This window comes from Sceloporus occidentalis, unplaced genomic scaffold, assembly GCF_023333645.1.
Source record: "Sceloporus occidentalis isolate IW3139 unplaced genomic scaffold, rSceOcc1.0.p SCAF_235, whole genome shotgun sequence".
NCBI classification, from domain to species: Eukaryota; Metazoa; Chordata; class Lepidosauria; order Squamata; family Phrynosomatidae; genus Sceloporus; species Sceloporus occidentalis.
The window spans coordinates 485,405-553,740 of record NW_028317215.1 but is presented as its reverse complement, the minus strand read 5'-3'; the positions used below and the strand labels follow the sequence as shown (position 1 = coordinate 553,740).

The following is a 68,336-nucleotide window of genomic DNA, read 5'->3' as shown; positions in this document are numbered from 1 at the left end:
GACTTTGCTACATTTTCTTTTTTTGTTACCAGCCTTCAAACGGCTTCATGTAACGGAGAGTAATTCTGTAATAAAATGAATGATTTCATCATAAAACTGACCCGGGAAGCTCGCAATCAGATAAACACTCGCCGGTTATTGAGCCCCGGTGACTGTAACGGGGGCTGATATTGGGACGATGTCCTGGAGGGTGAAATGCGTTGGTCTGAATTTGGCTGAAATGGAAGAGAAAAAAAAACGTGAATCCTGTTATTCCGTCGTTTGTCGTTTTAGTGTAATATAAAAACGTTCTGTTGTCAGACGATTAAATGTTTTGCTACATACAGTTTTTGGTGACATTCTTTAAAATATTTATCGTTCTGACCGATTTTGTATTTTACACATAAATGCCTGGAAACTGGTATTAATTTAATGTGGGTTATAAACCTCAAAAAACACTAATTTGCCTTGAAAAAAAACCCATAAACGATGCGTGCATAATAGGCAGTTGGGTGTTCTGATACCTGATTTGTTGTGACCTTTATTCCACCACAAGGACGTACAACGTTACGACCCTCGAGTCTTCCTCCCAGAATAAAGTAGATATTGGGAAAAGCCAAGCCTTAATACCTAAAAACTCTTTTTTTGTAGGACTAATGGTGGGATGACTGACTTTTTAAAATTCATTTTAGAGGTGAAGAAGAGCCGTGTATTTATTGGGAATTTATTGAGATTCTGAGTTGCCTTTAAAAATACGCAGAATGTTTTTAGCTCATCGACCCCAAGAGAAATCCCTGCCCCGTAGGGCCCAATTTACTGTAAACGCGTTTGTTGTTTATTCTGAAATCACAGTAAACAGAAAAGCTGGTGGCTCGTCGAGGCAGCTTTACATTCAGCAATAAATATATATATATATATAGACAATAAAAGAACAGCCCGAGAGGCTCGGAGATGATTCCTGAACTGTAATGACGCCTTTCCAATACGGATGCAAAGGGTTATGGATTTAGAGGCCAGTGAAGGCCATTTGGGGGTCCTGGGCGGTCACCTATCTATCAGGCTTCACTCTCCTTGTGGCTCAAGCCTACTAAACGTCCAAGTAGACCTTGGGCCCCTGGAGGTTGTTAGACTCTATCTTGTCCTCTTGGTGCCCAGCTCAGGATTATTCAATCCACGACAGTCATGGGACAGATGATGAGAGACGCCAGGCGGGTGTGAAGGTAAAATATCGGCGTTACGGAAAACACCCAAGTTTTATGACTACTTCTGCCCCCCCCCCCCATCGTGATTCTCGGGATGCTTCCTGAAGGATCCTCCTCGTCTTCACATCACAAAGGGCCGCGGGATCTAAACATCACTCAAGGCGAGAAGGAACATGGAAACGCGGCCTTTTCTTTTCTACGCGAGGTTCTTCCGTGGGCCTTCGTTACTCGTTAACCCCGAGACGTCCCGGGTCTCTGGGAAAATCTTGTCGCCCGCCAGACCTGGCTTGTAAACAAGAGTTGAAGACCCTCCGCAAAAAACCAAACCATATGATATGGGGCATCAGCTCCCCAACACCTAAGAGCCCCATCGGAACCAAGCTCCAGGTTCCCATTTGCTTTAAGCACCCGATGATGTAATAGTTTGAGTTAACGGTGTCATGCGATAAGCAGGGAGCGCCGAGAGAAACAACGCTTTTAATATGTTTCACGCTAAAAATGTCACCTTGCTTTCGTGCCTCTACCGCCCGTAGTTTGAGAGTCGTTACCTAATTAGAGGCATAATCAGGAGCGAATAAATCCAGTTTAGTTTCGTTCTATTTATGTAATCAACTTCATAATTGGCTTGGTTGGGGACTCCTGGGCTCACGGCGAGCGCGTGGGATTCCCCGATGGCTCCTGCCGCTCCGGCAAAGAAAACACGCAACGTCCTTCACGTTAGCGGCTCGCGGTGCCACAGGTTCTAGATTTTCTAGAAAAAAAAACAAAAAAATGTTTTAGAAAGAATATAAAAACTGACTGCGAGACCCCGGTGTAGGAAACGTCCTCGGAGGTCCGCTGATGATTTTAATTTCAAGGGATGTTGAAACCAAACAGCTCTAGATAATGGCGTCCGCACACAGCGCTGGGGGATGGGAGTCAGCAGGGCGACGATATTTATAAAGAACGATTCTCGAGCAACGTTCTAAATCAACAACAAACGGAAGGAACGTTCCATTGGCTGCCATGGTGACTACTCCAGATGTAGAACTTTACCCCAAAATTGGTTCTTTGATCCACAAAGTACACCATGGGGGATGGGGGCTGTGGTATAAAAAGTCACTTTAAAAAGTAGTCTTATCACCATAGCAACCAACAGTAGATGGGACGATTCCATTGGTTCCTTTGTTTCAAACTTTACACCAAAATCTCTTTTTATCTCCCAGTGCGTTTACCCAAAAATTAAGAAACAAGCAGTATCTTAGTCAAGGATTTCACTGAATTTACTGATTTCCCTGATTTCGCTAATTTTACTGATTTCCCTGATTTCCCTGATTTCCCTGATTTTATGATCCGGTGCTAACATCATGTGTCTACGTAGCCGTCGCTTTGTCCGTGACGCTCCTTGATGGTAAGAAGTCTTGTCCTCGTTGAATTAGAGGGAGGAGGCTGGATGCAGGTCCCCCGGAGCTCTGAGTGATGCTCATCGTCCATCAGTTGCCATGAGAACAGACCATTCTTACACTGATTGTCCTCCTTGACCACCAAAAGCCAAAAAAAGGCAGACATCTGACCCGCTGCTGAGGGACTTGTCTGCCTCGTTACGCAGCCCCAATGTCGTATCCGAGTTATCACGCGCGGTAACCATGAGGAAGCAGAAGGAGACCCCCATACTTCTGATTTCATTGAGTTCCGGTTAAATTTTATATTTTCCCCTTCTTTTAATTCATGTTTTTTTTTTTATATCCAAGTTGTGAGGTCGTAATAATATGACGGGGTAGGAAGGGACCAATTTCACATAAAATTCCACATTTAGCCACAAAAGGGGTTTCCCAAAATATTTACCACTAGACGGATATATCCCTAGAAACAATATTTCAACATTTCTGGAGTTAAATCGGTAAAAAAGAGAATTGGTGAGAACCCAAAAAGTGTGAAAATCATTTCCGTCCTCCGATTCTCTACCGACATGAAACCGTTCTCGGTTCTAGAGCTCGGAACGTTAGAATATTTTATTGTAATATGATGAGGATCGGGGATTTTCTTTAGACCCCCTCCTTGGGATCCGGGTTGAAGAATGTGAAATTTCTACATCTCAGAATTACGGGAAAAATATCAGACGGCGTCAACGAGACGTAAAAACATCAAATGTAACCCAAAAATATATGAATCGGATGCAAATCTCTGGTTTCATTGACATTAAGGGAGTAACAATTCAGACAATACTCGGGGGTCTCTCCTATGGACCCCTTTCCCAGTTACCCACCGCCACCCCGCCATGTTCCCCAATGGCGAGCCACGTTGTAGCAAATGTTATTAATGCATCTGGGGCAGACTAGGAGGGCACTTGAGGCAGTTTATGAATATGGCGGCACGTGCTTGGACCCACCAGGGGTATTTGCTGAGCAGAGGACGCGGTGTGACCCTGCCGGATGGAGCTGGGGTAGGGTATCGGGAGGGTTACAGCCTTAAGGCTCTGTCTATAGCCTCGGCTAACGCACCGGCCGGTCCCTGCAAAGCCGTTAATATGTATCACGGAACGTTCCGTGTCGCGCAGACCGGCGCTCGCAGCCAGGAGGGAATAAGGTCACTGTTATGGAAACGATATGACTATTCAGCCCACGTAAAGGTTATCCGGCGCGCTCTAATGCAGCTTCCTTATGGGCTATAGTATGATCGTACCCGAGAACTGTCCAAAAGAGCCGACCCGGAGAAATATTAACCCTTTAATGGCTATCCGTGAAGATTCTACATGGTGATTCGCCAAGCGTGTTACCCAAAGGGTCTTATAACCGGTCTTCATGGAAACATTGACTTTGTCATTATTGAAAGATACATTTAATCAAGTCACCTGCATTCAAGCAGGAATATCAACCATAACATACTGGGAGCCAAAGCACCAACTGGGAGTCTTATATATGATCACAGCAGGGGGAGAATAGGAAGGAGTCAGACTGCGTGACCCCGAGAATCTGCCCCTCCACCCTGAGATTGGGGCAAAAACCCTGAGACTCGGCATCAAACCTTGAGAGTTCCCGGGTTATGATTATGATGCGGTGAGATAAGGCAAGTAAACGCCGGCAAAGCGAAAACCACGGGGTTTAGCAGTAAATGCAAGTGAAATTCGGGGTGTAAAAGCCCCTTTCTCAATGTGAACCTACAGTGCGATAACACAACAACCTGAGCGCACAAACTGTGTTACTGGATCACATTATCCGCATCCGAGTATGGAAACCTTTCAAAAACTTTACATTCATATGAAGAACACAGAAATGGTCTGCATGTATTCTTCTTCTTATTACTGTGATCATTATCATGTTTATTATTTGTTTGTTTTGTTTTATATAGCGCCGTCAGATTCCACAGCGCTGTACAGCGGGTACACATAGAATACATGTATTGGGATATTATATATATATTTGTGCAGTCTGGTAAAAAAAAGCTTTTTTCCCTGTAAAGTATTTTTCTGTATACATTACTCAGTAAGAGTGTTTTATTATTATTATTATTATTGTATCACCCCCCCATATCATTATATGCACACATCTACATACCCCAGGGTACCGGCTCACCTCACTCTTGCCCTGTGCCATAGGCTACACCCAGCGGAGTTTCTGCGTTGCTCCTTTAAATGCCACTGAAAATCCTGTAGTAGCCCCGAAAGTGGGCAATTGCCCCCCGCCCCCTTTCCTGCTCTCCCCTGCCTGTGTCAGTGTGCTCAGCACTGATAACACCATGAATGGTGAAAATATGGAGATTTGCACACAAAGGGTTTAGATTATAAGCGAGCCGGACCCTCTATCTAATGTGTCGGTTCGCCTTAATCTGTCGGTTCTACTTCTGTCAGACCCTTTAAATGTAGGGACTGTAAGAAGCTGCAGGAATTGTTGGTGCTATAGAAATAAAAATAATAAATAAATAATAAAATATAATAATAATAATAATAATAATAATAATAATAATGGCATCTCAGATGGGAGCCGGTTTAAAGAGACCCCCGAGGCTCACTCATTGAGGGAAAGGATGAGGGAAGGATGAGCGGTCTCTGTGGATACAGTCCTGTATCTCGCACAATCAGCTGTGTGCCAGCAGGTAGCGGATACAATGTATCCATCATCAGAAAATAATAATAATCCCAGACGGGGGCCGGCGTTCGGTGCGTCCGTCCCTGACCCGGGCGCAGTCAGGCTTTTATCCTCTTCCCAGTCTTTGCAGGAGATTCACTAAACAGAGGATATTATAGCAAAAAAAAAAAGGCAGCCTGGTAACCCCCCCCCCCCCGCACACAAAGAATGGTACATTCCTTAGGCTGTGAGTCCCAACTAATTCAGCTCTTGTGCATTGCCTCCTGATAACACTTACAGGTCCGGAGGTACCGATCCTATAGCCACTGCCTACCGGCCCGGCAGCTCCGCCGGCATCTTCAACCGGGCCCCGGCATCTGAATTACAAAAAAAAAGAGGAGGAACCCGGGGGGCCCCAAAACCTGACCAGGAATGGAAGGGGTTAGTAGCAACAGGACCATGGCTTTACAGCAGATGGAGCTATGACAGGTACGGTCCTCAATGTATCGCGGGCATCTGTTTAACCCCCGCCATGCTGGAATGGCTGGATTTGTTCTCGCTGACGTGGGACAGAAGGGGTTAATTCAATACCATGCTAAAGGGAACCCAGTTGGCGAATGCGATGCATGCAACGAATAATATTATTGATGAAGAAGAAAAAGGCATTTTTAAGTCTGATTTTATGTCTTGGTATGATAATTTTAAGGAGAAAAATGCCGTTTATAATACCGTAATAACGCTGACTCTCCCAGAACCGCGGGATCTATGGAGGCAGCGGATGAATTATTCATGATTTAAAAAAAAAAAATATATGAATAATTGAAAAATAAAATTGAGGAATATGCTATTGGGGACGGGCCCAGACGCTACAGCGCTGGGTGCTTGAACTTTTACGGCGGATATTTCTGCCGCCGCTCACCTGGCGCTCGGCGAACGTCCGCTTTGCTTTTATAAATTTGGACGCTAATGCTCCGCAAAAACCATTTCTAACCAAACAAAATGGGGAATTTTTTTTTTATTTACTAAAATCTGGGGAAATGGCAGCTTTAAACCGTTCAAGAGCTCCTTACTACAACTCTCATCATGCAGGGATGTGTTACCAGGAGTCGTAGTCCTTAGCAGCCCAATAATTGTCTGGCGGCCCAAGACTATAGACCGTCGGAGCGTTAATGGGGATTGTAGTTTGCAGAAATCCAGCATCTGTGCATTTCTGGCAGCCCAAACTGGTCAGCGCTGGCTGAACCTGCTGGGAATTGTAGTCCTCAGCAGGTGGATTTCGGTCGCTGACCGCGTCTGGGAATCCCCGGCATTTTTTCGTGGTGTTTTAGATAAAGCAGCGTTTTCCATTGTAGTTTCTGTAGGACTTTGAAACCGGTAAGGAACGGGTTAACGGCGAGATTGCTGCTTATTGCGTTTATTTTGTATGCTGCGAGCGAGCTCTGAGCTCTCGGTCTGAAAGAACATGCGACGCCGCACGACGCACATGCACGATCGCCCCGCACACATACAGAAGCCATGCTCCCTAATGAATGCACCGTGACAGCGGCGAGCCCCATCCCCATCGGTCTATTAACCCTCCAGCAAGCGCTGATGACATCATAGAACAGCTGCTGGCATTTAACTGCCGGCGCATGCCATGCAAATCGACCCCGTATGAATAAATTAAACAGAAGTCACGTATGATATCCTAGCGGGATTAGCAAAACGTGTGTGTGATCTCGAACGGCTCACACATCATCGGATACATTTTTCACAAGAGATTTGTAAATGATTGGCCGCGCGGAATGAAGTATTATTGGCCGCGCGGAATGAAGTATTATTGGCCGCGCGGAATGAAGTATTATTAGCGGCGCGGAATGAAGTATTATTAGCGGCGCGGAATGAAGTATTATTAGTGGCACGGAATGAAGTGTTGTTAGCGGCACCGGGTAACAGCCAGTGAATGAGTGACAAGAGACGGATTCATTCCCGGAAGAGCGCCTCGTACTTATTTACCCGGACGGATTAGGGGGACGATAGACACGCCGGCGTCACCGTCACACGGAGCGCGTAACGCGTGTAACACGTTCTGCAGGAGCCGTAAATCTGTAACAGTCTTTGGACACTGAATACATTGTAACCATCAGAGGAAACGCAGGGCAATCAATCCAGATGCTTAATAAAAGGGCCGGTTCTGGGCATCGACCACAAAGTCCCGGACAGCGACTGTCTTTAGAATGAAAATAAGTGGGTCGTATATTATATATATTTATTTTACCCCAGTTGTAGTTTTTGCCCCATAATATAATATTTTCAGGCAGCTGCATATCAGCCATTTGTATGATTCTCGCTCTGTTATCTGATCCCCGATCTACTAAACACCCCGACTCTTTATCATACTCTCTTGGGAAACAAAAGAATGGCTCGGTCTTAATCACTCAGCCGGACTCTCTGGACTAATGAATGTCTATGGAACGGACTTCATTAGCATTGCCATAAAGCATCACTTTAGTGTGGTGTTTGAACAGGAAAAGTTGCCCAAAATCTTTTCCTTACAGTGAAGGGCAGGAGGTGACAGCGAGAAGAGATAACGAAGTCCAGAGAATGGAAAATGATAGTCAGTTGTGTAACTGGCTGTGAGTTGTGTGACTGGCTGTGAGTTGTGTGACTTGCCTGTGAGTACTGGGAGTTGTGTGACTGCTGTGAGTTGTGTGACTGCCTGTGAGTACTGGGAGTTGTGTGACTGGCTGTGAGTTGTGGGACTGGCTGTGAGTTGTTTTATGGTCTGCTTTACTGAGAGGGTGGTAGATAAGTGGAACAGCTTCCCAGCAGAAGTAGTAGAGGGTAATACAGTGAGGGGATTAAACATGCATGGGATAGACATACGGCTCCTGAATCTAAGAGGAGACCATAGACTAGATGGGCCGGCGGGGGGCCGATCTGCCGGCAGACTGTATTACGTGACATTAACCCTTTAAGGGACACTTTTAAACACTAAGCTTGGATTTAAAGGAACAATTCCAAGCCCCCCCCCCCCCCCCCCCCCCCCCGCTTCGCACATCTCCTAGAAACCTTACTGCCTGTCTTGAGTTGCTAAGGATTTGTCTTCCGCCGTCCCAGGGGAGAAACCCAATAAAGATTCCTGCCTGTAAAATCCATGAACGACGATTATCCAAAGGGTAAAAAAGACACATTTCTCTGTATTCTCTGTATAGGCACTAAATATCTCTGTATTAAACACCCGCAATGTGCTTTTCAACCCCAAATGAACAATCGTGTTTTCTTTTATTTATTTATTTATTTATCGCTTTAATGTTTACAAAACACGGAGATCATCAGCCACATTGTTTTAGAAATTATACAGCGCTGCGGAATATGATAGCGCTATACAAACCAATCAATAAATAATAATAAAAAAACAAATCAAATCAAATATCGCTTTATAGCAGGAAAAGCAGGAGAGGAATTAACTGGAAAGATTAAAAAAAACATAACTTTTATGAATTTAAACACATTTATACAAAGTATTTCACCAAAAAACTGAAAACAACGTAAAATGAGGCATAGCTATTAAAAGTTTTAGTGCAAATGTATATTTTTTTGTGTATTTTTGGTAGATGTCCACAAAACCCCCCCAGAAAATGTGTTATTTATCAGTTAACATTTAAATCTACGCAGAGCATGAAAAGCAAAATAAATTTGTCCCTCACAGGCATACTAATTTGTTATCACAATTCCACCCCCCACTTTAAACTAAAATGTTAAAAAATTATTAGGTTTATGACGAAATTTCAGTATTATTTTTTGAAAGCAGAGGGCCAAAACATTATATATATAATTTATATATATATATATATATATATAATTTATATATATATATATATATATATAATTTCTATATATATATATATATAATTTATATAATATATATATATATTATATATATATATATATATATATATATATATATATATATAAATAAACATATATATACACAAAAATTACTTTAAATTACTTGTTTGTTGTGACATTTAAAGTCCTTTAAATTAACGTAAGATGCGTATGTATCATTCTGATCTGATTCTGTATCATTATTATCTGCAGCATCGGGATATTCGCGACCGTCCCGGATCCAGCACTGACCAGGTAGCTCTATTTCATAGAAATATAAATTTAAGATGGAATTATACTCATGCGTTTTTAAGTTTACATTTTTTTATTTTTGAAAGAAGAAAATTGCCAGCACATAGTATTATTTTTTTTATCATTTATTACTTTTATCATTTTTGTTAAGGAATTCCGTCACAATATGCAGTAGTTTAAAAATAGTTTTTTTATTATAATAATTTGTTTATGATATACAGTTTACAAACTAACTGGGCTGGCAGTTTTTTCTTTTATATTTTCAGACAAGGTTTGGGAATAAAAGCAAAACGTTAATTTAAAAAGAATGCAGAGCTCATAATGCCCCTGGAGGTTCTGGGTAATCTCTGTAAATGGTTATATAATTGGGGAGGGGGCATTTTTAATTTGGGAATGAAATTAGTCGTCTGATGCCCACATTCACTCTCACTCTCTCACTCACTCTCATTCTTGTTCACGCTCTCTCAAACTAAATATTTCGCTGCCTTCTCCGCCGACCACTTCTGCATCATCTTCTTCATCTTCTCTCTTCTACCTTCATCCTCATCTCTGCAGACATAACCCGGCAATAACTTCCGCTAAAACTCTACGGACCTTTAACTCCTGGAGCGGGGAGAGGTCTCCCCAGGCCTAGTTTCGGCGCCAGGATTTTAAAAGTCCGTACGAGCGACTCTATTGGTCGCCGGCAGGGGGCTTGTCTGACATCAACCAATGGAGAGCATCTACCCTTCATCGGTTGATGGCATAGGAGGCCCCTGCCGGCGACCGATAGAGTTGGTCGTACGGACCTTTAAAACCCTGGTGCCAAAGCTGCTGCGTAGTGCGTACCGCGTTAACCCCGTATTAACCCCTCCTGCAAAAAAAAAACAGCAAAAAACGAACACGAAAATGTACACGAATATTCGTCCGAACCGAACACAGGAACGGGGCAAATATTCGTGGAATACGAAGATTCCCCTCCCCCCCCACAAAGATGAACGCGAAGAGTCTACTTTTTATTATATTCATTTATTCTGTAGGCGCTCGGAAACCATTCTTACATTAATTATAAATTTATTGGGAAAAAATCCGAATATAGCAATTTTTTTTATTGTTTTTTTTAACTATTTTTTGGGAAACCTTTTTTTTTATAGCTTTGACCTTTGACCTTCAGCCCCCCCCCCCTAAATATGCCATCTAAGAGCTGCTTTAGCTACAGAAGGTTGTGCATGGAATCTTTGTATCAGAAGCCTCTGTTATGTGTATCCCATGGGGGCAGTCATCTTAACTTCCTCAGGATCTGTGTGATTATTCCTCCCCATTAAGTGACTGCTCTCCCTGTTAAGCTGCCGATTGGTTCAGGCAGGCTTTATAAGGGTGGGGGAGGGGACGGAGAAGATGCTTATATAACCCCCGCAGGGCTAATATGTTTCAGCCTTACCCTGAGGCTATATATATATATATATATATATATATATATATATATATAAATAGTATGAGGTTGTCCTGGCCCTTTAAGACGTATTGCCCATAATGTGACCCCGGTGAGTGCGCGATCCGTCCCGTCAGCGCCCTGCTTACCTTGAGCCTGTAATTTGTTCTGACAGCTGAATCCATGTTTTCCGCGTGATGTCATCGCCGCGCCGTAGAGTTAATCATCGCCCCCAACCTGAAACGCGTCGGCTGCAGCAGAACTTATTTTTCTTATTAATCTGATAAATTCTCATAGATTTGACGTCCTCTGACGCTCGAATTATTGGCTGAAATCACAGAAAACTGGAAAGGGAATCCATAAATCGGAAGTAAAAGGAGCGTTCTGGTTACGGTAGCTGCCGTGTGTCACGAGTTTATTCTGAAAATGAATTATGACAATTTCTTATGGAGATTTAAAGACTATTTCAGTAGCCGTCCCAGAGTTAGTTATAGGGCCAGACAAGCGTCGGAGAGGCGTCAGTCACCTAAACGCTTATTTAAAGGGACCCCGTCTCCTTCACGGCGCTTACCAAAACTCATTGTGTTTTTTTGCCAGTTCTAATTGTTTTTGAGATACTTAGTTAGATTGGTGGCAGTCTGTGGCAGAGCCAGCATTATCTGATCAATTTTCTGTCCTGCAGTCCCCCCCCCAGAGGCTGCCTGAACCAATCAGTAACAATCAACAACTTAACAGACAGGGAGAGATAACCATACCTGGGAACTCTCAGGGGTTTTGCCCCAATCTCAGGATGAAGGGGCATATTCTTAGGGTCACACAGCCTGAAGATGACTCCGTCCTACCCCCCCCCCCGCTGTGATCATATATAAGACTTCCAGTTGGTGCTTTTGCTCCCAGTATGTTATGGTCGATATCCCTGCTTGAATGCAGGTGACTCAATTAAGTGTCTCTTTAAATAATGACAAGTCGAGGTGTCCAGGAGAAACCGATATCAATTTGGGGAATCGTTACATAGAATCTGCATGATGGGGCATTAAAGGGTTAATATAGCTTGCGAGCCGGGCTCTACACCGAATGTATCGGTTTGTCTAAGTCTGTCAATTCTCGTCTTGTCAGACCCCTTGAATTTATGTATTGTATTAAGCACTGCGTAGATTGTTGGCTTTATATAAATAAAAGATAATAATAATAACGATAACAATAATAATAAATAATAACAATCATAATAATAATAAATAATAATAATAATAAATAATAATAACAATCATAATAATAATAATAATAATAAATAATAATAACAATCATAATAATAATAAATAATATTAACAATCATAATAATAAATAATAATAATAAATAATAATAACAATCATAATAATAATAAATAATAATAAATAATAATAACAATCATAATAATAATAAATAATATTAACAATCATAATAATAATAAATAATAATAATAACTATATATATTTTTAAAAATACATTAAGCTACTTTTTCCCATTGAATCCAGCGGAGATGATTGGACGGCGGATTCCTGCGGGGTTTTTCTAAATGCTAATATTGGGAAATGATAATTCCGCTGTTATTGTTACTTTGTTTGAACAGCAGAACATTATCCGAGCAAACGGTCGGGGGGGGGGGGGCGGCGCAGAGAAGATCAAAGGAATGATTGTGAACACGAGATTCTATCGCCACGGAATAATTACTCTAATTTATGCCAATTTGGGAAATATAACCAATCGGGGAATGAAATGTTATGCAGATGTGTCCTGCGTTCCTCCGACCTCCAGGAAATACGGTCGCTTCAGCCTATTTTTTTTTGTTACTTTTGTAACAATGCAGCCAGAGGAAGATCAGGGGAGGAAAAAAGGTCAGCGGGATTAGTAGCTAGAAGAGGGACTGGACAGAATAAACAGGGGTACTTGGAAGATATGATGTCACATTTCAGATAGCGGGTGGGTTATTTTTTGACAAAAGGTGCCTTATTAGTAAAATTCTAGTTGTTTCTGCAGATCTACGGACCCAAGTGTCATTAAATAGTTAATTACACTGTATTGCGCAGGGGAATTACCCACAATGCCCTTCTCTGGTCTGTGAGCTTGAAGGCGTTTTAGAGGAAGGTAATTTGTGTGAAGAGTAAATAGAAGACGAATCAGAGAAACGACTGCTGGGAAAAGATGTCATTTATTCTGACAAGTGGAAGACTATGAGACTTTCACCATACTGCCCAAGAGTCTCTGTTTAGTTTACCCAGTCCCTCTACCAAGCCACTGTGCTTCTCTTCCCTCCCCAGATGCCCCCTGTCCTCCCCCTTTATAGGCGCTCAGGATATTTGCTGGGTGTGAGGGTATCACAGGGTCCTACAGCCCTAAACGCCCCTCTCTCCTCCCCTGATGCCCCTCTCTCCTCCACTGATGCCCCTCTTTTCTAGGAGGTGAGAATGTTTGCTGGGTATGAGGGGATCGCAGGGTTCTACAGCCCTAAAAGCCCCGATAATGTGTATAGAAACAGCGACAATTAAATGTCCCACTCCGTTACACAGTCGGGGCACAAAGGCACATCAAATTTTCCAGCAAGGCTCCACCCTCACACCTCTAACCACACCCCTAAAACAATCACATCCTTATTTGGCCGCTTGAGCCTCTGGGACATATGGCGGAGGCGCTGCTTTCTTCTGCTGCCGGAGTAGTATAAGCAGGCGCTCAGATCCCAGCATGGATTTCCCTCCGCATTGCGTTCGGACTCCTGTGTAAACTTAATGCCTCTCTCTCTCTCTCCAACACGTTATTTCTTTAATTATAAAGCGTAGTTAATGCACTTCATTTGTTGGCAAGGTGCCAGGGCATTGATTGCCGAAGCTCGGAATTGGGTTATATAATATATTCAAATTCATATTTTTTCTAAAAAGAAACGACGTCCGGTTCAGGATGATTCTTAAAGATTCTATAAAAGTATCGCCGATCACCCCAGCATCACAGCGTAAAAGTATCCGCCGGACCCTCCAAATGGCAACAAACCAGTCCTTGAGATTTTATTCCAATATTCTACTTTACATTTTTGCTTTCTCCTTAAAATAAAAACAAACAAATTGCAATAATTTTTTTAATTTTCAAATTTCATTTAAAATTGAGTTTCCCGCAAGGAGAATGCATCGTGCATGTACTGTCTTGCGTTAACCCTTTGCTTGCCGGCTGCTCCCAAAGACCATGCGCTGCAGGCAGGCGTGTTCCGTTTATCTGTGTTTTTCAGGAATATTCCAATAGTTTCTTTTATATTCCCAGATCTAAAAGTAATGCCCCCCCTTCGTTTTATGGCTTTTTTCATCCTACGGTACATTCTGTTGCTACGGAAACAAGGCAGAATTAAAGATTGCCATATTTCAGGCGTTCTCCTACTCTCATGCGGCCTGCGTGTTAAAGGGAAGGCATGAAATGTCACCAAAAGGTTAGCAGAGAAAAGGGGACTTCATGTCTGATGCAATAGTCTAGGGCTCTAATAAAGCGACCCGCAAATATAAACTGGATTTCAATAAACCGAACATTTTTACCTAAATATGGTGCAGGCGCAGAATACAAATGCAATGAAGCATTTCATCAAGTCTTCTCTCATACACCTTGATACTTTTTATGCATTCTGTTTGGAAGGGGAGAACATGCAGAAACATTTTCTCATATCTGGATCCTTTCTGTGCTCCATCAATATGATTTTCATGCAAAACTGTCCTTGAAAGGCAACTATCTGCGGCAAAACGGCCATTAAACGCACACCGTGAGGGCACCGGACGGGCCGCCCATTTTATTCTCCATGGACCATCGTAAAAGGGAGGCCGATTTTTAGGAGAATGGGCTTTTAATTAATTGGGTATTTTTCTTATAAGAGCAAATTAAAAAAAAAACTAATTCTCTCTACTTTGCAAAAAAAAAAATATTGAAAATATATGGAGCTCCGTCTGGGTACAGATCCAAAACGACGCAAAACAGGGATTATTTCCGACAATCAAAACAAATGTAAATTTTGAAATGTTGGTAACTCTACAAAAATGTATGGTTTATCGGAGGCGGCGGGGTACTTTTGTAACCTCGCGGATACTTTGTAAATTTCTACAAATTACTAGAAAAACAGGTCACAGGAAATGTGAATATTAATATTTTAATTATTTACAACGTGATGAGACTCATTCAAGAAATTTGAATTTATGATTCATTTTTTTCCGTTTTTTTCTTAAAAATCAGAGGGTAAAATTGATTTTAAACGTCGTTTAATAACATTAATCATAAAGGCGAAATTGGGCGCATTGTAATACCTAAATTCAGCAAAGCCTGTAATATTTCTGCCAAAACGTCAACTGAACTGTTGTTTTAATTTAGTATTTTATGGTAATTTCTCAAAATTGTACTGATAAAAAAAACAAAAAAACCCACAATACTGGACTAAGCTGCTGCTTCCTGCATTTGAAATAATTGTTGATGATAAAAAATTTGATTTGCAACAGATATTATACATTTTAATATTAAAAATAAAATAAAATTAATAAAAATGCAACATGTGTTTTTATATTTCTAAACATAATTTTTACCCCCCCATGATGATATCAGAGAATCTAATTTAAAAAGTCTCCAAATTCCCTATAATTTATGAAAATTTGTGTTAAAAACAATCATTTTATTGAACCTAAGAGTAAAATATCTTTATCTGGGACCTTTGGCACCCCAGGTATTCCGGCGGGTAACGGTCATGGATTTTTGTTAGTTTTCATGACAGAAAAGTAAACTTTGCCGGTCCGAAGGTTCACCGATTTTGCTGAACCTGTTGCAGAAAAGATGACTCTGTCCAGGATGAGGGAAAGTTTCCGGAGAAAAAGCAAAAAATACGGGTAAATCCAATTTTATGAATTTAAATTATTTTTTTGGGGGGGTAAAGTGGAAAAGTTAAAAGATTTATGTCTCGGAAAGTGGGAGATTTTGTCCCAAAAACGGCTTGGATTTTTAGAGTTTTATTACAATGCATGCAGCTTCTGCTTTAAACCACCATTGATTTTTGTTACAAAAACAAGAAAATCTCATGAATGAAGTAGCGTCCAGTTTCGCCCCCCCCCCTTCTAAATAAAACAAGAGACAATTCTTTATTTCAAAAACTTTATTCATTGTCAACTATGGATTTTATTTGTCCGCGGTGCGGCCCGCATATAACACGGCACCGCGGCACTCAACCTTTATTAAATGTTTACATCATTGATAACTTTATAACCGTTTATTAGCCAAACATATTTTGGCCCAGTATATAAACATTTCACCGTCAAAATCACAACAACAATGATAACCAATCATAACCATGAAGTCACCTGCTGGTATGGGCGTGTCCACCTGTATCCCTGCTGGTATGGGCGTGTCCACCTGTATCCCTGCTGGAACTGCCGGTGTCCCCCAGCGCGGCAGTCACATGACCCTACGATTCACAGGGGCGCCTGCCCCCGGAGTGTCCTGCACTTACACCTCTGTGCACCACAAGTAACCGCACCTAGAGGGTTAACTCCTGCACCGTACCAGCGTAAAAACCTGAGCGCCCGGCAAACGCCGAAATTAGGGGAGGGATGGGCGGGAAAATATTTTTTAAAATGCTGACCCTATAGCATAAACCCCCCCCTTTATATATCCCCTCAGGGAGGGCAATTACCCCCTCCCTTCTGGTCTTGCACGTGCCTCAAAGGCTTAACACCTTAGGTGCTAAAATGTTGCCTAGTCATGCCTTAACCCTTAACACTAGGCTTTCAACGGGGTACCTCTTCCGGCACTTCATTCATGGGGCCCCTTCGTCCAATTCTTTCCCTACGGGGCTGTTCTGAAATAACATTTCTAAATTTAAATTTTTTAAAATACCTTCTCCGTCGAACCATGCGCCGTATGTACTAAATGCTTATGCTGGTGATATAGAAAATTTTATATTTTAACATTAACTTTTCAGACTTTTTCCCCGTATGGCTAAATTTAAGGATTGCGGTCATGTGACCCCTGCCGTTTTTTTAATTATATTTGACTCGCCCAATGTTGCTTGGGTTCTTCTAAAAAAATGTTTTAAACCAACGAAGCCCTTCAAAAAAAAAAAACTTTTTGTAAGAACCTTTTTAGCAAATAGTCAAAATCTTTTTCTTGGTTTGGTTTTGTAAAATGATATGCAAATGGTATGCAAATTGAGTCCTGACTTGGTCAGCTTAGTCAGAGATGGTATGGCAGCTCATTTTATTGGGTGCATCCCATGTCCTCGGTGATGCACTTCCAGTGGAATGTGATGAATGTGATGCTGTTGGCATAGCAACCAGTGGAATGTGATGAATGTGATGCTGTTGCCATAGAAACCAGTGGAATGTGATGACTGTGATGCTGTTGCCATAGCAACCAGTGAAATGCTTCTTCTAACTCCTCCAGTTTCACTGCTGTCTGTTTTCTGTCAAGGAACATTAAATGGGTGTTTAAATGTTTTTTTTTTTGTTTAAAAGAGCTTTTATCTCGCACATTAAGCTATTATATTGAGTAATAAACATTTGTTCAGTTGTATTTTCCTCGTCGCTGGGTAGCGATCGCCTATCAGTACGTAATGCAAGTAGCCGTTTTTAGATAAGCTCCTTATTATAAAGCCATTTGGGGGAAATCTCTAAATCTATACCATATTTTCTTAAATGTCTCCTCTAACATGAGGCTAAGTTTTAATCATAAAACCCTCTTGCAGAGAGAAGCCATTGTGTCTTAATGTAGCATCGTTAATGCGGCGCGTTTGCATAGAATTAAAAAGTATTATTAATTAAGTGGATTAAATACCATCTGAAGAGTATCCCTTTTTCCCAAGGAATGCAGATATTTTGAAATTAGAATTATTTTATGATTGTTAGCCGTGTTTATGAATATATTAAGTTTGTTGTATTTCTTGGGTTTATGTAACCAGAACAGTAGAAGAATGGTTATGCATCACCTAGAGGCCTGTGGGGCAAGGATAGGAGGGTAAACATGGCCGCCAGTTTCCATGGAAACGTTCAGCAGCCGACGTTATAAAACGGAGATGCAGCACCACCTAGTGGCTCTCAGGCAGTATAGCAACTGCAGCTAAAATAGAGTATAGAACGTGTGCATTGCGTATAGAGGACAGCAGGAGATATACATCCCTGGGAACGTTCTAAGCTGCCCCTGAAATCTTAACCCCTTAATAGCCCATTGGGGAGATTCCCCTTAGTTACTGGCCAAACGTGTTGCTCACATGGCTTTACTACCGGTCGTCATGGAAACCTTGACTTGTCATGATTTCAAGATACACTTAATTGAGTCACCTGCATTCAAGCAGCGATATCAACCATAATATAATGGGAGCAAAAACACCAACTGGAAGTTTTATATATGATCACAAAGGGGCAGAAGGAGTCAGATCCAGACCCTGAGAATCCGCCTCATCACCCCGAAACCCTGAGATTAGGGCAAAAACCCTGAGAGTTCTCAGGTATGAATATGTATAGTATTATATAATAGAATGTTAAAATTAGCCAATTTGTTACTGTAACATACCCCAAAAAGGCTGAATCCAGGAGGAACTCAGCAAAACCAGTGACTCTATACAGATAAATGCCCCATGAGGGGCTTCTTTTTGAGCCCCTGCTTCATCCTTAAGCTCCACTTTGTCTCCTTGAAGAAGCAATGCCTGTAACCACGTGGCTGGCCGGAGCACACCCTCTTTCACCTAAAATGACCCAGTTTTCCTGGTAATAACAGCTCATAATTCTGGGAAGGTTTCATTAGATTCTAGGATTCCTGACCCTCTAACCTACGATGTCGCTTTATGTCTATATATATTCCACGGTTCTCCAGTTTGGTTTGGAACACGTTCACTCGGTGAAGGTTTTCGAAAGATCTCCTATTTCACAACATCGCATTTCTCGCATAATGTATCCGATGAATACATTTCTGAGAATTCTAGGGCTTTATCTCCGTCAAGATGACATCTCGTGAAGGTAATAAGCCGTGAGATGTCTCTGCCAGAATCTGAGCTCACTCTCATAAACCTTATCGCGGATCCAATCTCAACAAAACGCGCTGGATGATTATCCACAATGTGATTGTCGCCTAGTTACATATTAACACGGAAAACGGGAACATGTCTGCTCAATGGCGTTATGAGAGCGGCCACCAGACAATCCTCCGCCAACCTACCGATAACTGCAGCCCTCCATGCGTGGGCACCAACTTCCCTATGAACTGGGATCTGTTGCATCGTGTACACGCGTGTTCATGTATAAAGGGAAACTTTACCCTACATTAAAAACCTTTTTTTATGATCAAAACAAACAAAAACCTGTATTTAACCAGAAAAAAAAAATAACAACTCCAAAACAGCAAACTGTTTTTTTTTTAATCAAAAAATAAGAATCTTTTCAAGCGAGGAAATTGAGGGAAATCATTAGGTTATTGGGCTGATATGAGGAGAGGGAAGGTTAATGTAAAAAGGCTGCTCCTTTATTTATATACATCCTGGTCTGGCCATTATTTATCATTAATTATCATCATTAACGAAATTAATTTATTAAAACTATCCACAAAGTGGGGGTTTTCAATGCATTTGGGTTAAAAGTAACTTGTTGCAATGTGGCAATATTAGCATCAACTGATCCTTTTCCTGTTCTCTCCTCCCCCACCCCCTATAAAGTCCAACCAATCAGAAACAATCAGCAACTTAGCAAAGAAGAGATAACCTAATGGAGAGGAATAGATGGCTCCGCCCATTGAATACATACAAACCGTGATGTAATAGATATATTGTCTTTATTATAAGCTGTGAATGGGTTTATTAAGTTCACAGAACCATAAAATGTAGCATTAGGCGCAGGTCTGCTTTACGGGATATTGATTGCGCCGTGCTCCTCGCGGTGGGCAGACGGTCTGATATCGGCCATAAATTACTCATCAGAAAGGCAATTAAATGTAATTATCTAGCAGTCGTCAAAGTAACAAAGGTTTTCCGTGAGCCAAATATCAGTAATATAATGAGAGTAATTAAGCCAATTATTCCAAATGGATTTGGGCAATAAAACCGATAATCGATAGCGAAAAAAAGGCCCTACCTAGAGATCAGGGGGAGAGTACGTCTCTCGCCATCTGTACCCAACGCGTTTGACCCCCCCCCCCCTCTTATTAATCCGTTGATAAGGAGAGCGTTTTTTTAGGATGCCCATTTTGGTTGAAAATGTCAGATTTATTTTTGTAACGGTGGCTGCCGGGCGGTTCACGAGACGCAAATCTAATTTCTTTCGTGTTCAGAATAATCGACAAGCTATTAGCAAACAATTAAAAACCGAGCCGTTTCAGCTCAGATTAAATCAGCGTGCGCTCGGAGCTCGGGATCTTGAGTCGCAGGTGACAAATACGCCTATTTCTCCTCTTTTATATGCCGGTGAATGCTGTCACGTTAATTACATATTCAGGAAAGACAGTCCCTTTGTAAAGTACGAGTCCGGATACAAAGCTGTGAATTTTATTATAGAAACACAGAAATCTAGAATTTGCTGGCAAATCAGACCCATTTGGCCCATCTAGTCTGCATTGACCTCTACCTCTTCAACTGGGAGGCTGTTCCACTTATCCGCCACCCTCTCAGTAAAGTAAAACTTCCTTCCATTCCATCTCAGTCTCTGACTCTAGTGTTAGATTCCGGTCTCTTGTTGTAACTTTTCAACTCAGTCTTTTATCCTGCAAATCATTCACCATTTGGGTTCCACTATATGAGGAGTGTGGGAGCCGAGAAAAAAGGAAAAATATTTCCTATATCCTGTCATTAACGTTTTACTGCAGATTATGTTGTTATCAGCGCTTAAGGAATTTAAAGAAACATTATAAAAAAATGACTGAATTGTAGGATCTATAATTGCATCACCGGGGATTTATTTTAGATCTGGATCATTATTGTACTATGAATAATGAACAATTTAACAGTGGACGCATGGAAGGGCCTTCCGGCAGAAGAGGTAGAGATTATTCTAGTGACAGAATATAAGCCTGTCTAAGTATAAGGCTGAGCTGAGTATAAGACAAGGTCCAGGCCTAAATTAGGTTTATGTTCTTAAACCAGCCAGGAATATGGGAAGATAAGATGGGAACGACAACTCTTATCTGCTAGAAGATTCTCTGTCTCTCTCTCTCTCTCTCTCTCTCTATTAGACAAATAAACAAATTAAACAAAGTTTCTCATCTGTTTTTGCTAAAAAAATATCATTTCCAGCCCTTCCGGTTCCCATGAAATTCGTTGGTAGTTTTTTTTTCTGATATTAAGTCTCTTTCGCTCTCTGACTTACCTTTGCTGGCATTCGTTTAACTCCTTAGAATCTCAGCCACATCTTCTGGGAACTTATCCAAGAGTCCATTACAACTTGATGACTCCAATAAAATGTAACAGAGGCTTATTAACTGCTGGCAGAGTTCCCAGAGAAAAAGTCTGGGAGGGAGAGGGAGGGGGAACTCAGCCAAAACTGACAAACAAATAAACGAATTTAAATTTTAAATAATATTTAGAGGTTTCTCGTTCGTTTTCGTTGGTTTTGTTGAGGTCCCTCCTCATTTTCGTAGATCTGTATGAATTAACAAATTTAGGCAAAATTCAAATGCAAAATTTTAATATATAGAGTCTATAAGCTTAAAATAATATATATATATTTTATATATTCCATTAATTCAATTTAATTTAGAGAACTCATGGAGCTCCGCGCGGCTTCCAAATATCTGTTATTGAAATTCATTTTTAGAAAGGATCTAATATTTGCTTTTGGGGTAATTTTGCTATTTCCATAAGGCTAGGTTTCCACTTGGGTTTTTTTTTGCTAAAAACGCCCATAAAAACGCCAGTTCAGCCACACGGCGTTTTTTTTTTGTGAAAAAACGCTGCGGCCAGATGTTAGCTGTTCTTCAATAGGAAATCGCAGAATGCCAGATCCACTTGGCATTTTTCTGCTCGGCGTTTTTTCAGTCCTCTTTGGCGTTTTTCTGCTTTTTTGGGCTCTGTGGCAGTTTTTCAGAATCGCAGCATGTTCACACTCTGGCGTTTTTTGCAAGGAAATCTTGGCGTTTTTCTCCAATAGAAGTCTATGGGAGAGAAAAAACGCCGTTTTTTTCCACAGTTACAATGCAGAGGATGGACCCGGTATCTGTGTGTCCTACGAGAAATAGGCGGGAAACAAACAGTTTCACACAAAACAAAGTTCATATTGAATTTTACACCATTTGGAACAAACATCCAATACAAACAAACCAACGGGATCCTGCCTGCCAAAAGCAACAGCAAACAATTTGCGCCATCATTTGGGGCCAATCTTCCTCGAGGAGCAGACATTCGGAATAAAGCAGGCCTTACAAACCACAGAAAAGAGACAGAAGGGTCCGCCGGGGCGTAGAACTCTACCAAGGAAATGACATCAGGAGGGGGCAGATACTCGCCATTTATCCGAATCCCTTTTAGCTGGGGGGAAATCCCAACGTGTAAAGGCTGGAAAAACTGCCTAAGGTCAAAAAAAGCAATTTCCACAGAAAGGCTAAAACTCCAGAAAAAACTCCAGAAAACGCAGCAGAATGCAGTGGGAGTTTTCTTGGCGTTTTTCCTGGCGTTTTTCATCAAGAAAAAACCCCAAATGGAAACCTAGCCGTAATGTTTTACATCTGGTTTTAAGAATTGTTCCTTTTTTAAAAAATTAGAATACATTTCACGCCAATGCTCCCTGAATCCAGAAACGAAAGGGCCAATGAGACGAAGGCTGGGGAATTTTTCATCGGAGATTGCATCAAAATAAAATTTCCTGTTTTGTTATATAAAAAAAAAAAAAAGACTAAATTCCGGATTATAAATTAGATTTAGCGATTATTGAGCCAGCAAATGTATTTCTTAGAATATTATCTGCCCTGTAAAGAAAATTTGCCCCCAGAAAGCAGACATTTGCCGTAGTGGCCAAGGAGGGGGAGATTTTATTTTAGGGGGTTATTAGAGGGGTTTAGTCGCTTACAGGGAGTATTGTAAAAGCCAAAAAACATGCCAAAAAAGACAAAAAAAATTCCTGCCTCATGCTGAATGGGTACGATTCGCCCGATTCGCTGGATAACTTATAAACGGGGGGAAAAAAGTAACAGCTGTGAGTTTATGACTTGTAAAATTCAGCGTGAACTTCTACCCTCCTCCTACATCATTTTATTTATGAGATGCAAACATTATTGTCTAATAAAGGACTCCGTCTCGCGCGGTAATTGAATTTTATTTCCATGTTAATCTCTTTTTAGCTAATTCCTCCCGTAATCGCGGCTAAACAGTAATCTCGCAATTTTTTCGGGGAGTTCCAAAATTTGGAAGTGGTATCCTCATCGTTATCCCCTATAGGTAATATCTGAGATATAGGGGATCGCCGGGGGTGTAACTGCCTCTCCTTTCCTGCCCCCTCTCTTACTGTTGATCTAAAGCAGGGGTTCTCAAACTGCGGCCCTCCAGCTGCTGCAGGACTACATCTCCCATAATGCTCCTTCAGCTAAGGGGCTGGCTGAGGAGTATGGGAGATGTAGTCCTGCAGCAGCTGGAGGGCCGCAGTTTGAGAACCCCTGATCTAAAGGTTGGAGGGGCATTAAATATCCTCCAAAGGGTGGGTGATTTGGCCATCGCGGGGCATTAACCCATCAGGAATCACAAATCAGTCGAGCAAAAACCCAAAAACAGAAGGGCCCCTCCACCTAGTGGGTTAATTTCAAGCTTTACCGAACCTGATGCCTCCCGTTTCTTCTGGATGGTCCCTTTAATCAGCAATGGCATAAAGACCTATCCTGGTCAGGGGTCTTCTAGGGACAAATCCATGCCACATATCTGCCATACAGAAAATCCAGACCTTATCATGACCAAATAAATCATTGCTATGATGTCATGCAATTTAGATGTTGGATAGATCTATGGTGATGAAGCCAAAGATCTCCTACTCCCAGGAGCTCCTGTGACGAAGATCTCCTACTCCTTCCCATTAGACCACCTCAGTTTTTAGCGACCTGATCTCTCCATTAGGATGAGTGAGCTGACAAAGGCATGGGGGATGGGACACGGCCCCCAAGAGCCATCCGCTCAGGTAGACGGGTGGTCCTTCTCTTCTTCACCTTGGAGATCTTTGTGTCCTTGGTGGAAATGGTTTCATTTCAGCCTCATTAAGGAACATCCGGGAGGCGTAATTGTCTCATCTGAATGAGAATACGTTTGGCGGATGGATGGCGTGTTTTTTTATATAAACGGACGCTGGCTGAGAAAAGGAAATATCATCTGGAGGATAAATGGTCAGACGGCGCGCGTTTTACTTCCGCAGCCCAGCGCGGTGGGAGCAGACGGACCTGTAATGAAAATGAATATTTATTACGCTAATTGTTTCAGTTCCCGCTTATCGTTCCCAAATAGTCATCTATTGCTTTTTTTTTTGGGGGGGGGGTTTATTTGAAAGTTATCTCCGCGCGGCAGGGCTTTGCTTTCATCAGCTTCTCATTATTATTTCTACCCATTAATACCCCCATTATTCTAAACGTATGATATTAATAGGGGGGGGGTTAAAAGGGTAGAGGGTTAAATGACGCCAAGGTGTGTTAAGGGTAGGGTTGTCTTAATCACAGGGCGCTATGACTTTATGCCCCTGGCCCATGGGCTCATCAGGGACCCCTTGTGGCCAGTGCAGCAGCTGCAACTAAATACAATTATATTGAACTATTAGCCATCAAGCATCAAAAATAATTCTGTATTTTGATCCATTTTGATTTTTTTTACCTATTTAAAAATGTAACCTTTTGGAGCTATCCTTTTATCCAACTTTCATAGGGAGATACCCAACTCTGGGGTATCAGCTCCATGAGACCGACCCAGAAGCTGTTGGTTGCGCATGGATCTTACATGGCAGATGTTCATTAGAGTAAGTAAGGGTTTCCTTGCTGGTTAAACTAATACCCCAGTCCTGCGCCTGTTTAAAGACAGCGTTTGCACCTATAGGTGGCATTCTGGGACCAGCAGGAACATTTATCGCAGGACAGAATAAATGATGATGATAAACGTATCCATTACTTGTTCATTTATAGGCAATGCGCAGCTCTTTGGGCATACTCGGCGCTGTGCTGTGAATAAAAATACCTTTTGTAAATATAATTCACGTCCGTCGCTCCGACCCTCCGGACTCCCATTTACAGACATTTCACGCAATGTCTGACGTCAGCCCCGGTCCTGGGAATTTATATCACTGGCCTCGTATTTCTCTCCAGCTGTCAATTATCTCTCATAATAGAGACCAAGAGAACAGAAACTCAACAGGTTATTAAAAAAGCATCAACGAGGCGCCTCTAGACTCATAGACAGCTACAGCCGGCAGATCGGCCCCATTCGGCCCCCGTCTAGTCGCCCGTTTCTCCTGCTGTAAAGACTCAAACCTTAATCAGTCGTTGGTCTCGTCTTAGATTCAGGAGCCGTATGTCTATCCCATGCATGTTTAATACCCTCACTGTATTACCCTCTACCACTTCTGCCGGGAGGCTGCTCCATTTATCTACCACTCTCTATCATTACATGTGTACCGGTCGAATAACGTATCAAGAGCTCAATGCTCCCTTTATTAAGCTGTTGCATGATTTCATTATTTTGTCTTTTAATTTGTCCACTAAGATGCTACATGGGCTATTTTGTTTTAAAAAAAAACCAAAAAAAACATTTTATCTCTATTTTAATGTTTTTAGCATGAAAAAATCAACAACAAACAGGCATTTTTCATGATTAATGTCAAGCATATCTCTGGAGGAAAGCTTTTTTGGAAATCTTTCTTTTTTATGTTGTTTCCTTATAAGAGGATACAAATAGGATACATCGTTACACAATAATGAAGTTCAGGAAAGCAAGACAAAAACAAAATAAAATGCTGTGTAAATCACATGTTCATAGTAATGTTATGAGTAGCAAAAATAAATAAATAAAAATGTATATTGCCATCATTTTCATATAAAATTTGAGAAATATATATTAATTTTTTCATATAATAATTAATAAATGAGAGAAATATATTTTAATCAAAGCCTTTAAAAAAAATACATGATGACCGCCTTTTAAAAAAAACATTGGGGGGGGTCATGTAATAAACCACCGTGAAAAAAGAAATCCCACATTTGCGCCTTTTTGAAAATAAAAATGATTAATTATGGCTGCAGTATATAAAAGCTGTATTATTTGTCACTGGAGCCTCGGGGGGGGGGGGAGGGGCGATGGATCCAGGGGTCCAGGTTAACCACAGTTAAGAATAATTCTCCATAATCTTCTCTTGGGGGGGTCTCGGTCTGATATATGTCAGGTCAAAGGCAAAATTGCAGCTCCAGGTAAATGATGGGCAATCATCCCAGCCGGGGTCCCTGCGTCTGTTACTGTAACAATTTCCCAGAAAATACCAACATTCCACGCATTTTCTAATCTGAAAAAAACCAAAAAGCATTATTTCATTACAACATACATTATTTCTGGAATAATTCATTTGTTTTATTTTGAAAGCCCCTCATAAAATAAAAATGTCTCATTTTATTTTCGAAATGCTGCCAAATATCTAAAAATGTATTTATTTATTTATTTTAAATGATCCTTTAATTTCTTATGATAAATCTTGCCAAATCTTGGAACGTCTACTAATCAGGAGCAATTTTTACTCTTTGAACCTTTCGATCCTGAGTTATAATGTAACTAATTATCCCTAGTTAGTTAATGTTGCCCATTTTAAATATATCATTATTATTTTATGTATCGCTGTCATATTCCATGGTGCTGTACAATGGGTAAACAGGACAATTTGGACTTACAGAAACAAATATTTAATAAAATAAAATAAATTGCAAATGTGCAGAAATCACAGAAAACTAAAACCACACTTTAAATTAAAATGTGGGCAGGAAATATTTTTTTTACTTGCAGTACCACATATGGCCACCAGGATGTAAAATTTGGGTACAAGATCCTCTTTAGAGATGCTGTCCCTTTTATGTTCCCGACAGCTCCTAAAACTGATTTATATCTCATAAATAAAATAAAAGTTGCAGTTTTATTGAGTATTTTAATGCACCAGTGAATAAGTTAATGAGACCCAGCACAGGGTAATAATTGCTCACTTTTAGAGGATAAAAAAGTTTTAAGCTTTTAGCAAAAATCGACAAAAATACAATGCTCCTGATGGTAAAAAGGTAATTTTCTCCCCGTCTGATTGCGGTGGTGATGCAATTGCGTGTCCTGTTGTTACATTTTCACCTTTACGGGCTTTAATCATGTAAAGGAGCTCTCGATGGTCGAGGAGTCGGTGACGAGACGCGTCGGTTGTCCGCGTTGAAGTACAGAAGCCCAAGATTAGACATTCAAATTGAATAGGATAATACAGTTTGATTGTCCTTTTTTTTCTGGAGGTGTCTGAGACTGTTCTCTCTAATGAGAGCGAGGAGGGGGTAGAGCTCTAGGCTCGAAGCGGCTGCCCGAGAACGGCCCTGGTGTTAAAAAAAATGGGAAATTACGCTCGAAAATCCCAGAACCTGCACAGGTCTAAAAAATAATATCGTGTTAACAGAGATAGCATCGCTCTCAGCACGCTGGTGACCTCTGGAGTATAACAGGTCTGGGGGATTATTTAGTCCTTGGGTTGGGGTAGCATGAATATGTGCTGAGACCCTCAGGCAGTTGGGCAGCTAAGACCCCTACGTTTTAAACATGCATGGGATAGACATACGGCTCCTGAATATAAGACGAGGCCAACGACTGATTAAGGTTTGAGTCTTTACAGCCGGAGAAACGGGCGACTAGATGGGGGCCGGATGGGGCCGATCTGCCGGCAGAGTCAGGGTTACTATGTTTCTCAGTTAAGTGAACACATGAGACAGGCTGTAGTAATGGGGGATTCACGGCTAGCGCTCAACTCCAAAAATTAGCAAAAAAGCTACATTTAGACCAAACAGGCCTTTTGGCTACATAGTTACCCTGATGCCCCCGGTTTCTCAGGGCTCTGAGAATGGCAGAGAGGGGCAAATCAGAATTCTGTAGGGAACAGAGAAGATATTGGCTTTTTAGCTTCTCGGAGGATATCCACGAGGTTGGACAATGTGACCTTTCAAAAACAGGAGCTTTATGGCAAACCGTCAAAATATTAGCTTTCTGTCCTTAACCCTTTGAGCTCAGCCGCTGCTCCCAATAAACAGACGCCTTACCATAGTTGCGTCATCAACCGAAAATAAATACCTTTTCACAAACAGAACCCATTATTATAACGGCATCAGAATTCTAAAAGTCCTTCATTATAAAGTCCTGCATCAATTATAAAACAGGTTACAAACATTTAAAAAACGTTAGTCGCGAAGAAAAAGGAGAGATTTATCCGAAACAAAAGACAAGATGCTCTTATTCTAAGTATAAAAATATTATACAAATATTTAACTAAAATATAAAAATATTTATATGAAATATAAAATATTTATATAAAATATATAAAAATATTTTTTATCATAAATAATATTATTATCCCCCTTAGATGCAAATAACAGCGCAAGACACTTGGATTTTAATTTCAAAAGATCTCTTTATCACTCAACAAATTAACCCTTCCTGTGCAGCCAGCAGAGGTCATAAACCCATTCACTGCTGTTTAATCTAGAAGATCTTAGCTATGGGTATCCATGGCAACATCCGTATTTCATCAACATTTTTATTAAGAAAATGGAGAGGAGAAGGACGGTTTAAGCCGGAGATGTTGATAAATATGAATTTCTTTCTCTCTGTGTGCCGGGTGATTATTTATTCTGTTATAAGATCAGTCTGACGGACTATTGGTAGGTGATCCCTGTCCTTTAAGGCTGATAACAAGTTAGTTCGTATGATTATTCATACTGGAGCGCAGGGTAGAAGCCCAAATATATATTCCATTGACTGGCTCACCTGTGTTCAAGCAGCAATACCCTGGGACAATGAGCCCTACATTCCTACAAAATAATCTTTATTCTTCTTTTAGTGCAAGTATGTTTATGTTATCCTGACATGGCTACATAGTTACTTTAACATGATGTTGGGACAAAGCTGTGGAAGATATTTGTAGAAAATGGTCTTTCTCTGCTTATTTCTCAAGTTATTCTGCTGAAACATTTTTTTTTTTAATGGTTGGGGGGGGTGAGAAATTCTATAAAGAACAAAGCAAGAGCAGCCCTTGGAGCAGATGAATGCTGTTTGTATTGGAGCCTACAGAGGATAACATCATTAGGTTCCCTGTATTATTGAGGCAGAATCCTTTGCCCCAGTAGAAGCTCATGCTGCCAGCTGATCAGAGAGAAGGATCCTTTGTGTTTTCCCAGCTCAGGTTTTGCAGGCAGCCCCTCTGAATGGCAGATGACATCACCAGGGGATGTGTCTGCTGCTGATGTGGATCTGGAGGTTGGGGCAGAGAAGCTGCTGGGAAGGACTGGAGTACAACTGGTTATTAGATAATCACCAGCTCTGCCACCTCCAGCTGCAGCACCCCTGCTTGGACTGTGCCTGCTGAGAGGGGGGTCCCTTTGGGTGCATCTGGGGTGGATTCAGCACCATGGTGCAACAAGCTGGTCTGCTCCATGAAGGGGGTCTGTCTGCCAGTAGAAGAAGCCCTTGCATGGTATATTGAAACATGCATTAGCTCCTGCTCCCCCCCTCTATGAGGATATCTCCAAATAACAGCACTGCACTGGGGTAATTAGAAGATGAAAGCCCTGCTGGGGTAGCCACCCTTCTCCTGCCCTGGCCCATCTGCACCCCCTAAATTTGCTGGTGGAGCTGAGGTGCCCCCGTGCCCAGAGGATGCTGCTGATGAGCAGGAGGCAGATGTCCCTTCATACTGGAGACCAACCACTAGCCAATGTGAGCCATGACTTCAAAATACCAGTCTGATTGGATCCCATACAGGTATCTATACTGCTCATTCATCCAGGTAACAATGTAACAATGTGCATTACAGAATGTATCAGTGTTACCACTCACTTTCCATTCATGCTTCTCTGTTAACCCCTAAAGCTACCAGAAACAAATAGCCACAAAAACTTACAGCTCATTCACTGTATGCTGGCAGAAGAAAGGTTAAAATGTCTGTTTGGGGGTAACTGTGTCCTTCTTACCCTTGCATGTAGTGAACCCTTTCACTGTCCCCCCCATCATGTGGTTTTGTTGAAATTTCGCAGAGATACATTTTAGGCAAACATACAAATGGTTAAAAGAATTACCGACATTGATTTTATTTATCATAATGCATTTTTATTTATTTATTTATTTAATTTTATTTATTTATTATATTTTTGTTGAGCAGAGTGGGGATTTTAATCGAGGGTTTAAAGTTTCAATACGTTTTCACTCATTTTAATGTTTTCTCTTAACCCTTAAAATATTATTTGAGGGTCTCATACTCATGAGCAACCTAAAGGGGTTTCCAAGGCAATCTTTTCTCAGTGAAAAGAATCCTATACCTGGGCATTTATATTCATTGTAACCTCTTAAGACCCTAAATCATATATTTTTTAGACAAAAACATTTGTTTAAAAAGAAAATCTAGATTTGATATTAATTATCATAATGTAGTGGATTCAAACATCTTTGGGTGATAAATTGTAGAATTTGGCTCAATAGCATTTTTTTTTATTAATTATGACATTTTCTTTATATTAAGGAAAAGGTATGAAGGGAAACTGTATTTGACAAAACATGAAAAAAAGAAACATGTCAGAAAAGCGTTTTTAAATTTTTGGTCTGGATCACAGGTCAGATCTAAACTTTCATTCAAATTCTTGCAAAATCAGTGACGTTTAATCCATCAAGGGCCGAAAAAGGCAAAAATAAAAGCTTCTGTCCAAACAAGTTGTCATTCATGCTAAAAAGTAGCTATATGCATGCGTTACATTTATATAGCGCCAACAGATTCTGTAGCGCTGTTACAATAACATTATATATAGCATTAATGAAAGTTGTTTGTGTGTATTTATATGTACATACACACACACACATATATATATATATATACATATATATAATAAATAAGAAATGTTAACCCATTAATAGCAGCTTTCATGCTATATTCATATAGTTTCCATCACCCATGTGCCAATGCCATTTTACCGGGGGTCCGTTCCCCTTCCTTCCAAGCTAGGCACTAATAAGATGTGAAATGTGTTTTTTTTTTAAATATTCTGTATTTTGGGACCATTGGGTTTAAGGGCTCAGCTCTTTTTCTTTCTTCTGTGTTGATTTTGGAGAAGGTTCCAGGATTCTTTATGCTCATTATAAATACCGTTAGTCGGACTCTCTGCCTGGTAGCCGGACCTGGTGAAGTCGTAGTCTCTGTGAGTAAAGATTAGGGGGGGTCCCATATTATCTGTAATTTATTGAGAAATTTTATATGAGGGTAGTGGGTGATTTGGGGCTTTTTAACGTTACGGCGCAGGGTCCTGCAGACCTTGGTGAGAAGTTGCCGACGTCGTTGGGGATTCAGCTCCGAGGAAAGGGATTTCGCGGTTTGAAGGGTTGATTTGCTGAATTCCGTTAATGCGGCCCGAATGGTTCAGCCCACATAAGATTTGTACCCTGCTGACTCGCTTCATGTATTGTAAGGTCTGGAAGTCGACCTAATGGGTAACAATTCTATTCATCAAGTAGCCAAGGCTTTGAAACTGTTGGCATCGGCCCTTTTGGGGATTTAAAGATTGCATTACAGGTTATACATATTTACAAGTATTCGTAAAATGGCCTCTTCCATCGTTCCCTATTGTGTTGTATTTCGGAGCCGCCATCTTGGTGCCCCCATTATATTGACCCTAAGATTTTTGTGATAATATCGTTACGGGGGGGGACCTGCGTGGCTGGAAACAATCTCTAGCGCTAGAGGCTCATGCGCCGTCCTCTAAAACAACGCGGGGAGAGAACAGGAAGCGGCTTCCAACTTCCTGCTCGAGCTGACTAATGGGATTCCGACACAGTCTGCCTTAAGGGATCATGGGAAATGAATCATGATTTGCACAAATGACCCAGGCAATGCCTTTGGTGGATGTCAGAGCTAAAAAATATAAATCTGATTCTTTTAAAAGCAGAATATTACTTAAAATAAAAATTGCACAAGAGATTGATGGTCTTCGTTGCTCAAAGTGACAGTTTTCACCCCAAAACTCTGCACCCCCCTGATCAATTGGATATATGCTGGCAGAAAACTCGTATTTGTTGTATGTATCGTGTAAAATGTGTCTTGTTACGTCACCTGGGCTGCGTGTGTTGTTAGTGCTATAAATATATTCCATGCGTTTGGCAGAGAAATGAAAGCGTTGTGTAAAACCTGTGAATGGGTTTTATCTGATCACAGCCCAGCTCATCTCTTATTTCCTAATCGCGCCATGAAGTGCTGGCTTTTTTTTTGGAAGAACCGGCTGATTTGATATGCAGCATTTTTATGGCTTATATTAAATGACCTGTCATGATCCACAAAACCAAAAATGATCATTTATAGCGAGCCACAAGTAGGAGAAGAAAAACAACGCTCATCTTATGACCAAAACGATGGGAGTTTTATATATAAAGAGCATTTATAGTGCTAACTTTGTAAAGTTTGAACAGCGACCTTCTAACCAATGGAATGCAGCTAATTGGACCATCCTCTTGTTGCTATGGTGATAAAACCACTTTTAGCACCAAATTCCCTTTTGTCCATCTATCCATAGGTCAGAGACCATTTTTTAATTACAATTATCCTATTTTTTTATCTTTCCTAAGAACATTTGTTATAAAAGTAAAGCAATAAATAGTTGGGGGCTGACTTGCTGAGTGGTGCGCACCGATGCCTTTGATGTCTGTAAGGGCGCAGCGGTTTTGGGGTAATTGTTATTCAGAGGGAGGCGTGTAAGATACGTACCCAGAGCGCCAATCTTTCTTTTAGATCTTTTCATTAAGCTCTGATCCCCTTTATCTTCCTCTTCACCCTCGGAGGTGTTGAGATATTATGCGCAGAGCTTCATTAAGAATGCACTCAATAACCGAGGTGTGTTATACAGAGTCATGTTCTCGTTCGCGCATTTTAAAGATGTTTTAATGTATGATTAACACCTACGCCCTTGAACTACGACGACTTCTGTTAAAAGCCACAACCCTCTGTATCTCTCTTGATGCAACATTGTATCATATATGTAAATGTTATAACATTGCAACATTGTATCTTATCATATATAGAGATATTTTAACATCACAACATTGTATCATATATGTATATATTATTACATTGCAACATCCTATCTTATCATATATAGAGATCTTATAATATTGCAACATCGCATCATATATATTATAACATTGTAACAATGTATATTATATAGAACTATAATATCTCAACATTGTATCTTTTCATACATAGAAATATTATAATATTCCAACATTGAATCTTATCATATATGGAGATATTATAACATTACAACATTGTATTATATACATAGAGATATTATAATATTCAAACAACATATCATATATATTATTACATTGTAACATCATATCTTATATACAGATATTATAATATTGCAACATTGTACCATATATGTATATATTATAACATTGTAACAATGTATATTATATATATATATAATATTGCAACATGGAGATATTATAACATCACAGCATTGTATTATATATAGAGAGATACTATAATATTGCAAAATCAATATCTTATTACATTGTAACAATGTATCTTATATTTATATATATTTTAATATTGCTTCATTTTATCTTATCTCATAGAGAGATAGTATAACATCACAACATTGTATTATATATTGTAACATTGTATCTTTTACATATTATACTATTGCAATGTCATATCATATATATATATGTATTATAACATTGTAACAATGTATCGTGTATAATATAGCAACATTGTATCATCTATATATGGCAATATTGTTACTTTGTGTATTTTATTATTGTTATTATTATTATTATAATTTGTCTTTCTCATCTTGTAATAGTGAATGTACTCGGACAGGGTCTTTCTCCTCCATGTGACCATCGATATCCCTCACATATCTCTATGTTTATGTCACGTCATAAGAACTATTTTCCCAAACGACTGAATCATTTCCGAGGGGAAGGAATGCATTCCTCATTCTTTAGCTGTAGTCCGACGCATGCTCCGGGCGGCCTGCGGGGAACGTCTTAACGTTTCAACTTTAGTGGCAAACAGTATGTTTAATACACTTTACATTTATATGTAACTTTATCAGTGCTGTTGAAAGGTATGGGTGAGACTGAAAAGAAGCCTGTGTTACCGGAACAGTCAGGAGCAAAAGCCTTGTTTTATTTATTTATTATTTATCTGTTTAGTGGCATTAATAGAAACGTCGAATCTGCCGGCAGATCGGCCCCATTCGGACCGCATGTCTATTGCATGTATGTTTAAATTCCCTCACTGTGTTAACCTCTACGACTTCTGCTGGGAGGCTGTTCCACTTACCTACAACCCTCTCAGCTCTGGCATGGCTCTGAATGCTTCTGCATAGAGAAGCATTAGGTTCTTGGCCCCTGAGGGCTGGTTTTGCACATTCCTCAGGCTAAGCCAAGTGGCCTTTCCCCAAAACAAGATGATAAGGTGACATAAGCGTGAGTTACTTTGCAGTAGCAGTTGTCTATGCATGGAATAGTCACCCAGAGTGTTAAAAGGCATGAGGCAATGAGCTTTGGCCATGCCGGCTTATGCCTTCTACAGTGCTACCCATTGTACAGCGCTGTGGAGTATGTTAGCGCTATATAAACCAATAAATAATGATAAAAATTACAGCTGTCCAGCTGGGGGCCAGAGCTAACTGTGTGTCTTTTAGAAAGCTCTGAGCCACGTGACACAGGGGGGCCTTGTGCCTTTATCCGGCAGCAGACGCAATGCATGCACCGCCTGCCGGCTCTCCGCATCCTCCTCCGATTGCCATGGCAGCAAGGCTGCTGCTGCAGCTCCTGCCATTGGCTGCCGGTTGCTATATGTTACCAAGGAGGCCGGTTGTCACCTCTCTTGCGTCAAATTTCTCATTCTCTGATCCTGAAACTTAACCCCGTCAGAGACGGAGGGGCGAGCGGCTCATATCATTTGTTGAGTAAAGTTACATTATTAGGGCCGGTGAGCGTACATTTGGCTAAAATAAAAACATATAAATGATTTAAAGGGACACTCAGCCACTTTAATGCCTATAAAAACCACGTGGTCCTTTTTGTGGTATTCCCCCTTGTAAATGCCCTATGCATTTGCCCCTTTGCCGCCCCCTAGCTGGCGTTCGGCTGATATATATAATATATATTTACCCCCGGTTGGCTCCAGTACCGGCTCGTTGAACGGTGTAGGTGGGGGGGTCTATTTAATTTTTGCTTGCATTTTCTGCTGACCTGTTTCTGTGAAAATAACAAAACTTAATAATTTCCAAATGTCCTGACCCCTAAAAACTTTTTCTTGGGCCAAAGTTACCTAAATCCAAATCTCCCTGTATTTGTAAACATTTTTTTTTTCCTGGAAATCTCTCCAATAAAGGGAATTTCAGCCGTGTTCCTCCCTGTTACATCTGATACGTTTTGTTACAGGTATTACGTGCAGTTATTACATAACATTATCGCGTGGGCTCAAAAGTTTTTTTTTTTATTCTGTGCCGTACAATAGAAAGCATCTGAACACTCCCATGATGCTTTGCAGATCCCCACTGCGTATAACTACATGTTACATTTGTCTCATTTGAAGTTTTTGTTTCCCAAAATAACAACCACCAATTGTTAGTCTATAGAAAAAAATATTTAAAAAAATTAAAAAATCCCCCCCACCCCCCCTATTATTATATCGAGGAATTGACCATTCCAAGATGCTTTAAAACGAATTATTTTATTATTTTATGTGCTTTTTTTGTAATTTTAAGTCCTGTTATTCATAGCTCAGAGCCCCGGCTGCCAGCTCTGTCCTGCTGAGGGTTTATTACGTGGCGGATCAGTAAGATTCCCGCGTAGCCGGCAATTACCAAGATTCTTTCCTTATTTTAAGGGTTTTCATTCCAGGGTTTGTACCTTGGAGTGAATAAAATGGTCTTCGAGGTGCCGGGGTGAAATTACACATTTCTGGGGTCGGAACGGGGAACACGATTCGGATATTCATATGAAGTGAGGTCCTGGAGGAGTCACATGGAACTTGGTGGCGATATGAGGGTCTCGATAAGGGCAGATAATGGTTGAAGCCACCCAGGAACTCCAGGATTATAGTGGGGGGGTCACCTGAGGTCAACGGAGTCTTAGAAGCAAACATGGTTCTTCAGGAACTTGGCCAGCTTCTAAGGACCTCCAGGAGGCGAAGTGGTCAGATCTTCAGGTTCATGGAAAAGAAAGAACGTTTCTAGGAATAGTAGGGTCATGGGTTGTCACCAACGAATCTTTCGCTTTTTTCTTATCATTGTATCTACTAATTTCAAATTTCTAAGATGTAGGAAAAATCCCTGCTTGAACACTGGTGACCTAACAGCAGCCTATCAGTCCTGAGTTGGAATCTTGGAAGGAATATATAGCGCTCAATGGCTGTAATATAATACACATGTTGTATATAAAATATAATCTAAAAATGTACACTTTTCTTAAATAACAATCTTCTGTTACTAATATGTCCAAAATTGTCCAATATATCGTATAATGAAACCCGATCGAGAAAAGGATTATTTTTTGCTGTAAAATACCGTGATTTAATTTGGGCCACGTATAAAAGATATGATATCATTTACCGTCTGATCGTTTCATAAATTACAGGGAATTGGTAAAAACTAATAAAACCTTTTCCATTGAGAAAATTATTGTCATTCCCTTAATTGCATTAATAAAGGTAAACAGGTGTTTACTGCTGGTTGCGTAGGAATACGTTATTTTTCTTCCCTGCGAGAGGCTGTTAAAGTTTTCTGTTATTCAGGACAAATAGAACTAAAATAATAGATTTCCCAAGAAAAATCGCCGAAAAAGGGAAAATTACATGGTATGAAGACTCCGATCCAATATGAAGCACTAACCCTGAGCCGAGGTGGATCCCCGCCAGACACGCATCTGTTACTTCAATGTATTCCGTTTGTAAATAAAAAAAATACAATTATTACCTGGCGTTCCTACATCAAAACGCCAGATAATAAATGTATTTTTTTTATTTATAAAGGGGAAGTATTGTCTGTATAAATACTTTTTATTGTTTTATATATACTTTTTGGGGTATATTGGTTTTCTATACTTTTTTACATTTTTCTAGTTCGCACACATTTTCTAAAAATAATTTCAGATTTTTTTAAAGAAATATCTATATTTCAATGATTTTTTAAAACAATTTTTTTTGTCTTATATTTTTAATATTATTTTATATTAGTCAGAGCATCTATGAACGCGTCTGCATTTCTAGTTACTGCAACCAAGTGACCGATTTAGGGAACTCTATAGGGAGATTTCCGAATCTGAAGGGAAAGCCAAGAATGTTTTTTTTTTAATAAATCTATTTTGTAGACCCTTCGAAGTCCTTTGTTGAATCATAACTCAGACGTAAAACGGGGGGTCTTCATCTCATGCAGGAACGTTAACCAGGTTTGGGATCTTCTGATGATACATTGTAACAGTTTTGTCTTAAATCAGACCAGGTGAAGGAATGTGAAGGTTCTAAACCCAAGGCTAAGGTCAGCACGGGTCGCAGGCGACCAAAACCCAGGTCCTAATACAAAGCTTTCATCGGAGGAGATCGTGTAATGTCCTGGACGGGACCTCTGATCCGAGACGATTAAATGTTACAAACTAGGCAAATGTGGCAGTTTTGGGCATTTTTGTGCCATTGTCACAGGTCAGACCCATTAATTGCCCCGTACTCACCACGTGAAAGCTCTAAGGGACAAAATAAACCTGTTATATTTCGGGGAGCACGGTCGTACATGGACAGGCTGAGGTTAATTACAAGGCTTCTTCTTGTCTGCCTTCAGTCTGGACACAGAGAACATTTTTTTGTCGACATCAAATGGTAATCATTATATATTTTTTGTCTGATAACCTAACCCCAGCAGGTGGCAAGATAACATTATCTATTATTTACTTCCCAAAAGTTTTATTTTTCTTAAAAGAAATACTAAAAAAAAAGTTTTACAAAAAAAATGAAACATGTCAGAACTACTGAATTAATTTATTTTAATTACAAAAAAAAATTACACAATAAAAAAAATTTAATTTATCAAATAATTATAATTTTTCTTAATCTCCAAAACATTTTTTCTTGAAATTTATATTTTGTTTTGACTTGGCCAACTTTATTTATTCAGTGTAAGAAATGGAATGTGTTTATTTAAGTTAAAATGTCTCCAATATTAGCTAAAAAATTAAAAAGATACAGTTTTGGTATTTTTAGTTATTTCAGACGATTTTATGTCTAATTTGGAGCAGATATCGAGACTCAAGTCCGAGATTTTGAACAATAAAACCACTTTCTATGTAAATAAATTCCAAGAATTTGCTTTTTTTTATTATTCTGCTCTCAAGTGTTAATTTTTTTTTTTTTTTAAGTGTTTTTTTTTCCATTTCTTTTTCATTCACAGCCAACAAAACTGAGAGGAAATGTTTTTTCAGTTGGGCAGGAAATGTTTTATTTTTTTTTTTGGAAAAATAAATAGCTTTTCATCTCCAATAGCCGGGAATGAATCTCTCTTTCATGAGCCTCCTGGATCGGCTTCTATACAGAGACAGGTGTCCGAGACGAGATGGCTGCGGGTATTTGACGAGGCCAATCGCCGGGATTGTCTGACACGTTGGCAGTGGGGTAATAAGCCCCGTTACATCATGCAAACACGCTTTGTGCAGTCAGAACTTCCCCCGGATAGGATGTGGGGAGCGAATGAATGAGGACAACGTCTTCCAAATCCAAATGAAAAAGGTCCATTCACGGAATCTTTTCATTTTGGGGGGAAATGTCTTTCTTTTCCTGTATATTTTATAAACTCGTCAGGGTCAGCTTTGGTGTCATGAAGGCAAACAGAGACCTTGTGTCTTGGCGGTGGGATTACGGACCGGTGACACGCAGAAGTTGGGGTCGGAGAGGCCGGTGTGGGCTGGGAAGGTGGCTTCCATTCACGTTCAGAACAAATTCATCCAACTAGGACTTTGGGTGGTTGGCAGCTAAACGTCACCTACCTTCTGCGGTGTTTCTGTGGGTTCTGTTTTGGGTGATAGATGCTATCGTGAAGAAGACATTCAGTGGTTTTGTGGCCATTGAAATAACAACTGAATTTACCAATGGCTCCTTAAATGTCAGCTCCCGCCATTTGTTTTTCTTACTGGTATCAGATTAAAAATCCATATCAGCCATCTGTATGATTCTCGCTCTGTTATCTGATCCCCGATCTACTAAACCCCCCGACTCCTTATCATACTGCCTGTGGGGAACAATAGAATAGCTTGGTCTTAATCACCCGATCGGACACTCTGACTGATGAAAGCCTATGGAGGAACGAACTTCATTAGCATCGCCATAAAGCATCAGCTCAGTGTGGTGTTTGAGCCGGGAAAGTCACCCAAAATATCACATGACTGACAGCAACGGCGGCTCCAGGTCTGCAGATAAAGAGCAAAATGAGATAAAGTCACCGACCAACATTACTGTATACAGCGCTGGGGGTTATATTACTGTATACAGCGCTGGGGGGTTATTACTGTATACAGCGCTGGGGGGTTATTACTGTATACAGCGCTGGGGGGTTATTACTGTATACAGTGCTGGGGGTTATATTACTGTATACAGCGCTGGGGGTTATATTACTGTATACAGCGCTGGGGGTTATATTACTGTATACAGCGCTGGGGGGTTATTACTGTATACAGCGCTGGGGGGTTATTACTGTATACAGCGCTGGGGGGTTATTACTGTATACAGTGCTGGGGGTTATATTACTGTATACAGCGCTGGGGGGTTATATTACTGTATAGAGCGCTGGGGGGTTATATTACTGTATACAGTGCTGGGGGGTTATATTACTGTATACAGCGCTGGGGGGTTATATTACTGTATACAGCGCTGGGGGGTTATATTACTGTATACAGTGCTGGGGGGTTATTGCTGTATACAGCGCTGGGGGTTATATTACTGTATACAGCGCTGGGGGGTTATATTACTGTATACAGTGCTGGGGGTTATATTACTGTATACAGCGCTGGGGGTTATATTACTGTATACAGCGCTGAGGGGTTATTAATGTATACAGTGCTGGGGGTTATATTACTGTATACAGGGCTGGGGGTTATATTACTGTATACAGCACTGGGGGTTATATTACTGTATACAGCGCTGGGGGTTATATTACTGTATACAGCGCTGGGGGGTTATTACTGTATACAGCGCTGGGGGTTATATTACTGTATACAGCGCTGGGGGTTATATTACTGTATACAGCGCTGGGGGGTTATATTACTGTATACAGTGCTGGGGGTTATATTACTGTATACAGTGCTGGGGGGGTTATATTACTGTATACAGCGCTGGGGGGTTATATTACTGTATACAGCGCCGGGGGTTATTACTGTATACAGCGCTGGGGGTTTTTATTACTGTATACAGCGCTGGGGGTTATATTACTGTATACAGTGCTGGGGGGGTTATATTACTGTATACAGCGCTGGGGTTATATTACTGTATACAGCGCTGGGGGTTATATTACTGTATACAGCGCTGGGGGTTATATTACTGTATACAGCGCTGGGGGGTTATATTACTGTATACAGTGCTGGGGGTTATATTACTGTATACAGTGCTGGGGGGGTTATATTACTGTATACAGCGCTGGGGGGTTTTATTACTGTATACAGCGCTGGGGGTTTTTATTACTGTATACAGCGCTGGGGGTTATATTACTGTATACAGTGCTGGGGGGTTATATTACTGTATACAGCGCTGGGGTTATATTACTGTATACAGCGCTGGGGGTTATATTACTGTATACAGCGCTGGGGGTTATATTACTGTATACAGCGCTGGGGGGTTATATTACTGTATACAGCGCTGGGGGTTATATTACTGTATACAGTGCTGGGGGTTATATTACTGTATACAGCGCTGGGGTTATAGTACTGTATACAGTGCTGGGGGGTTATATTACTGTATACAGCGCTGGGGTTATAGTACTGTATACAGCGCTGGGGGGTTATATTACTGTATACAGCGCTGGGGGTTATATTACTGTATACAGCGCTGGGGTTATAGTACTGTATACAGCGCTGGGGGTTATATTACTGTATACAGTGCTGGGGGTTATATTACTGTATACAGCGCTGGGGTTATAGTACTGTATACAGCGCTGGGGGGTTATATTACTGTATACAGCGCTGGGGGTTATAGAGTTGCCCCTCGCTGTGTGGATCTTGCGCCGTTGTCGGGGTCTGGTTACCAGGATCTGCTCCGGGCGTCAGTCGAATTTTGCAGGGAAAATGCTCATTCGTTTTGGCTTCTTTCACATGCGCAGCTGCGGTCCTAAATCATTTGATTGTAAACGTGCCAAATGGACAACTGGCTGCACACAAACCCATTTTGTAAATTGAATCGGATGACTTTCGCCGTCACATTTCGTTTAACTGTTAAATAGCATCTTACACGATATCAGGGTTCCAGATATTAGAGTTCCTCGGTTTCATCTTAGTTTCTTATGGGTTTATGAAAGTCCTGGCAGGAGATTCTCCGCAGCCTCGGTCAAGGGGGCTTAGAGTGTCGGCCAAATAAAATGCAACTAAAACCCGGGGCCACGTCCAGGGCTACCGAGTCTCTGAGTACTTCTGGTTCCAACGAGCACCGGACTGAACATGAACACACATAAGGCATACTGGCACAGAAGGAGAGAGAGGGAGAGAGAGAGGGGACCTCGCTCCTGTGAGCTTACAATCTAATTCGGAGTTTAAGGTGCATTGTGCAACCAATAAACTGCTTTTTGTCATTTTATTTATTTTAGGCTTTTGGTTAATATTCTATATTCTGTCGAGTCGAGAGTTTGTGGCAGGGGATGCCCCAGACAATAAAATGAACATTCTTCCTTTTTTTTTTTTTATATAATTTTTCTTTTTCACATGTTTTTTGTATGAACGACCAATAGGCGCGCGCCCGGCTTCTGTGCCCCTCCGTCTGTTCTTCGCTACAATGTATTCATTCGATAAGAATCCAGACTCATGGCTTCTGTGTCACGTCTTCCAGGCTCCGGGCAGAATCTTTGTTCTATGTTCTGCAATAAGTGTGTATTTATCTACAGTTTAGGGTTCGGCGGGGGGGGGGGGGGTTAATATTCGGTGCAGGCAGGACTGGGAGAAATAGTTCATTTTCTGCATGTTTCATTGTTTTAACCCTTTGGGTACCACAGTGTATGCGGAAAACAATAGGAGCGATCGTTACTGTTACAAAAACGCTGCCGAGGATGGGGCGAGACGTTGAACCCCACGGAGCTCCAGGGCAGATGCAGTAAACAGGGCTTCCCAAACCGCGTGTTTTATCTTTTATTGCAGGCAGCGAGCCGTTCCAATTTCTGTTTTATCTCCGCGTCGCTTCCCAGATATCCCGCGTTTCACAGGGCGCTGATTTACTGTTTCCACACGGAGTGGAGTCCCGCTAATGCACAATTTAACTGCAAACAGATTTAATAACAGGAGGACTCGGCGGAAGGAGGTGGGGGACGGATGGCACTGAAAAGCCGCCATGTATCAATTATCTGAACGAAGAACGGAGATTATAGGACTTCTTCTGAAATCCAGACCCTACTCACCCGGGGGATGGACGACAAAATGTTTTTATCGCTTTAGTGATAATAATGCCCCGAGGTGTGTGTTGGAGATGTATCCGGGACGGTGGGGGGGGGGGCTGGGCAAGGACTGGTAAGAAAGGATCACTTGCGGACCTTCTGGACATAGAAGGAGCATAGACAGGTCATCTCCACATGGGAGAGGAAGGCAGGGGTCCGAGTTCTCTCCGACCAGCCGGTCATCGTCTTCATGGCAATGTGGAGCCTCCAGTAGGGCAACAGTTTTAAAGCCTTTGATATTCTCTTTGGGGGGGTATTGAGGTTCCTCCAGTGGAACAAAAAAGTATGGCCGGGGGTATTTAACCAAACTTTTCCGTCCTAGTGACTTGTGGTTCTTGACTCTGGTAAATTGGATCATGAATGGAGACTTTATGGACTTCTTCTACGGCAGTGCCACCTATAATAGGTTGAAAATCTATAATGTATAAAAGTTAAATGTTACATTGTCTCTGTTACAACAATTCCTCGCCCTTCATGTTAATTGAGTCATAGAGTAGCAGAGCGTGGCATGAAACCCACCCCCGCCTAAGAGACCCCATTGGGGAATTCCACCAATTACACCTTGTTGGTCATTAGATTTGAGGTTCTACACCTGCATTCTGAGTCTATGATCATCCTAATTTTTTTTCCCTTTCATTTCTAGTGCTTTGGACGATGAAAGCAGCAGCTTACGGCAGCAGAAACTTGACAGACAGGTGAGTTACCCTGTCTTCGATGGCTGCGCATGGTCTGGCCAGGAACGAACAGGGGGTATAAGCCTTTGTATGTCTGTATTTCACCGCTCTTCATGGGCCTCCGGCCATGGAAGGAGATCTCAGGCTCCTGCTGAGACATAATGGATCAAATATTTTGCGTCAATGTAAAGAATGATTAATGAAAAGATATTAAGCTTAAACGAAGGAAATGATGCAGGCGCGCGGGGGGGTGAAACGATGTGGTTTGAAATGTTCTTTTATTCGCCAGCGTGCACTCCTAGAGCAGAAACAGAAGAAGAAGCGTCAGGAGCCTCTGATGGTCCAATCCAATGTGGACGGACGGACCAGGACTCGGAAGATGAAGCAGTCTGAGGAACAAGCGCCGCTGGTCGAGTCGTATAACAGCAGCAATAATAGCACCATTTATCACGGTGAGTTAGCGTGTTTCACGTGTTGGGTTGTGATGGGTGAAGCCAAGGAGTTGGGAGGTCAAAGTGGTCTTCAACCTCAAGGTTTAACGGCTAAACTCCCGTTCTCTTTCAGTGTGAAGGGTTAATATTGCTGTCCGTGGTGCATTTGGTCCCAAAAAATACTAACTTTCTGTCTCTAAATAAGAGATAAAAGCCATTGTAGGGCGCTGTGTTAGTTACTGTATCCATCGTCGGAATTCTCGGGCGACTGCATTCTCTTTTTGATTTAGACAACCGAGAATGCGCTTTCAGTTGCATTTTTTTTAGTCTACTAAACCCTGGAAACATTCACCGCCTGAAATTATACATTTTTAATCACTCGTGGAACGGGGAGGCGTTTTAACTGTGAACATCCAATGTAAAGTGAGAACTTTCATTTACCAAAATGAACACGTTGTGAGTGGCGGCTGGGACCCGGCTGAGCGCTAACGCGGCATTCTCACTTCCAGAAGAGTATCGCGGAGACGCGCTTCTCAAACAAACAAAAAAAAACTGTTTCTGCAACTATTGGGATGGAGTCCAAACTCTATGCGAGAGACGGCCGACGACGAACGCTTAGTTATATATTCAGTTGTGTAGCATCACAGATCTGAGACATCATTTTACTCTACTGACAGGGCGGTAGATAAGTGGAACAGCCTCCCAGCAGAAGTGGTAGGGGGTGATACAGTGAGGGTATTAAACATGCATGGGATAGGCATACGGCTCCTGAATCTAAGATGATTAAGGTTTGAGTCTATGTATAAAAAAGTGATTGTCTTATCACCGTAGCAGCTAATGGAATGTTCCTTCTTATTACAACAATCTCCCGGTTGCTATGGTGATAACATCACTCTCCATACTTAACATCAGAATCATTTTTTTTTTAAACACAACATCTTACTGTATGATTTGGGCTGCTTCTGTATTAATAAATTACCCCCCCCCCCAAATGACGGGGCCACTTATAGAATTAAACGCATCGTTTTTTTCTCATTTAAGAGATAAAATTGCCGCCTTTGTTGTGTTTCTAACGTGAATAATGGAAACGCGGGTCAGATTCAAGCTATTATTCCAAATTCCATTAAGCGCAGGCGCCCTTCTTCACGTAGCATCAATTAACCCCCGGTGGAGGGCATGCCTATTAAGCCGCCGTTCTAGACCATAAATCACTTCTCGGGTTGGGTGACGGCGGCAGAAAAGGCGTCGGAATCCTCCAGATGAATTGTTCGTCACTTTTAAAACGCCTTATTAAAATTAATTATTCCGTGCTATCCAGAGATTACTCTCCGTGGCAACGCAATATCATATTTTCAGCATGGATCTGCGAAAGAGGACGATACCTCCTTCTGGATTCATTAATATGATTGTTGCCCCTGGCTGGGCATGCTGAGAGTTTGTGCTCCACTACAGCTGTGGCACTCGAAAGGTTAATCATAGCCATACTGGTACCGGCTGTCTGCAGTCAAAGGGAATTTGGGGGATTAAGTTCAGGGTTAAGGATATACCCCAGTCCCGTGTCGTACATACGTTCAGTATACGTGCCAACTGTCCCGGATTTCCACAGCCAAGGACTGATTTCATATATAAGATATGATAGAAGTTGCTCTTATGTTGCATCTTTGCTCCGATAAAATATTTTTTGTTACAAAATAAAATACAATCCTAATCTCTTGCATTTTAAAGATGTGTTTTGACCACAACAAATTGTATTTAATAATATTATTCATGATTTCATTGGTTGCATCACCATAACAACTAATAGAATGTTCCTGCTAATTCAATTGTTCCATTGGTTGCTATGGCAACAAGATGATTATTATTATTTTTTTTTCCTCCAACCTTATCCCTGGACTTTTTTTTTTTTTTAACATAATCCCCAAATGTAACATATACGTTAACACATTGGGTTTTTTGTAAAAAGTGATATAAGTGATGCAATGTGATGCTGTTACCATGGTAACCAATGGAATGGTCCACGAAAGACCTCAAGTTTTTTTGAGTCCAGGACTTAGAAATCTGAAGAATTAATAAAAAAAATAAAAAAAGAAGGGGTCTCGGTTCTTCAGAAAATTTGTTATCTGAGAGTTCAAGTTTGAAAGTCTTAAAAGCGGTTATAGTTATTTAACTAAAGCTCTCAGAGTTAATTCCCTGTCCCCACTACTCCTAGATTTCCTCCTTAGAAGCTAGTGTGTATGAGTGTTCATATATTGGTGTCCACCGAACCATTACAGAGTCTTATATATAATGTGTATATAATATATATATATGTATACAACCAATGGAATGTATATATATTAATATATGTATATTTTAAATATAACCCATAAAGCCAAATCCGTGTAATGAAGGAAAGTTTAAGGATATAATTGTATTTTTTTAAATTGTCCCATAGTTCTCCAAATAATCGCCCTAACTCCCCAGAGTTTCTCAGTGTTTGAGCCTTAAGCTGTAATTTTTTTATGAAATAAAAAAAACATTTAATATCATCCTGAGAATATGTTTAAGAATCCTTAATCGTTGTCAAACCCCCTTATTGTAACAATTCCTAGTAGTTAGAACATAGAATTCTTTCTCTCCTGCCCACCCGTTATCACAAAGTTATAATGAAGCCATTTTAGGGAACTCCTTTTTGCATCACTGAGACATAAAAAAAAATCTTTTTTACCATTTTGCGTATTCAGATTTTAGCACCGCGGTTATTTTTAACTAAAATATTCTGGCAGAATTGCTAATTATGACAATCAACTTGCAATGAGCTGTTTTTAGTCCAATATCATCTTATATTTTCAGTAGGCTTAAAAAATATTGAAATCACACACACGAGTCCCTCGGTCTGCATTTTTGGGGCCCTATACTTATTATATTTCCTTATTATATGAAAGTATAATTTTTATTAAGAATAGAAAAATAATAAATAAAAATATATTTATATTAATATCAATAATCCAAAATGTTTAATGAAAATTAAAAATTAGGATATATCCCAGTAATTTCATAATGGCTTCAACCTATTGTAACTATAGAATTTTAGAAGCTAGGATGAATCTTACCTAAAACACATGAAATGTTTGAAAAGTATGAATTTTTGGATCTCCCTGTATACCCATACTCAATTTGCTGAGGCAAGACACCCAACACATTTCGCCATGTTTTTTATATTTTGTTTTTACATTTTGTTTTTGTTTCAATTTCTTGTAAAATAAACAAATAACAAAAAACAAACGTTATGCAGATGATGATGTAGGAGCCGCTCCATCGCCAGGTCAGGATTCTACATGAAATCTCTGAGGTTCGTTTTTGGGTTAAACAGGAACAATTTGTTACCTTTTTATTTAATAAACATGAATTGCTTTCACCGTACGGTTTGTATCGTTGTTGTTTCTACAAAGTACGTGGAAACTTCAATTTTTCAAGGGCAAAAGTAACAATAAAGCAGTGTTTTTATTCTGCTTTGTTTTTCTCCTCTGGAAGGTAATGAAACCATGCGTTACAAAGTATCCAAATCAAAACTATTCAAATAAAAAATAAATACAAATATGTGATTCTTAAAAAGAATATATGGCAAAACCATTTTTGGACTTTCTAATCTGCTCTTTTTCTGTCTGATCTCTGTCTCTTTTTTCTCCTTGTCCCTGGGGCTTCTCTTGAATGTACCAAGCAGTGCAGGAGGCTGATCGGGACGATTCCCAGGCGTTAGCAGAGCCCCAGCCTCCAAAATCCACTAAAAAAGCTAAATCGACTGGATCTGCTGGCTGTCCGACGGGCAGCGCCAGAAAGGAGAGAAAGGGCAAACAGAAAGGTTAGCCGCATGCGTCTGAACACCTTTTCAAGCGGCATTTCATGTTTACAACACTCACAAAAGGAGGGACTCCTTGGCGCTTAGTGTTTTGCTCTTCGATTCTGGAATTTTCCCATTTCTTTGCTCTTTTTATTCTTTTCTTCCATGGAAATATAAATTGACCCAATAAACCCAACAGATTATTGCCAGAAAAATCTATTTTCTGCTTCCAGAAATAGTAGCGATGATAGGGGCTCTCCTGGTCTTGTGTTACAATGTTAAACATTTTCTTTTTTTTTGGTCCTGGGCTTCCAAAACAGTAAGATTTTTCAACATGCAATGCTGCTGTAGGCATGGTCAGCATGAAAAGGTGGTTCTAGTTGTGCATTTAGGCCAAAAATGCAGCCAATAATAATAATTAATGGGTATTATCTGTAACCCCCCCCATGTACCAATTGCCAAAGCTGAAAGTTAACCAAGCATTCTCGGTTTTTTTTTAATGGAATATTGCCAAAAATCCAGAGACCCTTCCCAGAGAGCGTTCAAAAAGGAGCGTGCTTGGATACTTTTTGCCGCCGGCCAGAAGTTCATGGGTGATATCAGTAGTGCCCGGCTGTTATCATTATTGGCCTGCGTGGGGCTGTTGCCACATCATGTGATCTGCATGGAGAGGCAGTTAAAATTTTTTGGACAATTTATTTTTTCATTATTAATATTTTCCTAGCTGTGGCAGGGCCCGGACACCGAAATTTACCCCTCTCCACGTGCCCATTGACAAATCTAGCAATATATTTTAACTTTTTTTTTTTTAATAAAAATAACATATATATATTTTTTTTTTGTAGGTTAAACTCTTAAATGCATACATTTTTGGGAGAGGATACTTTCTTTAAATTTTAAACTTTAAAATTACTTTCATGTTTTCATTTTTTTTTTTTTTTTTTTTTTGAATTGTTTACAATTTCTTTTGGAGAAGCCTTTATTTTACCCAATTATTTGACTACATCTTATTTTTAGATCATGTGGATTGTGAGGTTATTTAATGTCACATTAAGTGCAAAATATTTAAAAAATATATAAATATATAAATATATATTCCTTCAAGTTGCTTTTGCCGAGGAATTGTCATTACTCCTTATCTTCTTTTCTCATAATTCATCTATAAACTGGAAAGGTCAGATGTAAAAGGGATTTCGACTTAACTCAAGTACCTGTTGGCTGGAGATAAAGCTCATCCACTAACTATTAAAAATGACTTTGTGATTATAATCTGCTGTAAAAAACTTTGATTTTTCAAAGACCTTTGATATAATCCTTCTCATTTCTCAGCGGGTAAATAAAGTCTAAAACTTAATGGAGTTAAGAGAGAGAAAAAAATATGCGGAGATCTGGGAAACCTTATGGAGACTTTAAAACTTAAGTTAAAACTTATTAAAAATAAAAAGTATTCCTTTAAAGTTCAGATTTTTTTTAACTTTTTTTTTAAAACAGCGATATTGCTGGCCTGGTTTGTAAAGCATTGTTTTAAATGTTTTTTTTTGTATTAAAAATGCATAGTTTTATTCTTTGCTGTTGCGCTTGTTATTATGTGCCCTGGTTAGTCAACGGGCAGAAAAAATAGCAATTTAAAATTGCTGAAAATTTAGATTTTTTTTCAACCAAGCTGGGACACTGAATAATTTATGGGGGAAAATCACTAAGGATTTCTGATTTTATTTTAACTTGAACACACGTTTTTCTTTATGTATTTATTTATTTATTTAATTTAGTCATTCATTCATTCATTCAATATTTTTGCAGTTATTAAGATATTTGTAATTTCAGGAAATATCTTCCCTTGGCTCTTATACTGGGGGTCACTTAAGTTTTTTTACACAATTTCATTTTTTTTAATTAAATCTTTAATTTTACTTACTGAACATTTTCTAGATGAAAGTTTATATTTTTTCCTCCTTGCTTTGCGTTGTTACAAAATGCTTTTATTTTTCTTATATCACAAAAAATAATTTTTAAAAAAAGTCGAATTCATGAAACTTCTGAACTTTGGCTACCAACATTTTATTTCTACTTTCCCAAAATTTAGCCATTTTCCTACATACCCTGTTAAGGGGTCATCACAAGAGATTGATATCAAATGACATTATCTCAAAACATAAATTATAATTTTCCATTATATCTTTATAAATGTCACAAAATCATAAAATAGAATAGGTTTATTATTCATTTTGGTCAAAAGGTTTGGTTTGCTTAATCTTGTTTTTTTTTTTTTTGTAAGATTCTCTATGTTAGACAAGAATTTAGTTCTCGTCCCGTGTGACCCGGACTTACTGTGTGTGGCCACGTTCGGTGGGCTGAAGGCTATAAATACATACATTAAATGATAGCATTTTGTTATTCGTACGTTTATGATGTGGCTTGTATATGATGTCATCGTATACGTTCTGTGTTACAGTGTATCGCACGTGCATGATCTATTTCGGAATGTGGTTAAAATAATACACATTTTTCATTTATTTCTATAGAATATTATATTCATGTCGGTGTTTATGTATGAACGTGTTATGTTTTGGGCTGTATTTCATGCGATGGGATTTTCTATCACTGTTTGTCGAGTCACCCGTGATATTCTAACGCTTCATTTTATTTTATAAGGTATTATCCCAGTAGAAGGTTCCGTGCTTAAACCCTAAGTTTCCATCCCAGCCCTGATAGGGAGAACGAGGCTATTCTAGTGGCAGATGCCATAATGCATGTGCCTTAGGCGGCAAAAAATCCCTTCCTCCTCTCCATTGATTGGTTCTACAGTATGACCTCATGCCCCCCAGAATTAAAATGGGAAACGTTTGTCTTTTTCTGTATCAAATAGCATCATACCGGTTTTTAAAACTTCCAACCCAAATCATTGATGTTTTTTTTTATATAACTGCACTGGAAGTTGCTGTTTTTGGAGTAATTTTTGTCCTGGTCATCCTGGTTAATTTTGCCCCCATCACACCTGGTCCCATCACACCTGGTGCCATCACACCTGGTCCCATCACACCTGGTGCCATCACACCTGGTGCCATCTCACCTGTTATCTGCTGCCACAGGCATCGACGGACCAGCTGCTTTTCAAGAAGAAGCACAAGACCCCGGAAGCCACGTCCAGATCCTCACGGTGGGACAGTCCACCCGTGAAGATGAAGATGGGGAAACGACGGGGACCAGCCAACAGCAAAGCAAACAGGACCTGCGTGTGACCATGCAGAAAAAAGGTGAGTGCTCGACCCCCCCATGGACTATCATTACAAGACCCCTCTGTCCAAACAGGGCATTAATTAAGGCATTTATTAAAAGTGGATCTGCTGCCCAAACCACTTCATATTAACCAATAGAACACAAACATAATTAAAAGTTTTTAAAATAGTTAACATTCTCGCAGCATCTGACAAAGCTTCTTCTTTGTCTTCTGGAAATGCTTGAGACCTTGTGCATTTCCCTCAAAATCCAGTTTATCGTTACTCAATATAACCAAACGATTCTTTCGCTGAAAAAAAACATGTAGCAATTTTATATTCATGGAAATAAATTTCAAGGGCGAGAAGGAAGCAGATTGTAACAGTAACCGTAACAGAGGAAAGGTGGCATTCCCGTAAAACGGAATGTGCGTGATTGTGTGAGTGTTACATTGTTTCGGAGGATTCCATTATCTGTCCTTCACCCCCTGCGGGTTCTTTTAGAGTGATTTCAGTTCACGGCTCGTTTTCCGTGCACCCGGAGATCGCATAAATCAGAGACTGGGTTTTGCGGACAGTGGTGGTCCATTGGTTATTATCAATCGAGGGGACGCTTGGCAGGTGTCTCGAGAGGAAAGGGATGAGGGTCCGATACGAGTCTTGTCCTGTCTTCATCTCACAGGTATATCAAGCAGCATGAACTTCGATGAGGAAGAAGACGAAGAAGACGAAGACAGCTCAAGTTCATCTCAGCTGAACAGTAACACTCGGCCGGGGTCTGCGACAAGCAAAAAGTCCAATAAGGTGAGAAGAAGGACTATTACGGGGGGGCTGTTAAGGTTGTGTAAGAGGGGATAGCCGTGATGGATACAACGTGTCGATAATCATTGTACATTTTTTAGGAAACTGCCTCAGCCTCCAGTCCTCCCTCCAACGAGCCACCTGTTGACGTGGAAGATCTCGAGCAGTTTTCCATTAGACCCGCTCCTCAGGGAGTCACCATCAAATGCCGAATCACGCGAGACAAAAAGGGAATGGATCGAGGAATGTACCCCACGTATTACCTCCACCTGGAGAGGGAGGATGGAAAAAAGGTCCAAACATCATTTTCTGACAATTTGTTTAATTTCCATCGGGAGGGGGAGGGGGGTGGATGTAGGGGTAGAGATGGAGGGGCAGAATGGGTTTATCAATGGTGGCTAACTACATTTTTTGAGATTCGTCCCCAAATACTGAAGGTAATAAAGGGTTAAGATTCCTGCTCAGCCTCCTCCTCCTGTTCAATGTGTTGGGTTAGGGCATTTTCAATAATTATTTGCCCCTCGAACTATAGCTCCCTCGGCATTATCTGTTATTATATCCAGATTCCTCTTCTCTGAAAAGTGATCTAATTCCGGGAATCTTTGTTCTTTTCGTTCAGGTCTTTCTATTGGCCGGCAGAAAACGCAAGAAGAGCAAGACTTCGAATTACCTCATTTCTATAGACCCCACTGACCTCTCGCGCGGGGGAGAAAGTTTCATCGGCAAACTTCGGTAAAATTACCCTCCCCCCCAAAAAAATAATTCCATTTTATACCAAATCTGAAAGCGTATTTTCCTTATAGAAACCTAGCCCAGCAGATCGGCCCCATTCGGCCCCCGTCTAGTCGCCGGTTTATCCTGCTGTAAAGACTCGAACCTTAATCGGTCGTTGGTCTCGTCTTAGATTCAGGAGCCGTATGTCTATCCCATGCATGTTTAATACCCTCACTGTATTACCCTCTACCACCTCTGCTGGGAGGCTGTTCCACTTCACCTTCTCAGTAAATACACAGTTTGATGGCACATTGTTATAATCTTGATGTATAATTCCAAAAATTGAATCTCTGAACCAGCAATAATACCAGTTTTCTTTTCCTGTTTTATTCTGCAGATCAAATCTCATGGGCACGAAGTTTACCGTCTACGACAGCGGGGTAAATCCGGTTAAAACGTCTTCGACTTTGGACGCCAGTAACCTGCGCCAGGAACTCGCCGCCATCTGTTATGTGAGTGAGACGTAAAACCGCTAGAGTGGAACAAACGGCCCTCCGCTTACTGGGGATCACTTTCCCGTTAGTGACATTCTCTGAGTCTCAGCGCTTTACTCTGAGTTAATGGGGTCGCTAATCCTAAAACTGCAAAATCAGAAATTCTTCACATTCTGCAAAAAAAATAAATCAGTGATTACAACCAACAGTAGTGTTTTTAACTGGAAAAAGTAAGAATAGTATAGAATCTGCTGCAGTCTGTCCTGAGTCCTGCTATATCCCTTAGCTGGGTGATAGGTAAATGGAACCGCTCCCAGCAGAAGTGGTAGATGGTAATACAGTGAGGGGATTAAACATGCATGGGATAGACGTACGGCTCCTGAATCTAAGACGAGACCCACGACTGATTAAGGTTTGAGTCTTTACAGCAGGAGAGACGGACGACTAGATGGGGGCCGAAGGGGGCCGATCTGCCGCGGGTTCTGGGTTTCTATGTCTAAACAGACACAACTATCCGCTAATAAGAGAAAATGTCTCTCTGTTGTTGGCCAAACACAGTTCCAGGCCAAACAGAGATAATTAAATATACGGAGATATTTAACGCCGCCTGCACTAAGCGAGATCAGCTTCCTGCAGTTAATTATCTTTAAATATTTTTACCGATTTTCCCATCTTCTGAAAATCCAGAACCCGCGGACCGGAAGAGATTCAGGGCTGCAAAGTGCATTTGGAATGTAATGAAACACTTTAACAATTATACAAGATTCCTTAATGCATGTTTTCCTTCATCTGATTTACTAACTGATTTACCAAAGAAACCCTGAATCTGCCGGCAGATTGGCCCCCATTCGGCCCCCGTCTAGTCGCCCGTTTCTGCTGCTATAACGACGTAAACCTTAATCAGTCGTTGGTCTCGTCTTAGATTCAGGAGCCGTATGTCTATCCCATGCATGTTTAATCCCCAGCTGTATTACGGTCTACCACTTCTGCTGGGAGGCTGTTCCACTTATCTACCACCCCCTCAGTAAAGTAAAACTTCCTTCCATTCCATCTCAACCTCTGACCCTCTAGTTTTAGATCATGACCTGTTGTTGTAAAATTTCTCCTGTCCTTTATTAAATGCCTTTATTTATTTAAATGTCTCTCTCCCATCCCCTCTCTCTCTTCTCTCCCTCGTCTCTCTCTTTTCTCTCATCCAAGCCGGATATTTTGAGCTATACACTCTTGTTTTCTTGCGGAATTGCAATTCTGGTATTTTAAAGAATAAATTATTGTTGTATATAATAAATATCAGAGTATGAAAATCTTAGCAATATCCTGTTTGTCCCAAAAAAACATAAAAACGTATTCTTTTGCAGAATCTTTACATTAGCCCATGGCGCCATCTAGTGGTCAATTTGGAGTTGACGCGATCAAAAATATATCATGTAGGATGTTATGTTAACCAATTAACCAATATTTTTTTTTTTTGTAATATTTTGAAACAATAGGAGACAAACGTCTTGGGTTTCAAGGGACCCCGTAAAATGAGTGTTATTATTCCTGGAATGAATATGGACCACGAGAGAGTCTCCATCAGGCCACGTAACGTAAGCATTTCTCATGCTGTATGTGCTAATTACTTGTTATTATTTTTTATGGATATTATCCCGTTTAGGGTCAAAGTATGAGCGGGAAGGATGTGTTTGTTTAGTTTTTGTCATGGTGCGGGATGGTAAGAACCCCCCGCTTCCCACGTGTAACACACGTGTATCGTGTTCCCGGTACAGGAGCACGAGACGCTTCTCTCTCGATGGCAGAACAAGAACACGGAAAGCGTCATCGAGCTTCATAACAAGACGCCGGTGTGGAACGACGACACTCAGTCTTACGTGTTGAATTTCCACGGGCGCGTCACGCAGGCTTCGGTAAAGAATTTCCAAATTATCCACGATAACGATCGTAAGTGTTAAAGATGAAACGTTTTAACACCCTGATCTGGTCAGGTGATCTCTGGAGGGAATTATTGGCAGGATGATGTGAAAATGTCAGAAAATATTGTGTAACGGAGCCTAAACTGTAATAGAGTGACCCCCAAGCAGCACCATCCCGAGGTGCCCTCTCTGTGCGTTAACTCTTACTTTATATTAATAATAATAAACAGTGCATGCGCAGCCAGGGGGAAAGCTGCTGGAGCGGTGAGAGGTCAGCGGGGGCGGGCGGGATATATATGAATATGTGTTTGAATATATGTATGTATATGATCATGGATGTGTAATTTTGTGTGTGTGAGTACGGATGTGTAATTGTGTGTGAGTACGGATGTGTAATTGTGTGTGAGTACGGATGTGTAATTGTGTGTGTGAGTACGGATGTGTAATTGTGTGTGAGTATGGATGTGTAATTGTGTGTGAGTACGGATGTGTAATTGTGTGTGAGTACGGATGTGTAATTGTGTGTGAGTACGGATGTGTAATTGTGTGTGTGAGTACGGATGTGTAATTGTGTGTGAGTATGGATGTGTAATTGTGTGTGAGTACGGATGTGTAATTGTGTGAGTACGGATGTGTAATTGTGTGAGTACGGATGTGTAATTGTGTGTGTGAGTACGGATGTGTAATTGTGTGAGTAAGGATGTGTAATTGTGTGTGTGAGTACAGATGTGTAATTGTGTGTGTGAGTATGGATGTGTAGGCGAGTGGGAGTGTGTCTGAATGTGTATGTGTGTTAGAGAGTATGAGTAAGTGTGTGTAATTTGTGTGTGTTGGAAGGGGAGGCAGGGGGCAAAGAAGGCACAGACAAGTTGTTTGGGGGCAATGATGACACAGGCCAGCTGTGAAGTTGGGGGGCCCCAGGGCAATTTTTGCACCAGGGCCCTGTGGTTTCTATTTACTCCCCTGAACGGGATTAACGAGCACCGGCACATTGCTTCCTCTGCCGGGTTTATTTTATATAATAATAAAATGTTCCATCTGCCGACGGCGTGTGAAGAACCGGATAATCCTTTCATAAAACTACGGAAAGTTATTGAGATTCGGGGGGGTAATCTACTCCGTTACAACTCAATCGCTGGCGATCCAGCAAAATAAAACTCTCCCTGCTCGACGATCTCTTCTGTCACAATAACCAGCGGCCTCTTCTGCTTTGATTTCTTTGTCGTTATTTTCCTGCGAGACCTGGTAGAGAAATCATATTTTTTTCCCTTTAAATATAATTTTGTGAGCTACAAGAAAACATTGTTTTTGAAACATACAATAAAGTAGAAAGTTCTATAAAATTATCTTTTTCTATAAAGTGTTCAAAAATTCCACAAGATTCTGTAGAACTTTAAAACTTCAAATCTTTAAATTATAATAAAAAACATTTATAATTAACACACATATATATATATATATGAAAAAGTATGAAATCAATTAATTTGTGTTACAACTGAATTTATTGATATTTAGGAGTAATTTGTCAAAAATTTGTCAAAATTAAAAATTTAATAACAATCTAGGTTATTTTCTTATAACTGAAAATACTAATTTAAAAGCATTTTCATTTTTTGTTCACTTTCTAACTTTATATTTATAATTTCGTTAAACTTTGTTGACTTTTCATTTTTTTTAAACATGGACAACATAATTAACCCTTTATTCACCATAGTATGAACCAAGAAAGATGGAGATATTTGTCACATCAGCTTCCACGATATAGAACTTGCAAGTTCATTTTTTTTTTTTATTATTAAATTTAATAATAAATATAAATGAATAAAAAGTATGGAAATTCCATCGTGTTTTTAGATGCGCCTCTAAGCCTTATTCTAGAAACGACTTTTTCTTTATCGACTTTATCTCTTTTTGCTGATTTTTTCATGAACTTTCCTTTTTTTCTCCCCTCTATTTTGTAATGCAGCGGATTACATTGTGATGCAGTTCGGTCGCGTGGCGGAGGACGTATTTACGATGGACTATAATTACCCGATGTGCGCGCTGCAGGCCTTCGCTATCGCTCTCTCCAGCTTCGATAGTAAATTGGCCTGTGAGTAAGACGGAGACCGCCGAGGAGAGCGCTGAGGAGAGCGTCGAGGAGAGCGTCGAGGAGAGCGCGTGGCTCCCACCACATCTTCGTGTCTTAATCTCACTGTCCACCGGGCTGTTCACCGGGCTGGACTGACCTTATGATGTTACAATGTATCTTGGTTGCCATAAAAACGAATAGCGAGAGAGAGAAATAAACTTTTAGTGTTTACGCACAGGTAATATTTTTAGTTTTCTTGTAAATAGACCTTGGATCACGAAGCGTTGTGTTGTACTCTGGTTGAAGTTTCGCGTTCCATCGATATGACGTGGCGCCTGTTTCTACCATCGTGAGGGTCGTTCTTTTATTTTTCTAATTGTTTCTATAAAGGCGGAGATTTAGGTGAAGAAGTGTTCAGAAGCTTTAACCAAACCCGAGACGTTTATCACTAAAACCGAGCCAGGCTCTGCCGCGTCCCGTCACGGAATCAACGTCGGAGCTACCGGTGGATCTGAGCGATTGAGCCACTCGCTTTGGTACAAACCGACCCAAAACGGTCCTTTTTCGGAGCGTAAAAAACGTAGGTAGGGAACTAGTCTGCCTTTTAACGCTAACCAACGCTAGAGGAGCGTGCGCCCAGATACTGACGTTCAATGGGATTCATGTTTCTTTACAACGAAAGCACAAGATACAATGTTTCTTAGATGGTTGTCACTTTTATTAATAATAACGTCTTCACGCCATGATGTGCACAACGTAGCGTTTTTTGGGGGGGCACCCAACCTTTTTTCTGGAGACATTTGTTTAACTTTTCCTTTTACATGTTTTTGTAGTTATTAACCAGATCCGAAGTCATTGCCGGAGTTGGGGGGGGGGGTTTGGGTTGATCTACACTCATCGTTCAATAATCTGGAGGCTTGGAGGAAATTGGGGGGTCTTTTCACTCCCGCAGTTCCCTGTTGTATGCGGATGTTGTGTTATGTATTAAATTTCACCCATCCGAGCTTCTGTTATTTATTTCTGTTCTGAAGCAGCGGTCTCCGTCACGCGGACCCCAGCAGTCACCTGTTTGATGTTTACTTGTGTTATTCTAGGGCATTTTGGGCTGGAATCACTTATTATGACAAAAATAAGAACATCTAGTGAATCTTGTGAAGGAAATGAAACTGAGAAAAGCTGAAAAAGTCTTTTGCTAACCTGTCTACCCCCCGCCCCCCCCCGCCTAAATGTAAAACGTAATCGGACCAACATGTTGAATTCTTAGCTCTGCGTCTCACCGCATTTTCATATTTTGTTATTTTTTTCAATGTGTTGCAATGAGAAATATTTACTAAATACAAAAACGCATTTTTTTTTTCTATCAAGAAAAGCATCACAAATGTTGTAGTTCTACGAGGAGAGAGGCGGGACTTATAAAGCCAAAATGGCTGCCTGCATCCGATTAAAAAAATAAAAAATAAGAATAAACAAAGCACTTTGAACAATGAACGGCGTAGCCTCGCTATACCTTAAAGGGCACCGAGAAGCTATCTAAAAAACTAATTAATCTATATATCGATTTGAGTATTTCCAATTATAATGTTTAGCGATAGATGAAATTATTCCTCCGCACTACTGAAAAAACAACTTTTATCCGCAAACACCAAGACAATGATGACATAAATGTTCCAACAGAGGAAGTGAGCCCGCTGAGATCATTATTATTGTTATCTATTGTTTTATATAGCGCCATCATATTCCGCAGCGCTGTACAATGGGTAAACATGACAGAACAGGTAGTAAACAACGGAACAATTTGACTTTTGTCATTTCCTCATCGGCTGGCAAATTGTTTCTGGAACCTCTTAATGTTGTGAAAGTTATTGAAAATGTAATTTTTACAAAAAATTGTAAACACTCAATAAATTATTATATATATATATTTATATATATATATATTTAAATTCAATCGAATGGCTATTAAGTGTTTAAAACTATAAAGAAGTTTATTTTTGGCTGGTAAATTGAGATATTTCTCACACTCTTCTCCAACTTATTACACAGATTGTTAAACCGACGCATTTCGCAGTTCTGTAATACACAGGGTTGTAGTAGAAAAAAATGTCTCCAACGTATCCTCTTTCCCTCGTTTCTGCCACTTGCCTTTATGGACGTATATTTTGTCACAATTTTAGCACTAAAGATTTGTTGTAAAGTGATCTGCTAATTAAATGGAGTTTTGTATTTTTACATGAAAAAAAAAATGCCCAGAAAGATAATTCTTATGCTTTTTTTTGTCACGTGTTATAAATAAAGAACTGGAGAAAGACACCGAGAAATGTATTTTATTGATTATTTAAGGAGAGCAGGATTTTTTTTTTTTTGACATATTATAAATATGTAATAATGTGACGCTCAGGGTTTGTGGTCTTTCATGCTTCGGACTGGAAACCTGTGTGTAGTCAACGAGAGATGGAGTCTCCGCCTATCTTATCTCCAATTGGCTGGATGTTGTACGTAATTAGCATAAAGACAAGCCTTTCCATTAGAATTAGAATAAAAAATTAAATGAAATTTCCCATTGCGTTTTACATTCTGTAATACATTTCCTCTCAGAAAGGATAAGGATTTCATAATATATTCATGCAATATCAATATTTCCACATTTCCACAAAATTCTTAACTATTACATCATGGCCCGGGAGTTTTCTTAAAGATATGTGATTAAGTTATGTTTAACCTTATATATATCTATTTATATTTATATATATATATATATTTGTATTTATTTTTTTCCTGCCAGAATATCTTAAGCAAAATAAAATATAGCTAAAGTAAAAAAAAAATTATCTTGCATGAAAGATACATTTCGCAACATTAACAAATATATACTACTCTTTCCCTGAATTTCCCATAATTAACTTTGAAATTTCTGGTGAAATACTAAAATTGGCGGATTTAAGATACATATATATATATGCTGTATATCTCACCATCCAAAATGTGGCTGGGTGAACATGTGATTCTTTCATCTCGTTACTAATTCTTTTGGAATTCATCTTAGCTACAATGTTTTTCTATTTACAACCATAGAAACCTTTTTTACATACATTGTTTGGTTTTTTTTTTATTCTAAATAGTATCTTCATTTTTTTGGACTAAATTTACGTGATTAAAAGGATGTGTAACTATATTGACTGTCCTATAGGCAGCGTGTTGTATTAAGTTGACAAGGCAGGATTGTAATATTTTACATGTTCCTTTGCGTAAAGAAACAGTTTTTAAAACTCATGTTAAAGTGTGACCGTTGTACTTTAATGACATCACACGTATTGTGTAATTAGTGAATCCCAGAACAATTCCCTTGGTGAGAAATAAATGTTCAGCACATCAGTCCCTAGTGTCCTCGGACCCACCACCCCACCGAGGCCAACTTCTCTTGGTTGCTCTGCCAAACTAACACCAATCGTCCTCCTCATCTTCGTCCTCCTCCTTGGCGTAACTGAAGCATTTCCCAACAATGTGACCGACATCGAGGAGCGCCTGTTGTTCACTGAAGATAATGTTGGAAGTGACCACTTGACAAAAGACGTCTGAAGTCTTTAGTTGACTTTCTTGACCCCCTTCGGTGAAAGGGTTAATGGCAGTATACATTTGTTTTAGTATTCTATTCTTTTGTTGCTCCTTTTTCTTAAAGTGCCAACATCATCCCTACCGGTGGCGTCACATGCGCCCGGTGATTCCTCGTCGTCATCTGAGTCCATTAAAATGTCATTGGCAAACAAGTCGCCCTGATCACTGCAGCTTTCCAAATGAAAGCCGACATTTTCGGCCAACACAGCTGGATCATCTTCGTCATCTTCTTCTTCCTCGCCTTCAGTATCGCCTCTCTCCGCCGTGTCGCCGACGCGGGGGGACTTATGTTGCGGGGGGAAGATATTGTTTGATGAGTTGATGGGATTTTCGAGGAGGTTATGATGTTTCTCGTCCTCGGGGCTTTCTGCGCACAAATGCTCATCATTTTCGGCAAATTCCATTTGTTCCGCTATCTCCTCTGCGGAGGGCTGATTTAGCTCGGAGCAATCTACCAGAATGGTGTCGTGCTTGCGGTCCGAAGGCTCATAAATCGGATAGGTCTCTTCTGGATAGCCTGTTTTACAAAGATATTGAAAATAAATAGTGGTTAAGGCCAGCGCTGATACTGCTTCCAAGTATTAACTTTTCTTCGGATTCCTAAACACAGATGTGGAGCACTTTTCCCATCACCCACTCCTTTTAAAGGAACAAGAAAGGAAAAAGTAGCATAATTTGGGTAGAATTTAAAGAAATTTGGTGGCCAAAAATGGGTAAACTGGGCAAAATTAAATGAGGCCTTGAACACCGGTTTGACGAACACGACCTCACTTCCTGCCATCTAATTAATTATTGCTAGAAGACACGAAGGGCATTTGATTATGATGTCACGCTCCTGCAGACCCACTTGCTAATAGAGCAGTAGCACGTGAGGAGAACCTGAAAAACTCATCACTGCTTCTTTATGCCACGCCCCCGAGGATCTCTGTACTAATTTCCTCCTTACCTCTTCTTCCTGCGATGGTAATGGAAGCTGTAAAGGGGGAAAAACAGAGGGGTATATTCTAATCTGTGTTTAAAAGCTGAGAGATATTTAAGCTCAGCACATTCTTAAGAAAATATAATTAGATTTCCTTCTTTTAGAAATAGAACTCTAGGCAGTTGCAATATTCTGCAATGGGTGGGTTGGGAGCAGCCATTTTAAGTTGACCCAAGTGCTTTGTAATATTTACTAGTAAGGAGGCTGTTTAATACGTCACCCATTGTTAAGAATCTGGAAAATCAGTGTTTCTCTACCAGTCTACTGGATTTTGTTGGTTGTCACAGATCTGGTGGAAATTTCCACATGTCCGCCCCACTCGATGTGCGATACCTTCCCAATCCTCCATGTACGGAGCCTCCTCTGCTTCCTGCTCCGGAGTAATTCCATCCAGAAGTTTTCCTTCCTTCATCACCCGAGTGATCTCCTTCAGCCGCTGCAGTAGTTGCTGTTCCTCGTCTGTACTCACATGATCGGTTCTGGGGAAAAAAGATCCCATTATTAAATACAAGATTATTATTATTATTATTATTTATCGTGCTATTATTGTTATTGATAATATTTACATTGCTATTATTATTGTTATTTATATTGCTACTATTATTATTTACATTTCTTATTTTATTGTTATTTATATTATTTATATTGCTATTATTATTATTATTAACTATTATTAAAAATGTAAGTTACAATTTGGACCTGCTTGAAGGTCAGTGTTCCTCAAAAGGTGAGCAACGCAACACTGAGACAACCAGACATTTTTTTTTCTGCTGGCCTACTCACCCCAGAGGGAACACTGAACGCTGACTAAAAAATAAGATCTGAATCCCCTTTTTCTTTATAATTTTTGGCCAATATAACCAAAATAAATGTACAAAATGGGGATTAAAGTAACAATACAAAACTATAACCCTGACTATAAATGAGGGTACAGATTCATTAAATGCTGTCAAAGGAGCGTTGGTCAACTTTCTGAACCTCAAAAAATGTAATTATTCACAAATCGTTGAATAATTAACGCAAATGTAAGATTTATTATTATTTTTTTTATATTTATAAGAAGTGTACATGTGTCTAAATTTATAACCAATGCCATTTACTTGCAGGCATTTACATGACATATTTTGGGGATTTTTGGAGGAATCTTATATAAAGAAACAGATGATGTAATTTTGGATATTAAAATTGCATTTGCAATATAAAGACGTTCAGTTCTAGCCGGCGTGAAATGACGATAAAATATAGAATTTATTTTCTTGCTGCACCCAAAAGATAGTGATTTATGGTTTTCATTAGTTTCCGCGTACCTCTCACAGTTTGGTCCCAGGCGGGAGATAATTTTTTCCATTGCCTCTTCAGTTTCTTTAAGTTTATCTTGCAGTTGGCCGAGCTCATAGTCAGCTAAAAAAAAAATAAAAAAAACGGAAAAAAAAGAATTAAAAAGAAAAAAATATATATTAATAATAAGTCAGGGTGATAAATATGGAATAATCTGCAGTAAGACGCAACTCCTAATTTATCACGGACTCCCAGACATGAAAGTCACATTCACAGACCCAGAAAGGATTTATCAGAGTTAAATAGTTCCAAAAATTTCAATTATCATTTATTTTCCATGACGAGGTTGCCGTGGTTTTCCGTTGCCTTTACGAATGCAGATTTAATTGTATTTTTTGACATTTCTTCCTGGAGCGCATCCGTGTTTGTCTTACGCAAATACATACGTGTCGGTCAAGAATGTATACGATAGCTACATTGTTACTGAATGTATCGACGTAGAGACAGCGATGCCATGTTTACTTGTATAGCGTTCTGTCTCAGGATAATTTAAATATAATGATATTTAAATAAATAAATAATAATAATAATAATAATAATAATAATAATTAAGCTAAGTAAAAAAAACTTGTGGATATACACACAATGTTAACCCTTAACCTGCCAGGGGAAGGTTAATCCAGGCGTTGACTGATGGGTAAAATATTCATGTTTCTGTGAATGGGAACAACTTTTTGGGGTCCTGTTTGTCCTGCTATTGGCTCCCCAATAACAATATGTTTTCTGAATTTAAAAAAAAATACTTTATCTCAGGGCTTATTCGCTAATTCCTTCCATTAACGTGCGACTCGAGAGGCCTCCGTATACATCATTCTTACTGATTTTCCTTTTCAGGTTCCCGTTTGACATCGGTTGGCTCTTCTGCTCAATCTTTGGGCTTTTTCCTTTGGAGGAAAGCTGAAAAATATGAAAAAATGTAAACATTTAATAGGCGAATCACCCAAAAAATAAGCCCAAGTGTGCCGGCCGCGTTACAGTATCCTTACGACTGCATTCTTACTTTATGTGTCTATAAAACTCTCATGCTGAGCGCTAAAACAAATCCGCGTCTTCCTAACGTCATTATATCTACTAAGTCCAGCTCTTTAACCTCCAGGTGGACCCTCTAATCCGTGGACGCCTACGGGCAAAGGAGTTACCGGACTTTGCCACAAAGTCCCCAATGGGTGAAAACCAAATAATAAAATATATGTTTTGCTGGCAGATCTTGTAGATGAAATGATTAGCACCATGACCTGCACGATCCTTCGCTGATGTTCCCATACGTTCCAAAGTTGGGTTGATGACGTCTTTCTTACCTTGAACAGAATATAGAGGATGTACAGCAGGATTCCAAACCCGTATATCGGTATAATTTGCCCCACGAGACTTTGCCTTGAGTTTCCTCCTGCCCCGCTCCCGCCCTTAGCCTTGGCCACTGCTTCCGATAAATGCGACCTCGGGAAGAAGGACCCCGATGACCTCCCATCGGTGGGCTTGGGCTGGTGTCTGGCTGAAGGAAAATGTCCAGGATTTCCTGCAAAAAAAAATCCCGGTTTGGGTGATTTTGGGGAAATGTATTTAATTACCCACACCGCTCGAATCAGTCGCCCTCGGGAATTCGGAGCCTCCACCTTTGAGCCAAATAAAGCCTGAGAACATTGCATTGAGATGAATGTCTTTAGCCCCCCCCTGTAATGCAGAATGGTAAAAAAATGGAGGATATGTATAAAAACTGATGCAAAAAGATTGAAAAGCAGTTTTTCCCATAGCGACCAACATGACGATCCAATCAGAAGGAACCTGAGAAGATTAGATGGCCAATTCCGTGTTTCTATTAAATTGGATGGGAATGATAGGGAGCGGGGGGCCAGACGGACAGGAGACAGGGATTTATTAGACCTGCTATCCGTGAAATTGAATACGTATATACATAGCGTTTTATATATGGCGGGAGGTACAGGAACGCGCGTTGTGTGTATGAGTACAATAATGGGATACGGTTTGATTCGTCCCATCGGGTAGCCGGACATTTAACCGACACTCTGGAATTAAATTGTAATTGAGGTTGACAAAAGGCCAGACTATCAAAGCCGTGTCAGCGGTGATGGATTGCATTGTGCTATTGTAAGGAAATAGGATTTGGAGTCGCGCATGAGTACACACTGTAATCTTTAATTAAATGTCAGTTCCTATGACGTTTAATATCGGTGACAGCCCTCTTTCACTTCCACTTTATTGGGAATGTGAGTTGGGAAAAATAACCCTTTTCTCCAATGCTCCATCCAAATGGGGGCCCTGAACTCAGACCCAAGATGGTCTTTTCCGAGGGACAGGGCTGGAGCGGCTGAAGAGGGGCCCCTGAGCTCGCTTTAGCGAATAAGCCCACATATAATTATACATTTGATGATAATATATCAGGAGGGATCTTAAGAGCCTTTCGATTCTAGAACAGTTTCAGGTTTCTATGGTTTCATGAAGCAAAGGGTCTCGTGGAGACCTCATTGATGCCAGGGGCAAATGGGGCAACTGGGGCTGTAGGGGTATAAGGCACAATATTAAACCGAAGGTGAGGGTTGAGGACCATGCGCTATGACATCATGAATAAAACCATTTGCCTTATAAGGTCATTCTTGCCGCTTTATTGAAAAGGATTCTGGGTGCAGAGCAAAGTGGCAACAATGTAACCATAAAAGATGCATTCTTGGCTTTCTAAAAAGTTTCTAACAGGATAATCACGAGAGTTTAAAGGATAAAAATGGAAGTATTGCTCTTTCTGGTATGGAATCTGTTTTTTGTACGAAAGATTGAATATGGGTGCAAGGTTAAAATATAATATATCATCTTTTACTAAAAGAATAGCGAATGAATGAAACTTCCTTCCGGCAGAGAACAGAATGCGGTGATACAATGTATCGAGTTATTTATACCGTTTAAATTAAAAAAACAACAAACATTAAGCAGAGGACGGAAACAAACATTTTCCCGGGGAAAAAAAGTAACAAAATTAGACATTTTGCTCCAAAGTAAAAAAAAAAATATAAAATTTATCTTAATTCAGATTAATAAAATAAATATTTTAATGTCCTCAGGATAACGGCTTGGAGATGGGCAAAAGTGGATCATATTTTGGATCAAAAATGAGATTCACACGCCTGTAACATATAAATGTTCTTTCGTGCGTCTTGTATACTAGATTGTAAGCTCTATAGACAAGGCGGAAGGGATGACAGTAGGAATGGCCTAGAACCTCAAGAGCTCAAAAGTCTTTTTTTAGATTATTCGCTTTCTTTTACACATGGTGCAGATAATTATTATATTATATATTATTGTTTGATCGCTGGGGATGAGGATGGATGTCTGTCACAGGCTCGCCCTCGGCATTGCAGGGTAGTTTGTGGCAAAAAAGGAGTTAAACCCCCAGCTGACTGCCTCCCCTCTGTCTCTTAGAATAAAGACTCTTTTGTCTTTTCACAAAGAGAGCTTCCAGCCGTCCCGGCTCTGCCCGTGAATTGTGAGCTCTGTGGACAATACACGGAATGGGGGTAAAGCGGCAGGCTATATCGGAATTTATTGCGGGATGAGCTCGTGACAGCAGGGAGGATGCAGAATATCATGCGCAGGCACGCCTTACCCTCCGGCTGACCAGACTGTTTCCCTCGGGTTAGAAGGGTTTTGGGGAGAAGCAGAGAGACGCAGAGCACCAGGCAGGAGAACAGGGCCACCTTCTGAATGGTCGACAAAGCCATTTTCCTTTTCGGAATAAAGCAGAAAATAATGACATTGATAACGGTCCTAAGAGATGCACCGGGCAGGGAGAGCCAATCAGAGAAGCTGGAACAATAGGAGATGAAGGTTGTGTTTTTTTAGGGGATTATGGAACGGAGCGTGTCATTGGCTGGTGCTTGGAGCTGCCTACCGGCTACGTAACAGGATCTTCCCATAAACCCATCTGCTTCTCCTGCTCATTGAGGCGGCTGAATGTATGAGATCTGCCACGGCGAGCGAGGGCGGCTGTCACCGTCACCTGCGCAGAATGCACCGGCTGGGAGGAATGTGTACGGAAATATAGAACCTGCCGGCAGATCGGCCCTCGCCGGCCCCCGTCTAGTCGCCCGTTTCTCCTGCTGTAAAGACTCAAACCTTAATCAGTCGTTGGTCTCGTCTTAGATTCAGGAGCCGGATGTCTATCCCATGCATGTTTAATACCCTCACTGTATTACCCTCTACCACTTCTGCCGGGAGGCTGTTCCACCACCCTCTCAGTAAAGTAAAACTTCCTTATATTACATCTAAGCTTCTGACATCGGAGAGTTAAAGGGAATCTGATACACCCAGAACTAAAAACCATCCAAAAAACATCAACGTTATTTTCCGTTCCGTTTTGAAGTCATTCATACATAGAATTTCCATCTCTGGGAGCCACCAAAAGCAGCTTCCCTTTCCCATGATCCCTCAGTACAGACAGCAGCGGAATCCTCCGGCCAGCCCAAGCAGGAAGTTGTAAGCCACTTCCGGTTCTCTCCCATTAGCCCGAGCAGGAAGTTGTAAGCCACTTCCAGTTCTCTCCCCGCGTTGTTTTAGCGGACGGCGCATGAGCCTCTAGCGCTAGAGATTGTTTCCAGCCGCGCTGGTCCCTCCGTAACGCTATTATCACAGATACCTCAGGGAGATTTATACCCTGTGATGGGGGGGGGGGAGCAAGATGGCGGCTCTCGCATACAGCGCAACAGAAAGTAAAAGAGGGGGTTTTATATTAATACTTAAAGTAAAATAAAAAGACGAGTTAATGTGTTGTATACAGAGGTGAGAATTAGGATGAACTAGTAACGCTAGATGTTATTGCAACTTGGGTCAGATAGTACTAGATAAGGGGAACAGCCTTGAGCAGGGCCCTCCTCTCCTGTCGTTATATGACATACTACTTGTTATGTACAGCGCTACAGAATTTAATGGCGCTATATAAAACAATAAATAATAATAAATAATAATAATAATAATAATAATAATATAGCTTGCGAGCAGGGCTCTCTCCACCAAATGTATCGGTTTGTCTTAGTCTGTCAATTCTTGTCTTGTCATATCCCTTGAATTTATGTATTGTATTAAGCGCTGCGTAAACTGTTGGCGCTATATAAATAAAGGATAATAATAATAATAATAATAAGAACAAGGACTGAACAAGGTCAGGGGCAGAATGGTTCTTAAGTATCGTCTATTGTCTATGAATCATGGGAGTTGTAGTTTAATTTAATCTGGAGAGCGGCAGGTCGGCCGTCCCAGATCTCGAGAGACTTCTGGTAAAACACGTTACTAAGTATCGTCAAATAATTTCTCTGCACTTTCACTTGCCGCCCAGCAGAGGTCCCTGGGGCACAGAGATAAAATGTTTCGATTGTACGAAAAATCAGCATTTCAGTAAAATTGTCTTTCATGGACGGAGTGAAACGTCTGCGATTCGGTGACCTAATTCACTAAAATCTGAAAAAAAACTTGGTTGTGATGGATTGTGATAAAGAGTGTGAAATGTTGTCGTGGCGGGGTCAGGATTTATATCTTGACTAAAGACGATGAGATGAAAGGGGAAGAGGGGTGGCAAGGCAAAGGGGCATTAAATAGAGGGGTGGGATATTGGGGGCTGAAAAAGCTCGAGGCCATGGCGGGGGGAAGAAATTATACC

At 40.4% G+C, this 68,336-nt stretch overlaps 2 protein-coding genes across 2 annotated transcripts; one reads left to right on the top strand and one right to left on the bottom strand.

Moving 5' to 3' along the window:
- The first annotated feature begins 42,234 nt into the window (after positions 1-42,234).
- Positions 42,235-56,777, top strand: LOC149276525 (tubby protein homolog). Its single transcript, XM_089503551.1, has 12 exons — positions 42,235-42,278; positions 43,259-43,310; positions 43,579-43,741; positions 47,424-47,561; positions 50,630-50,794; positions 51,438-51,559; positions 51,658-51,849; positions 52,176-52,288; positions 52,668-52,782; positions 54,255-54,353; positions 54,534-54,705; positions 56,644-56,777. Exons 1-12 carry the CDS (start codon positions 42,235-42,237, stop codon positions 56,775-56,777), a joined length of 1,509 nt encoding a protein of 502 aa, XP_089359677.1.
- A 3,406-nt stretch (positions 56,778-60,183) lies between these two features.
- Positions 60,184-66,405, bottom strand: LOC149276524 (protein RIC-3-like). Its single transcript, XM_089503550.1, has 8 exons — positions 66,291-66,405; positions 63,976-64,193; positions 63,496-63,574; positions 62,647-62,740; positions 62,039-62,041; positions 61,673-61,818; positions 60,443-60,877; positions 60,184-60,350 (listed from the first exon to the last, which is right to left on the bottom strand). The coding sequence occupies exons 1-8, from the start codon at positions 66,403-66,405 to the stop codon at positions 60,184-60,186; spliced, it is 1,257 nt and encodes a 418-aa protein (XP_089359676.1).
- Positions 66,406-68,336: the final 1,931 nt, after the last annotated feature.

Coding starts and splice junctions, on each gene's coding strand:
- LOC149276525 (XM_089503551.1), top strand. CDS start 42,235: ATGGGGCGAGACGTTGAACCCCACGGAGCTCCAGGGCAGATGCA. Junction 42,279..43,258: donor GGAGCTCCAGGGCAGATGCA/GTAAACAGGGCT, acceptor TTTCATTTCTAG/TGCTTTGGACGATGAAAGCA. Junction 54,706..56,643: donor AATTATCCACGATAACGATC/GTAAGTGTTAAA, acceptor TTTGTAATGCAG/CGGATTACATTGTGATGCAG.
- LOC149276524 (XM_089503550.1), bottom strand. CDS start 66,405: ATGGCTTTGTCGACCATTCAGAAGGTGGCCCTGTTCTCCTGCCTGGTG. Junction 64,194..66,290: donor ACAGTCTGGTCAGCCGGAGG/GTAAGGCGTGCC, acceptor TTTTTTTTGCAG/GAAATCCTGGACATTTTCCT. Junction 60,351..60,442: donor GGGCGCATGTGACGCCACCG/GTAGGGATGATG, acceptor CTTTCACCGAAG/GGGGTCAAGAAAGTCAACTA.